This window comes from Podarcis erhardii (assembly GCF_964252035.2).
Source record: "Podarcis erhardii genome assembly, chromosome: 15".
In the NCBI taxonomy this organism is placed as follows: domain Eukaryota; kingdom Metazoa; phylum Chordata; class Lepidosauria; order Squamata; family Lacertidae; genus Podarcis; species Podarcis erhardii.
Window position 1 is genome coordinate 2,528,358 of NC_138505.1, and position 56,965 is coordinate 2,585,322.

The following is a 56,965-nucleotide window of genomic DNA, read 5'->3' on the forward strand; positions in this document are numbered from 1 at the left end:
TTAGGGCAACCTCTCACTATGCCTTCCATAGCAGACCTTGGCTTTTTTCAAACACTCACTGATCAGCTCCACTTGTACCCATGTGCTGTTCTGGTCACTTATCAGGTGGTCTAACTATTGGTGGGAAAACCTGGCCAGATATGTCCCATTTTTGAACCAGAGTAAGCAGAGGTGTTCTCTGGAGTCCAGACATGTAGGGTGGTATCCTACCATTAGCCCTACCCAAGGTAGGCCCATTGAACTCAATGGATGTGGCCAACACAAGTCTATTAATTTCAGTGGGCCTGCTCTGAGTAAAACTTAGTTGAGTGCAATCCATGCTTACCTTTACATCAGAGGTGTTGGCGCCCTACAAGAAGAGGATCATTGCCTGCTATTCTCTCTCTCTCTCTCTCTCTCTCTCTCTCTCTCACACACACACACACACACACACGTGCACACACACACACACAGAGAGAGAGAGAGAGAGAGAGAATCTTAGCTGGTGGAAAGCAAACGCTCTTCATACAAATCAAGGCCCAATGCAAATCATAAAAATCTGCAGTGTCAACTCACCCATCTTTCATAATACCATTTTACTGGAAACTGCTGGGTCGTACATGCATTGTGTGTTTTCATGTAGTGCCGTGTTTTCCCAAAGAGGCATATTCTCTGCCCTAACCTTTTAGTGAGCTGATGGCTTCCAGAAATCACAGCAGGTATGCACTGTGCACTTTTTATGCGCCTGGGCTGAGTGTCACGCATGCAAACCCTCGGCCGGTCTTCAGCTGGTGAACACATGTTCAGAGCTTCCTTTTGAGCCTGTTGATACAAACAAAAAGTGCCTATAAAGCTTCCATGTAAGCTGATATTTCATATCGAAGCTTCTTTCTCCTAAGTTTTTGAGGGGTGCAGCCAAGGGAGCTCTTCTATTGGCCTTCTAATAAGGCAGGTGTGGGGAGCCTGTGGCCCCCCCCAGTTATTGCTCCCACCATCCCTAGCTATTGGCTATATTTGCTGGGGCTGATGGAAGTTGTGGTTCCACAACATCTGTAGAACCAAAGGTTCCCCACTCCTGATATAAAAGGGACCTGTGCTGCTTCTCCCAATCCCTCCCTCCCAATAAACCTTAAGAGCTTGTGCAGATCAAATATATTTAAGCTCCCGCCAGGGTGTTTGGTGGGGCCTGGTTCTTCCATAGCATTCTAGCAGTAGTGGAAATTCACGAGTGTTTTTTTTACCATTTAAGTATGCAATAAGGCTCAGTTTGCCATCAGACAGGGGGCTTTTCAGTGTCATTGCACTTCATTCCCCCTGTGCATGATGGGAGCTGGAGTCCACCGCCATTTGGAGGGCCTCATGTTGGCTGCCCCTGACTCACAAGACGTTATTGGGAAGGAATTTGCCTCCCACATGGTGATAAATCCTCTTGAGGCCCTTCTCTGTCCTTGGAAGTCTCTCCCCTCCTGGCAGCAGCCAACCACGTAGGAAAACGGTGGTGTAGCAAATGCTAGTTCTACTCAGAGTAGATCCATTGTCATCAATAGACGTGGCTAACTTAGGGTCACCCTCGGTTGGTCTGCTCTGAAAAGAACTTAGTTGGACGCAACTGTAGGTTGGAGCAGAGAAAGAAACATTCAGAGGTTTTTAGTGAGTGACATTTGGGAGCATTTAAATGGCTACAAAACATGGAAGGTTGCTTTCCTCCTTTGTGTAAGGAGGGTTGGACTAGAGATCCCATCTGCATGTATTTTTGTGTTGTGGAGCACCATCCAAAGGCTTCAAGCTGGGACACAGCTCTCTGGTTTGTGACGGCAGCATTTGTGACAGCGGCTGTTGTCTATATACTCCACTTCTTCCACCACTAGCATTGTAGGAGCCTTGGGTTGTGTAATTTTCCCAACTTGCCATAATGAGGTTATTGGTGATCATGGGGAAATTCATTTCCCTAGTACCTTTTGAATGGAATTCTATATGTTGTTGGACTGGGGGCAGAAACCTCACTCCCAACCACTAGTGGCAGAGCAGCCAGGCAGAAGGTCTGAGAGCTCAAACCTGGATTACGGGGGAGAGATTAGACTTCTTTGTTCTGCTGCTGATGTCACTTGGGCTTGTCAGGGAATGAATTTGGTTCGTAGATGAGGTTGGCAAAAACTATTCTACTTTGTTGGGAAGCTGTGCGGTCTGTCAAGCTCCATTAAAAATAAAAAGGGGGCAGATTCATCCATAACTACTTGACTATCTGTTAACTATTCTGGCATTTTGCTGAGTGTTCTGGAAAACAGTGTTTGCCAAAATAAAAGAATAAAAAGCTTTGATTGGTTTGTGTGTGTGTGTTTTCTCAGAAGGAAAATTTCCCTTGCTTGCTCTCAGTCTGCCAAAGACCTTGGGTCAACTGTGTTTCAATCAGACCAACAGTCCATCTTAGACACAGTTCCCAATGTTAAGAAATCGCCACCAGCTTAGTGGAAATGTGCTCAGTTTCTTTAAATATTTATTGGGTTTCTCTCCCAACTCAGAGCTTCTGGATTGGCTTACAAGTTGTTGGAGTGGGGGGAATTATGTGGCAATGTTAGTCTTTGCATTTTCAGGACATGCGGTTTCCAGTAGAGGCAAGTTAGATCAAAGCAAAAGTCAGAGAAGAACAGGTCCCAAGAGGATCCAACTGGTCCATGCTTTCTCTGCAGAGGGCCAATGAAATCCTAATATGGGCTGATGAGATCTGGGTAGGCTCTGCTTCCCTGGAGGAATTAGCCTGGTTGGTTTAGGGAAGGCATTATGGGATGGAGATGCCACCACCAAGAAGCTTGAGGTCCCCTGATCTAAAGCAGCCTTACTCAGTTTGGGCAGCCTTTCCAAGTTTTGGGGGCCTACAGCTCCCATTGGCTCCCTGCTGGTAGTCTTACAAAAGCAATGCAGCTATCCAAAAGGACTCACCACGTGGCAATACCCTCTCACTAAATTGAAGAGTCTGGTGACTTCTGTTTCAGTGTATCTGAAGAAGTGTTGTTGTTGTCGTTTAGTCGTGTCCGACTCTTCGTGACCCCATGGACCAGAGCACGCCAGGCACTCCTGTCTTCCACTGCCTCCCGCAGTTTGGTCAGATTCATGTTTGTAGCTTCGAGAACACTGTCCCACCATCTCGTCCTCCGTCGTCCCCTTCTCCTTGTGCCCTCCATCTTTCCCAACATCAAGGTCTTTTCCAGGGAGTCTTCTCTTCTCATGAGGTGGCCAAAGTCTTAGAGCCTCAGCTTCAGGATCTGTCCTTCCAGTGAGCACTCAGGGCTGATTTCCTTCAAAATGGATACATTTGATCTTCTTGCAGTCCATGGGACTCTCAAGAGTCTCCTCTAGCACCAAAAGTGTGCATGCACACAAAAGCTCATACCAATAAGAAACTTAGTTGGTCTCTAAAGTGCTACTGGAAGGATTTTTTTAATTACAGTGGTACCTTGGGTTACATACGCTTCAGGTTACATTCGCTTCAGGTTACAGACTCCACTAACCCAGAAATAGTGCTTCAGGTTAAGACCTTTGCTTCAGGATGAGAACAGAAATCATGCTCCGGCAGCGCGGCGGCAGCAGGAGGCCCCATTAGCTAAAGTGGTGCTTCAGGTTAAGAACAGTTTCAGGTTAAGTACGGACCTCCGGAATGAATTAAGTACTTAACCCGAGATACAACTGTATTTTGTTTTGACTACGGCAGACCAACACGGCTACCTACCTGTAATCATGAAAGTTGTTGAGATTTTTTTAGGAAGACACCAAAAATTCCCTGGTATCAATGTCAAGCTCACTGGTCTGTAGTTACCTGGGTCTTCCTTTCCCCCCTTTTTGAAGATGGAGAAAACATTTGGCCACCACCAATCTGAGGGACCTCACCTGTTCTCCAAGAATTATCAAAGATAATAGACCAAGGCTCTGAGATTACATCTGCCAGTTCTTTTAATACTCTTGGATGCAGCTCATCAGGCCCTGGAGATTTGAATTCATTTAGATTAGCCAGGTGTTCCCTTACCACCCCTTTCCCTTTCTTGGACTGCTACTCCCTTTCCCCCATCATTTAGTCTGTTATCTCCAGGTTGGACATGTCTTTCCTTTTGGGTGAAGGCAGAGACAAAGCAGGTGTCGAGCAGTTCCGCCTTCTCTCTGTCACCCAACAGCATTTCTCTGTGTTTCCCACGCAGAGGACCTACCACGTGCTTGTTCTTCCTCCTGCTTCGAACATAGCTGAATAAACCCTTGTTGTTACTTTTAACCTCTCTTGCAAGCCTAAGCTCATTCTGAGCTTTGGCCTGCCAGACCTTCTCTCTGCAAGTGTCGGCTACTCATCTTCCTTTGTGATTTCTCCTTTCTTCCATTTCTTATACTTTGTGGTTTAGGGCCCTCATATTTACGGGACCGCCTCTCCTGGTCTGCCCCGCAGAGTACCTTAAGGTCCATGAAGAACCATAGTTTAGAGGTCCGGGGCCCTAAGGAAGCCAGACTATCCTCCGCCAGGGCCTTCTCAGTGATGGCTCCGACCTGGTGGAATGCTCTGTCCCATGAGACCAGGGCCCTGCAGGATTTAACCTCCTTCCGCAGGGCCTGTAAGACAGAGCTATTCCACCTGGCTTTCAATTTGAACTTAGCCTGATCTTTTCTTCCCTTTCCTTCCCTTTTTATAAAGATTACCCGCTCTGGGATCCCACAGCTAATTCTCCCCTGGTCTCCTCGCTGGCCCAAATAGGACTAATTTAGCCAGCTAGCCCTGGTGATCATCTAATGTTTATTGGATGGATTTCCCCCCCTAAATTGATTTTTGAATTCTGAATTTATTGTTGTTCCTGTTTTATACTGCATTTTATGCTGGTTTTTTTGTTGCATCAATAAGTGTTTGTTGTTAGCCGCCCTGAGTCCGGTTTTCTGAACCAGGAAGGGTGGGGTATAAATAAAAAATTATTATTATTTATTATTATTACATGCTCTTCTTAAATCTCAGCTCATCTGTAAGCTCCTTATGCAGCCGCACCAGTTTATCTGGATGCGTCCCCCTTTTCTTCCTTGTTGGAATTGTCTGCATGTATGCCTTCAATATTTCACCTCTAAGAAACTCCCATCTTGCCATGTTGTTTAAACAATATTTATACAATACAGTGCAATATAATAATAGTGCAATATAAATTAAGAAGTGTGAAGATTTGTGATAATTGCGGAAAATTATCAGACATGTTGATGGAAGTCTAAAAGAAAAAAAAGATATGTGATGAGTTTTTGATGTTTAATGATGTTATAAATTTGTCTTTATTGGAAAATTAATAAAAATCATATATATAAAAAAAGAAATTCCCGTCCATCTTGGACCTTCCTTCTCATTGGGTTTTTCTGACCACGGGATCTCACCCAGTAGTTCTTTCAGCTTGTTGAAATCAGTCTAATTCTTGAAGTCCAGAGTGCATGTCCGAATACACTCAGTTTTCCCTTGCGTGGACAGGCGGAGTCCCCAGATCCCGCGCGGTCCCCCCCGTCATGTGGAATAACGACTCTAGACAATGTGCTATGGGATTAAATTGGCCACAACTTTATTAAATTTCAAATGTGGGTAGACCTTGGCTCAGGCATTGGGCGTTCTCCCTCCCCAGTCCCCAGCCGGGGACCTAGGGAGCATCAGGGTTATCTAGTGTGGGGGGGGGGATGGGCCGGCTCTGGAGAACATATGTTCAAGCAGAGATAGCCGCCCCCGTTATGCCGCCGCCGCAGGGGAGAGCAATGACGACCTTTCGGCGTACGGTCAAAGCCTCCCTTCAGAAAACCCCTTTAACGGGGAACCCTGGTATCGCCGCCGCAAAGAGGAAGATGGACAAAAGGAATCCGCCCAAGGCCTGATACCGCCAAAGTTGTGACGTTTTGCTACGGGAAAGGCGAAACCTGCCAATGCAGGGAAATTCCTTTCCGGCCCTTTAACAGCGACCTTAACGTAGCAGCGCCCGCATACCTGTGAAGAAAAGTTAACCTGCAAAATAAGACATTAACTGAGGGTGGGTAGGGTGGGAGAAGCTCTGAAGCCAAGTGAGGATTACCAGGTAAGATCCTCCCTCTATTGTGTGGGCAGGTAATCCCTCCCCTACCTGGCCTGGTCTCCTTGGCAACGCTTCCCCCAGGTGGGATTGGACAACTGACTGAGGTAGGCGGAGTCCTCCAGGTATCCCACCTGAGGGAAGGCAAAGCCAAGCCTATGCTGATGGAGCCGCTCCAGATCTAGGGGCTGCACGCGTCCATGCAAAGGGCGCCCCCCGTTTTAGGTGGGGAGCGGTCATTACCTCTGTATCGTGAAACGCAGGAAGGCCTGGTCACTTTCTCCCAAGGTTCCCGTTACTTCCACTTTGGTAATCAGTTGCTTCCTGTTGGTGAGGACCAGTTCCAAGATAGATAAACCCCTTGCTGCTGCTTCCACTTTCTGGGAAATAAAGGATGAAGAAGCAGGGGTCAAGGAGGCTTAGATAAGCCCTGCTTTCTGTGGGTAAATGGTTGGCTGTGTTTGAAAAAAAGCATGAATTTAATTGCATGGTTGTTAAATCCTCACTCATGCTAAGCCTCATTTACAAAATGACTTGAATGAATTCCCACATTCCTCCTCCCTTTAATTCTTGCTTGCTTGCAAAAAGGACATGAGTAAGACTGTGCTGTAGACAGTGGCGCTAGACTCTTATCTCCAAGTTTGGACTAATTACACCATTGACCCTTTGGATAATGAGATCTTAAGCGAGCTGGTCATTCAGTCTGGATCATCCTCTTTTCACAAACTGGAAATTGCAGTGCAAAATGGAACAAAAAGAGCCACTCTTACCATTATTATTTTGTTGTTTCCAAAGTTAGTCATACTCAGAGGAGATCCCAGAAAATTAATGGATGTGACTAACTTAGATCTCTCTTTTCTTCAGTAAGTAGAACTGAACCATTCGTATTATTCTTATGTGTAACAAATGTACAAAAGGTTATTTAAATGCAACTAAATGCAGTGCTTTTTTTCTTTAAAAATGTTTAGGGGTACTCTCATTTTGACTCAAGAAAATCACCATTTTATAGTTCAAATCGGGGGAAATATACAGTAAATGGACAAAAGTACAAAGATTCACAACATGTTTAGGGTATGCGTCCCCCTGCGTCCTCACCAGAAAAAAGCACTGACTAAATGCACAATTATGTGAATGAAATGGTCTAAGTGGACATTGGCTTTTGGTCTTGCCTGCTGTCAACATGTGGCCCCCAGAAGGATATGGACTAAAAATGCTTTCCTCCTGTATGATAAGATGTTTATAGAATCATAGAATTGTAGAGTTGGAAGGGACCCTGAGGGACACCTAGTCCAACCCCCTTCAAGGCAGGAGTCACAGCTGAAGAATCCCTGATAGATGGCCACCAAACCTCTGCTTTAAAACCTCCAGTGCAACAGAGTCCACTTCCATTAGAAGTCTGATCCAATGTCAATCAGCTCTTACCATCAGGAAGTTATTTCTAACGTTTAGTCAGAACCCCAGTTCTTGAAACTTAGAATCATAGAATCATAGAATCATAGAGTTGGAAGAGACCACAAGGGCCATCGAGTCCAACCCCCTGCCAAGCAGGAAACACCATCAGAGCACTCCTGACATATGGTTGTCAAGCCTCTGCTTAAAGACCTCCAAAGAAGGAGACTCCACCACACTCCTTGGCAGCAAATTCCACTGTCGAACAGCTCTTACTGTCAGGAAGTTCTTCCTAATGTTTAGGTGGAATCTTCTTTCTTGTAGTTTGGAACCATTGCTCCGTGTCCGCTTCTCTGGAGCAGCAGAAAACAACCTTTCTCCCTCCTCTATGTGACATCCTTTTATATATTGGAACATGGCTATCATATTAACCTCCTCTTCTCCAGGCTAAACATGCCCAGCTCCCTTAGCCGTTCCTCATAAGGCATCGTTTCCAGGCCTTTGACCATTTTGGTTGCCCTCCTCTGGACACGTTCCAGTTTGTCCATGTCCTTGAATCCATTTGTTCGTGTCCTGTATCCCAGAGCAGCAGAAAACAACTCTCAGCTGACAGCCCTTCAGATATTTGAAGATGGCTATTTTATCTCCTCTCCGTCTCCTCTTTACCCTAATATTCAAAGGCAACACGATGACCAAGTATAACAACACAATGTCACTGTAAACTCTTTGTATAATCTATACAGAACATTGAACAATATGAAATATATGAAATATGCACTCTCTGCAAAACCAAATGAACAGAAATCTCCTAAATCTCTGAAAGTCACAAAATATGCACTCTTGAATGGATTCTCTTGAAAACATAGAATCAAATAAACATAAGTCTTATAGGTCTCTGAAAGTCTTTGTGGGCTATGAAAGTCTCTGATAGAAGCAATGGGTCAGGTTCTTATCAGGTGAAAACAAGCCATTAAAGCTTTGTTTTATGACGTCCAACGCTGCCGAAACAGACGTAGTGAACAACGATTCCGGATATACCCACTTTATATACATAATTTTATGACCTCTGCTCCATAGCAATTGTTGTTATACAATTCCATTCACCATATAGATTAGTTTATGAAGCATTTCTGTATCCTTCTGCTGGGCTGAAGAAGAATTCCATGAAACAGTGGGTCTATCAGAGACCTATAAGACTTATGTTTATTTGGTTCTATGTTTTCAAGAGAATCAAACATGAGTACAGGGTGCTGGGGTGTGGTTTTTGTTTTCCCAATATGTTACATGGAATATTAATGTATTAGATTATTCTCTTCTCATCATTTCTATGGTATAATGTATTTATGTATATATACAGTATAAGAGTAAAGGGACCCCTGACCGTTAGGTCCAGTCACGGATGACTCTGGGGTTGCGGTGCTCATCTCACTTTATTGGCCATGGGAGTCAGTGTACAGCTTCCGGGTCATGTGGCTAACATGACTAAGCCGCTTCTGGCAAACCAGAGCAGCGCACAGAAATGCCGCTTACCTTCCCGCCGGAGCGGTACCTATTTATCTACTTGCACTTTTGACGTGCTTTGGAACTGCTAGGTTGGCAGGAGCTGGGACTGAGCAATGGGAGCTCACCCCGTCGTGGGGATTCGAACCGCCAACCTTCCGATCGGCAAGTCCTAGGCTCTGTGGTTTAACCCACAGCACCACCCATATACACAGTATATATACACACACAAATGTAAGCAAATGCTGTGATTCCTTCATTGCCAGGGGTTGGACTAGATGACCCTCCGAGTCCCTTCCAACTCTGATTCTAGAAGCAGCTTGGAGACCCTTGAGTGACATGCAACTAACAAGTTTAATAAATGAATAAAACAAAATAGTTATTGCTTTTTCTTTTCTCTGCTGATACAGCTACGCTGAGACCAGTAACTAACCAGGGAAGGTGTGATTCTGTCGGCTGTTAAAGTTGTCATGTAGCAAATGATACTAATTTGGGATAAGAGAGGGAGGTGAAAACACTAAGGTAAAGGCCCAGGAAATGAGTTAAACAAGCCATTTGGAGGAGGTGACGGTATAACGGGGCTGAGCTGGGCTGGGCTAGAGATGAATCAAACCATAATCAAAGGAGGGTGTTGTCTTCCACAGGTACAATTAAGAACCGTATAAAAAGGGAGGGTGCCAGAGTATTCTCCATCCTGATTCTCCAAATCCGGCAAGCAGTTGCCATTTCTGACTTAGGTGAGTTGGTCTCTTATGGCGTTTTATAACTCATAGGATGGGGGTAGGGGTATTCCAGGAGGTGCTTGGGGATAAGTCTAGAAGGAGCCTTGTTTTTTGGGGGGGATGTTATTGAAGTTGAAGAAGGGAAAGGGAAGATGATCAGAAGGAGAGATCCCATTTTCCATGAAGAACAGAAGAAGCTGAAAGTTGGAAGGGGAAATAAATCCATATGGGGAAATATTACAGTGATTTATGAAGTTATGAATGGTTTACAGTGAGAGACACTCCTGGGATCATCCATTTAAAGCTTACCAGGGCTTGTTGATCAGAAGGTCGGTGGTTCGAATCCCCATGACGGGGTGAGCTCCCGTTGCTCAGTCCCTGCTCCTGCCCACCTAGCAGCTTGAAAGCACGTCAAAGTCCAAGTAGATAAATAGGTACCACTCCAGTGGGAAGGTAAATGGCATTTCCATGCGCTGCTCTGGTTCGCCAAAAGCGGCTTAGTCCTGCTGGCCACATGACCCGGAAGCTGTACGCCGATTCCCTCGGCCAGTAAAGCGAGATGAGCGCCACAACCCCAGAGTCGGCCACGACTGGACCTAACGGTCAGGGGTCCCTTTATCCGTTACCTAGGAGGAGGTTCATGACTTGGAATGAACATTTGGAATTCAGAAAATGTTACAAGGGCTTAGAAGGATTTAAAACAGATTAATGGAACTGGAGGGTTCCTTGATGACTGTTAGTCATGATAGCCAAACAGAGTATTTTCATTGACCAAGGCAGCCTGCCTCTGAATATTAAATGCTGGGCACAATCATCGACAAGCAATGTCACGTGCTTAATGAAATGTTACAAATAGCCCAGATGAGGTGACATCAAGGCTTTCATTGATTAACGCCTCTAAATTAAATACAGTCGTACCTTGGTTTTTGAACAGAATGCATTCTGGAAGTGCGTTTGATTTCCGAAATGTTCGGAAACCAAGTCGCGGCTTCCGATTGGCTTCCGGTTGCACAGGCACACTGGAAACAATAGCAGAAAGTTCAAATTACTCACCCACTTCCGGGTTTTGATCGTTCGGGAGCCGTTAAGTGTGAGTACCAAGGAGTTTGACAACCAGGGTCCAACTGTCTGTGTTGTATGAAAGTATTTCCTTTTGATTGTTCTAAACGTGACAGCCATCTATTTCGCTGAGTGACTGCATATTCTCACATTATTTCTTCTATCCCATTTATCCACATCTTTCAAAACATTATCAGCTACTGCCACAACCCTCAGTATTTTATTTTATTGGTAAACTGGAAAGTCCTGAATGCTTTCAATGATTGCCTGAAACCTTACATCTGCAGAACCTTCTAGAAGATGGCCTCCCTTCTGGACAGCATCCATGACATCAGCAGGGTCTTTTACAAGCACGCCTTGCGTCATGGGGACGGCTTCACCTTGAGCCGGAGGGAGATGAAAAGGATGATCCAGGAGGAGTTTTCTGAAATCATAAAGGTGAGAGGGAACTGATGACTATGTGTCTCTGCAGCTTGTGTCTGGGAAATATATTTCATGATGTGGTTTCCTAGTGGAGTCTTTCTTCGTGGTGTCACCACCCTCTTCCAGTGTGGTGTAGTGGTTAAGAGCAGTGGATTTGTAATCTGGTGAACCGGGTTCACTTCCCTGCTCCTCCACATGCAGCTGCTGGGTGACCTTGGACTAGTCACACTTCTTGAAGTCTCTCAGATCCACTCACCTCACAGAGTGTTTGTTGTGGGGGAGGAAGGGAAAGGAGAATGTTAGCTGCTTTGAGACTCCTTCGGGTAGTGATAAAGCGGGATATCAAATCCAAACTCTTCTTCTTCTTCTTCTTCTTCTTCTCTTCTTCCTTGGGTTTGGAAGATGTGAGATCTCTTAGTTGGAGGGCAGATACCTGAGTGCACATGTGTATAAATGCATGTGGTGTAGTGGTTAAGAGCGGTGGACTCGTAATCTGGTGAACCGGGTTCGTGTCTCCGCTCCTCCACCTGCAGCTGCTGGGTGACCTTGGGCCAGTCACACTTCTCTGAAGTCTCTCAGCCCCACTCACCCCACAGAGTGTTTGTTGTGGGGCAGGAAGGGAAAGGAGAATGTGAGCCGCTTTGAGACTCCTTCGGGTATATGGAATTGGCGGAAATGACCGGCAGAATCTGAGACCAGGGAGAAAAGTCGGTGGAAGAAGATTGGAAGAAATTTAAAATCTATCTACAGAAATACTGTAAAATTATTGAATGCTAATGACGTTGGAATGAAACGAAGTGGTTCTAGCAATAAGGAAAAATAAGAATATGTATGAAGGGATTGATATTAGATGAAAATTTGAAGTTAGAATATGTGAGGACAAATAATTAAGGGTAAATTAAGAGGGTATGAATTTGCTGAACAAATTTTTAAATGGAATACAAAAAAGGGAGGTGTGAGGAAGTCAGGAAAATAAGTAAATGATTGTAAGATACCAGAAAGAGGGATTTTTTTCTTTTTTCTTTTTTCTTTTTATGTTAAATCTTGGTTTTTGTATTGTATTTGGATTTTCTTTGTGTGTTTTTTGTTAATTGTTTATTCTTTTTCTTCTTTTTGTTAAAAACTTAATAAATATTATCCAAAAAAAAAAAAAAAGAGAGAGACTCCTTCTGGTAGTGATAAAGCGGGATATCAAATCCAAACTCTTCTTCTTCTCTTCTAAATGCATGAGCATGAACACTTGCTGTTTCACATTTCATAGGTGGAGAGGTTCTTTTTGAACATGCTTATAGCTTAGTTACAGTGTTCCTAGAAGGTGTTTACCCCCCCAAAAAAAGTCTAGAGGGGATTCGGAGCAGAGCAAACTAGGTGATTGTTAAAGGAACAGGAATAGTTGAGATATGGGGATCCCTAAAGGTAAAGGTAAAGGGACTCCTGACCACTAGGTCCAGTCGTGACCGACTCTGGGGTTGCAGCGCTCATCTCGCTTTACTGGCCGAGGGAGCCGGCGTACAGCTTCCGGGTCATATGGCCAGCATGACTAAGCCACTTCTGGCGAACCAGAGCAGCGCATGGAAATGCCATTTACCTTCCCACCGGAGTGGTACCTATTTATCTACTTGCACTTTGACGTGCTTTTGAACTGCAGGAGCAGGGACCGAGCAACAGGAGCTCACCCCGTCACGGGGATTCGAATCGCAGACCTTCTGACCGGCAAGCCCTAGGCTCTGTGGTTTAACCCACATAGCAAAGAACTGATGGTGTGGTTGATGTCGTGATGAGACTGCCTACTCTCCACTCCTGACATTGGGTGTCCCAGTCCACGCTGACTCTGTATGTGTGAATAAAAGGTCTACTTGTGCAGAAATAAATGTGCACTCTTCCTTCCCATATGTAAACATGCCCCCCTTCACACAATGGCTTTGAAAAGTTTTTTTAAAAAATGCCATTAGTACCACGAAGAATAATTTAGAAGACAAGGGAGAAAAGGAGACTGGTGTGTTTTAGAGTACTGAGCTTGCAGGAATGGTTACAAAACTAACCTCTAACCTAAAAACCGAATGTGCTAAGTAAGTCCTTTTCTCCCCACTTTTCAGAACCCTTGTGACCCCCAGACCCTGGAGCTGGTCTTCCAACAGCTGGAGCACAACAAAGAAGGCTTGGTTGACTTCAATTGGTACCTGTGTCTCTTCTCCAACATGGCCAAGGCCTGCCTCTATCACTGGGAGCCCAGAGGAGACGTCAGAAGAGATCTTTGCAAAAGAGAACTTCAGAGGAATGAAGCTTACCCCCGCCAGCTCCGCAATGTGGAACGGAAAGGAAGTGATGATTATGAGATTGGAGATTCTGACCGGATGGGCCCTCATCCATTTGATGGTTCCAGGAGAAGAGAAGAGAGGAGAGACAGCCTTCTACGTGATGAGAGAAGCTGCTATAGACGCGATCTTGAGTCGGAAAGTGATTCTGAGAGTTCATCAAGCAGTTCTTCAAGTAGTTCATCAAGCAGTTCATCAAGTGAATGTCTGGAAAAGGAAGATGTGGAGAGTCGCCGACAATCGGACAAACAAGACCTGCAAAGGGATGAAGCTGGCGGCCGAGATTTTGTGAAGAGGGACAACCTTGAGAGATGTCCTCCTTCTCGTAGGTCTCAACTACGGGAAGGTGATGAAAGGGAGGAAGGTTCCACACAAAGAGGAGACGATTGGAGGCAATGTCGGCCCCAAGGGTGCTATGTGGAGGATGAGGAGGAGAACTTGAGGAGACCACGGCAGCGTGGACCCCGAGAAGGTGAGAGGAGGAGGACACAGCCACGAAGAGAAGATGATGAAGAAGAGAGCAAGGAGGATCGTGAAATGGAAACCCTGCAAAGAGATGGTGGAAAGCGAAGGTTTCTGATAGTGGAAGCACTGAGAGATGATGTTAAGAGGAAGGAGCCTCTGGGAAAAGGGCTTGAAGGTAGAAGGTCCCAACAAGTATACTGTGCTGATTCCAGGGAAAGTGAGAGGACAAGGTCTCAGTCCTCTGAGCCACCACTGTGTGACAAGGCTCAGAGAAATCAACGATATTATGTGCATGAACACCTGGAAAATGAGAGCGACAGGAGAAGGTGTCAAGCCTGCAGGCAAGGAGTATGTGAGGATAATCAAAAGAAGGAGCAGAATCCAGATCTTGGAGGGTTCAAAAGAGGAGAGGAGAGAAGGAGGTCTCTACGGCGTGAGGTTGCTTCCCAAGAAGCTATTCAACGGAGGCAGCAATGTTATCCTGAGACACCAGAAAGGGACGCTGAGTGGAGAAGACCTCAGGTTTGTAAACAAGGACCTTGTGAAAATATTCAGAAGAAGGAGCAGCGCAGTGAGATTGGATCCTTCGAAAGGGAAGCTGAGAAGAGGAGGTCTTTACGATGCAAACCAGGAGTCCGTGAGGACAGCTTGGAGAACCGACAGCACTCAGACAGAGTCTGAGGCCTTCGAAAGGGAAGCTGAGAGGAGGAGGTCTCTTCGAGGTAAACCAGGAGCATGTGCAGATAGCCTGAAGCAGCACTGTGAGGTTGGGCGCTTTGAAAGAGGTGCTGAGAGGAAGAGGTCTGTACGGCGTGAAGTGGCAAGCCGAGAGGACAGCAACGGGAGACGGGAGCGTTATGAGTGTGAACCCCTGGAAGGCGATGATGAGAGGAGGGGGCCAGCAAGAGGTTGAGAGGAGGACAGCCATCGCCCAACATTGACCAAAGAGTCCTGAAGTTTAGCCAAGGAACCAGAGCAGTGCATGCTTTTCCCTTTATGCCTCCCGCTTTGGCAGAGTCAATCTATAGACGGAATTTGGAATCCCCCAAAAAGAACAGGGTCTGAGCCACCCAATCAGTGGTCAGCAATCTAAGGCCCATGGGCCACAACCGGCCCATGGGGGTCAATCAAATATCCTTTATTAGGCATAGCAAACCACACATTATCAAGCAGACGCCGTATATAAATTGTGCAAAATACGAGCTCAGCACAACAAGGTTTGTCCCAGTCAGAACTTTAATTCCAGAGGAAATCAATTTGCATAAATAATACAATACAACACTACCACATCACCGATCAATTAAGAACTACTAGATCTCTTTATAATGGCCCAGTCTTTCTATGTGCACTGCACTCAAAAATGCAGCCACTATTAAAGTAATTTGATCATTCCTGTCCAAAAGCAGGTCGACTCCTGCCCACTCGGTCGACTCCTGTGCGCCGTGCTAAACAGGCGCAGAGCAGAGTGGGGACCGCCTTCCGCGACGCTGGCCGGCTTCCCATTGGCTGCAGGAAGCTGCATGCGTTTGCGCATGACCGTGCGCGCACACACACACACTGGCCCACCACAGTGTCTGCGGGACTGTGAACTGGCCCAAGCCACAAAAACTTTGCCGACCCCAGCACCAAATGCTGAATGAGCCTCTGTTAGCCCAACTCGGAGGAAGACCAGCAAGAGCACATATCTGTCAAAGCATCGCCCAAGCCTTTAATGTATCCAGGCGTCTGAGATAGAGTGAAATAAGTGCTTTCCCCACCGCATTCTCCTGCCTTGCTTCTGCGTGAAAAAATAAAGAGATTGCAAATGAGAATGTGATCGCGTGTCCTTTCTCCGTACTACCCCATTGTACGATACAATACGATAATCTTTATTGTCATTGTCCCATACAGAACAGCAAAATTGAAAAAAATCTACATCAGACATTCAAAAACCCACAAGGCTGCTATCCCAACTATCCCAGCCTGGTTAGCCCCCTAAAAACTCTGATACCCCATAACTGAATACAATATACTCACATAAAGACTACCTTACACTGTGTTTAAAACCCAAATCGCATTTGGATAGAAACTGTTTCTCAGGCGGCTAGTCCTAGTCTTTATAACCCTGTACCCAGCAGTTCGAAAACTCGTCAAAGTGCAAGTAGATAAATAGGTACCGCTCCAGCGGGAAGGTAAACGGTGTTTCCGTGCGCTGCTCTGGTTCGCCAGAAGCGGCTTAGTCATGCTGGCCACATGACTGTATGCCGGCTCCCTCGGCCAAGAAAGCGAGATGAGCGTCGGAACCCCAGAGTCGGTCACGACTGGACCTAAAAGGCCCTTTACCTTTTACCTTCTTCCAGAAGGCAGAAGCTGAAAGAGATCATTTCTGGAGTGCGCACTATCCTGCGCTGTCTTTATTAAGAGACAGCGAGCCTCCACATTAACAGTTCAGTTCTCTATAATGGCTTCAGTGCTGCGGGTGTGGAATCTCAGGCTCAGGAATCTAATATCACACACACCCAGGATTCTTTTTTTGTTCCTTGGCTCACACACCCCAGGCCCACTTGCCCCTCCCCAGGCTAGAGGTCCGCCGTATTGCTATTTGGAGACAGGGAATTTCCTTATAAATGAGTCAGATCTCTGGTCTCAGTTGGGTGCAGGGTTGGTGGTTTAACCATGATTGCTACTTGAGATTGCTTTTGATGGAGACACCAGGGGTTGAATTGGGACCTCCTGCGTGCAAATTGTGTGCATACCCTGTTGTAAACAAAATAAATCTGCCCTTTTTCCCTTATGGGGTATCCAAGAGCCCGTATAGAGTCCTTACGTGGGTTCCCTATTGGTAGGAGAAAATAACAGAGGCCAACCAGAGAATATTGAGAAGCAAAGCAGCTAGTAAGCTTGATCTTTATTGATCTGTTGCAACAGGGTGCTCCCCTCACACGCAGGAAAGGAGGAGGACCTCGAACAATGGCGCGCAAGGCCTTATATAGACATTTTAAATTCCCTGCCCTGGAGCTCCAGACCACCCCTCCATACATCATACATACATCACAGAAAATGTGTTCTTGATTTTCCTGTCTGCCAGGTTATCTGATAATGCCTTATCTGATTGCCTTTCCTGGTAGTCTGCCCATTCCTTTGAGATGGTGATTACCCAATTCCTGAGACAATGGGAAGCTTCCCTCACCCCCTCCCTCCTTGCAGAGAAAACATTTGGTCAGTTTGGGAGTCAAAATGGTTTCAGGGCAGTCTTCCTGTGCTGATCTATGTACGTGCTTGGTTGGTACATTTATGAACATTTAATATATATCTAAGACCTTAAATTTTATTATTACACACCCATAAAGTACATGGCACCCCCAGATTAAAAGGAAGGTGAGGAGCATATGAAGTTTGGCTGTTGGCCCATTGCACTTTCCTCTGATGTGGAACAGACTCTCTCTGAGGTCTTTCTGGCCACTGGTTCCACTCCTACCATACATCTAAAGCACTATGATCCCACTTTAAACAGACATTGCTCCCCCCCCCCAGAGAATTCTGGGAGCTGTAGTTAAAATTAAAGGTACTAAGATTTGTTAGGAGACCTGTATTCCCCTCACCTTGGCATCACCTTGCCAACAAAGGTCCGTATCTCTAAAGCTCTGGTTTTCCCAGTAGTGATGTATGGAAGTGAGAGCTGGACCATAAAGAAGGCTGATCACCAAAGAATGGATGCTTTTGAATTCTGGTGCTGGAGGAGACTCTTGAGAGTCCCATGGACTGCAAGAAGATCCAACCTCTCCATTCTGAAGGAAATCAGCCCTGAGTGCTCACTGGAAGGACAGATCCTGAAGCTGAGGCTCCAAGACTTTGGCCACCTCATGAGAAGAGAAGACTCCCTGGAAAAGACCCTGATGTTGGGAAAGATGGAGGGCACAAGGAGAAGGGGACGACAGAGGATGAGATGGTGGGACAGTGTTCTCAAAGGTACCAGCATGAGTTGGACCAAACTGCGGGAGGCAGTGGAAGACAGGAGTGCCTGGCGTGCTCTGGTCCAGGGGGTCATGAAGTGTCGGACACGACTAAACGACTAAACAACAACAACATTCCCCTCACAGAGCAACTACAGCTCAACTTATTACTTAAACTAAGATGTCACAGACTTAAACACAGTAGTATAGCTTTTCTTAAACTTTGGTTGCTCAGGAATCAGTTGCTACACTTTAGTTGCTCTGGGTCCTTTAGGGAAGTTGTTAATGTCTGGTGTTTTATTGTATTTTTAATATTTTGTGGGAAGCCACCCAAAGTGGCTGGGGAAACCCAGCTGGCGGGTGTGCAGGGAAAGGGGAGGCCGCCGGCAAAGCCGTGTAGCTCCCCCACTCACTGGGGCACTCCTGAGAGGATGGCGCCCTGGTGCAACGCACAGCTAAGCCCTATGGGAAAGACGGCTCTGTGTATATCATTTCCCAGTAAGCTTTAACCTTTCTACAAGACCACCATGAAAGTACAGCACTGAGCAACGTAGTGGGGGGGAGAAGTACTTTATTACACCAGGCTAAGCATTTGGACTTTTCAGTTTACCGCATACACAAAATTCTACGGGTGTGGCAGTATTTGGAGAAAGGGGAGAGGAGAAATGATGTGAGTATTTGGAGGATAGGGGCACACTAGTTTGCAAGAGAGTTGGGGAACCCTTTCTTCCTGTTGAATCCCGCCGCGGGGATTCGAACCGCTGACCATGCAATCGGCAAGTCCTAGGCGCTGAGGTTTTACCCACAGCGCCACCCGCGTCCCCATAAAAGGTACTAGATAAACAAACAAATAAATAATCAGGTCATAAAACTCTTGAATGGACATCTTGCTTTATCATGAAAGGGTGACAGCCAAAAGACTTTTCTGCAGGGAAGCACCAAAATGCAAAGGTGGAGCCCATGCTTTTTATCTGGAATCCCAAATTTATGCTCCAGTTAATAGAATTCCAGGAACTGGAAAGGTCCCAGAGAGGGTCTGTTCCACATCAGAGGAGAAAGCAGTCAGATTGATGGAGGAGTGGCTAAGTTTCATATGTCCGTGAACCTCTTTTTAAGCACACAATTTGCATGCAAAAAGTTCCACTCCCACCACTGCCATCTCCGACCAGAGCAATTTTAGGTAGCAATCCAGGTAATTGATGGGGGGTCTAATCCTTCTCTCTTAAAAAAAAAAGCTCAACAACTTTGGCGCAGAAACATCAAAAAAGGTCAACAACTTCAATCCATTAAAAATGTCAACAACTTTGGTCGGCCCTCATGCATGTTCTGGCCCTCTTTGAAAAAAGTTTGGGCACCCCCGCTTTAAGTGATCTGACTAATAAGGCAGCTCCCTTTCTCCTAATAAGGAAATGCTGGAATTGTACAGAGAAAAAAATTAAAAACCTATTCTGATTTGCAATCTCTTTTTATTGTCTCATGCAGAAGCAAGGTAGAAGAGCAGAAAGGCAGCTATAATTATTTTTTTGTAAATCTAGGCACTCAAGAAAACTCAAGCGGTGTTGAGGCAGAGCTTGATCAGTTATCTCAGACGCCTGACTATATTGCAGCCAATTCTGTCTGTAGATTGAGTCGCCAATTGTGCAGGACAGAGGAAAGGCGTGCGCTGCTTTAGGTCTTTGGATAAATTTTGAGGCTCCGTAGCTCTGCGTTAGGCAATTTCTCTCTTCCTCTCCACCTCAGGCTAGAGCCTTCTCCTGTCACGTTCTCCTTCCAGGGCTCTGGGCTCACCACACAGCTGTTTATTCGGGACACTATCTCTCAATCCTGGTTTTCACACCTGAGGCCTCCTCCTCTCATCATCATCATCATCATCATCATCATCATCATCATCATCATCGCTCTCCAGGCTTCCGGTCTCATAAGACTCCTGCCTCCCCGGAATATCCTCTCTGCGAGTGACTTCGCATCGCACAGACCTCCTCGTCTCCTCTCCTCTTTCTAAGCCTCCTACCTCACCACGCCGCTGACTGTCCTCACGCAATCCTGGTGCGCAAGCTTGGGACGTCTTCTTCTGAGCATCCCTTTCCAGACTCTCAGGATCACAACGCTGTTTCTGAGCATCCTTTCTCAGGCTCACCCCGCGTCCTTGAGGCCTTCTCCTATCACCCTCCTTTCCCAGAGGTTCACAGTCACAAGACTGTTGATCTTTCTCAATCTTCTCCCTCAGTTCTGGCCCGCACGACTGAGACCTCCTCCTCTTGACTTCCCTGGGTCTGGCGTCACATTCCTGGTCAGAGTCTCCTTCCAAAGATGCAGCCTCTCTCCATGTGGGTTCGCATCTTGGAGTCTTCCTTGGGTCAGCATCTCTGTCCAGGGGCTCAGGTTCATAATACTGCACTCGCCCTCGTCTCAGGAGCCATGCCCGTACCGGAGAGCATCTTCTTTGACCCCCCAGCAGTTCGGGCTCACAACCCTGCAGTTTTCGCTGGCCGTCCTCGCTCGCACGCCGTTCGCGGCCATGACCCCTCTTCCTCTTCTCGTCCCTCAGTTCAGCTGTGATCAGCTGAACCTTCCTCCTCTCACTCTCTCCTTCCATGTCTTTCATGTCACAGTATTGCTGCCGTCCTTGGCCATCCTCTCCTAGCAGATGACAAGGTGTGGCTTTGTCCTTTCGCGGCTCAAGGTCACGGGTCACCTCGGACTGTCGCTGGGATCCACATTTCCGGCACTCACAAATATCTTCCCATTCCTGAGCCTTGCAGGAGGGACGGGCTCTGTGGTCATCTCTCGACTCCGGGTCACACGCTTGGTGGCTCCGCTCATCCGTCCGGGCCTCAGGCTCACTTCGTCTCTCACCGACATATTTCCTTTCACCACTCTGCAGCTGGTGACAGTCCCTTCCGTCGCCCCGCAGTTCCCGTTCACACGGCTCTCGGCAGATTTTCCCGCATTCTCCGGACTCAAGGCGACAACAGCAAGCCGTGGCCGTTCTGAAGATGAGAATCAGGTATTCGTTGAACTCTACCGAACAATCCCCGTTGATGTCCAGCAGCTGGAACATCAGCTCAAGGGTCTGAGGGTCACGAGGGTTCTGGAAGAGGGGGAGAAAGGGAACTAGACCATTGGATCAATCCACCACATGTCATCCATCAACATCTCCTTTATTTACAAACTGAACCCAAATTCTTCAGTTGTATGCCTCCCTTCATTTCCCCCCAGCAAACTTGGGTCTCCAGCTGTTTTTGGACTACAACTCCCATCATCCCTAGCTAGCAGGACCAGTGGTCAGGGGTGGTGGGAAGTGTAGTCCAAAACCAGCTGGAGACCCAAGTTTGGGAAACCCTGATTCACAGCATTCTGGGGTACCCTGCCTTATGTTATAATCATAGCTTTGTTCTTGCGAAGCATTGCTATTGGTGATAAGTAATATTTATGTAAGGATTCGGTTTGTACATGGGCAGCGGAGCACAACATGTACTTATGTGCATTTGTGGGGCTGATCCCAGGGATTTCGCCACCTGAAAAGGAAAGTGGTGGCTGGCCCCTCACCCAATCTCCAATCCAGAGGGTGGGGTGGGAATCTAACCAGATGGCCAGCTGAATTTGACAAAGGCCACATTCACTCCCATACATTTAAAGCATGATTTACCACTAAAGACAGCCATGGCTTCCCCCAAAGGATCCTGGGAGTTGTAGTTTATTATGGGTGCTGAGAGGTCTCTGGAGACCCCCCCCCATTCCTCTCCCAGAGCTACAATTCCCAAAGTGGTTTAACAATCAATCCTTCATTCCAGGGAATTCTGGGAACTGCAGCTTAATAATAATAATAATATACCCCGCCCATCTGGCTGGGTTTCCCCAGCCACTCTGGGCAGCTTCCAACCGAATATTAAAATACAATAACCTATTAAACATTAAAAGCTTCCCTAAACAGGGCTGCCTTCAGATGTCGTCTAAAAGCCTGGTGGTAGTTGTTTTTCTCTTTGACATCTGATGGAAGGGCGTTCCTCAGGGCGGGTGCCACCACCGAGAAGGCCCTCTGCCTGGTTCCCTGTAACTTGGCTTCTCGCAGTGAGGGAGCCACCAGAAGGCCCTCGGCGCTGGACCTCAGTGTCCGGGCAAAATGTTGGGGGTGGAGACGCTCCTTCATATATACTGGACCCAAGGCCATTTAGAGCTTTCAAGGTCACCACCAACACTTTGAATTGTGCTCGGAAACGTACTGGGAGCCAATGTAGTCTTTCAAGCTTACTGCCCCACCACCCTCAGTCTGCCCTCACCCAGCCCCCACCTACCTGTCCTCTTGTTCACAAGCTGTCCTGGGGTTGGCACTGCCTGTCAGTTACCTCTTCCTCCCCAGTCTGCCCTAGGATGAGTTGTCCCCAGCTGTCACTGGCTCTTGTGTCTGGCTCCCTGCCTTTCGCCTTGCAGCCACCACTGCAACCAGTATGTTTTTGATGGTGGTTCCAGCTCACCTCAATGACCTCGGCAAACTCCTCCTGAACCAGCCTTTTCATCTCCCTCCGGCACAGGGAGACCTTCCCGCCACGATGTTGGGCGTGCTTGTAAAAGATCCCCTTGATGGCGCGGATGTTGTCCAGAAGGCTAGACATTTTTCCGAAGGTTGCGCTGGGACTTGTTAAAGAAAGGAAGACAATTGCCATCCATGCATCTCCTTCTTTACTCCTTGAGGGAAGAGTCAGAACATTGGAAACTGCCATATACAGTGGTACCTCAGGTTAAGTACTGAATTCGTTCCGGAGGTCCATTCTTAACCTGAAACTGTTCTTAACCTGAAGCACCACTTTAGCTAATGGGGTCTCCTGCTGCTGCTGTGCCGCTGGAGCACAATTTCTGTTCTCATCCTGAAGCAAAGTTCTTAACCCGAGGTACTATTTCTGGGTCAGCAGAGTCTGTAACCTGAAGCGTATGTAACCTGAAGTGAGGTACCACTGTACTGAGTCAAACCCATAGGTCCATCTAGCTCAACAATGTTTATTCCCCCCCCCAAAAAAATTAATTTCTCTACAATCCCACCACATATGATTAAAAGTCCCTTCTTTTTCTTTACACTTCCAACATATATTTGAGCTGGTTTTATACATTCTTGCTATCTGTACTGGTGTTATGTATATGTATCTATACATCATTTTCATATAGTTTTCTTTCAGTAAAGAACAATCTGTAAATTTTAAATCATTTTCCCACAGTCTTTCCCAATCTTCAAACAGTATATTATGACCTATCTCTTGTGCCCAAGATACCGCAATATTTCAACTCACCCAGGTCAGTAACTGGAACAATCTGCAGGCTTCAAGGGAGCAGGCTGGTGAATGCTAGAGATCCAACCCCCTTTTAAATGGCGCCTAATTGTAGGAGTGGAAGTCAAATTCCTCCTTGGATGATGGCCTGACTCATCTCCAGCACCGCCCTGTCTGCTTCACCGTCTCCTCCAAAGGTGTAACTTCAGAGGTGTAGCCACCTTTGGCCTCTTCCTCCCATCGCCGTCACCACCACTTTTCCTTAGCAATCATTTTCGGCGAACCCACGGCCAATTTCACACTTCCGAAAACATCACGCGAATGGAAATGCAGCGAATCCTTCGGGATTCATGCTTCCCTAAATTTTGCAAGGCGCTTCTCCTGCTGAGTAATCTGTACAAAAATGCACGGACCGAGGGAAAGCGTGCATAGAGGTGCATATATTGGTAACATGCAATAATGCATTAAAGGTAAAGGTAAAGGGACCCCTGACCATTAGGTCCAGTCGTGACCGACTCTGGGGTTGCGTCGCTCATCTCGCTTTACTGGCCAAGGGAGCCGGCGTACAGCTTCTGGGTCATGTGGCCAGCATGACTAAGCTGTTTCTGGCAAACCAGAGCAGTGCACGGAAACACCGTTTACCTTCCCGCTGGAGCGGTACCTATTTATCTACTTGCACTTTGACGTGCTTTTGAACTGCTAGGTTGGCAGGAGCAGGGACCGAGCAACGGGAGCTCACCCCGTTGCTGGGATTTGAACCGCTGACCTTCTGATCAGCAAGTCCTAGGCTCTGTGGTTTAACCCACAGTGCCACCCGCGTCCCACGTAATGCATTATTTTATGCAAAAATGCTGAGAGAGAGAGATGTTCTAATTTTTCGGGAAGATTCCCGCCCAAATTTAATGAGCGGATCCCTTAAGATGTCATTACCCAAAGGGTCAAGGGTGTAATTAGCCCAGCTGGGCATCGGACAGTAACTCAGGTGTGCACAGTACAAAGTTACTCACATCCGTTCCCGCAAACGACGAAAGACACACATACACACCAACACACACAAATCATGATCTCCTGAAACCGGTGCATGAACTGGCCAAGGACCTACAGTAAATTCTAACCACTTAATTGAAGTGTTCTAGAGCCAACCCGTTACTCACAAAAACAAGGCTCGCCTCATTCTTGACCATCCTTCCTTTCCTGCACTTTATCTCACTGCCACACAATTCCACATTATCAACCATCTCGGGCCCTAAGATTAGCAGGGGGCTCCCCTATTAGTGTTGTTGCTGCAGAGTGCTGGCTGGCTGACGTTGACCCATCCCCGGGCAGGGCCTTCTTAGTGGTGGCTCCCCATCTGTAGAATGTGGTGTGCCTGTAATTAACATTCAGTAGGAACTTTAAAACATTCCTGATGTTTGCCCAGACATAGGGTTTCTGTATCCCCAAATGTGAAAATCCAGACAGAGTTGTTGAGCTACAGCTAGACTCAGTCCCCTGGTGTCCCTTGCAATGCTGTACAGAGTACTGCTGTTTGCCCCCAGCAGAGAAGGAAGGGGGCACAGATCAAGGTGGAGGGGGCACAACAGCGCCCCTTTTGCCCTCAGAGCTAGAGCTGGCCCTAACCCTCAACATGCAATGCCCACATCTTCTTCTCTTTTAATTTTATTTATACTTTTCAGATATATACATTTCACTGGTTTTGCAATCATTATGACATTTCAAAACTCTACTTCCTGTGGTTCCTTAAATTTATTTTTAATATCCTCTCCATATCAACTTAACTTGCTCATCCCCCCCCCTTTTAAATATATACTCTGATGTAAAGGTAAAGGGACCCCTGACCGTTAGGTCCAGCCGAGGCTGACTCTGGGGTTGCAGCGCTCATCTCGCTTTATTGGCCGAGGGAGCTGGCGTACAGCTTCCAGGTCATGTGGCCAGAAGGACTAAGCCGCTTCTGGCGAACCAGAGCAGCACACGGAAATGCCATTTACCTTCCCGCCGGAGCGGTACCTATTTATCTGCTTGCACTGGTGTGCTTTCGAACTGCTAGGTTGGCAGGCGCAGGGACCGAACAATGGGAGCTCTCCCCATCGCGGGGATTCGAACCAACAACCTTCCGATCGGCAAGTCCTAGGCTCTTCGGTTTAACCTACAGCGCCACCTGTGTCCCTATACTCTGATGTAGCTGCAGGTTATTACAGTAATCCTGCCGGTGTTTTTATCTGTTTACAGTTTATCTGCAAATATTCAATAAACCATTTCCATTCTTTTATAAAAAGTTTATCTGGATAAACTTTATTCTTCTGGTAAGTTTCACCATTTCTGCATATTCCATAAGTTTTTGTATCCATTCTTCCTTTGCTGGGACTTCTTCTTTCCAGTTTTTTGGGCAAGTAACATTCTTGCCGCTGTAGCCGCATACATGAATAAATTTATGTACAATTTAAGTTGTTCTATCTCTATGATTCCAGGATTTCTCTTTGCAGCCATGAGGCCTCGGAAGCTGCTCGTTTGGAAAGATAAAGCAAAGTAATCTGCATGAACAAGCCAGAAATGCTCCGATATTTGTCATCTGAAATGCACACTGCCTTGTACATTATCAGAAGAACCTGTGATAACTTCTCAATAAGCGACTGGGCTGGGGATTTTATTTGCTTATCATTTCTCAGGGAGACAGAGAGTTCCCTCTCTCTTGTTTTTTCCCATCATTTCTTGGCTTCAGTGAATGCTTTTCCTGTTTCATGTGTCACCTGCTTTGTTTTTCTTTCTTTCTTGAATGGAAAAGAGATGAAACGGTCACACTTTGTAGGAAAATGTCAGCTCGTTTAAAAAAAAATTAAGTACAGTGGTACCTTGGTTCTCAAACTTAATCCGTTCCAGAAGTCTGTTCCAAAACCAAAGCGTTCCAAAACCAAGGTGTGCTTTCCCATAGAAAGTAATGCAAAACGAATTAATCTGTTCCAGACCCTTAAAAAAAATCAATATACTATATTATAAAATAAAAAGTCAGTATTATAGATGATAAAGATTAAAATTATTATTCTTTTCTTACCTGCACTGATGATAGTTATTGTTTGGATGGTGGGGCTTTTATCCAGTTCCACAGCCACACGATCAATCAATCAATCAATCAATCAGTAGCCGAAGTAGGTTCCACACAGTCACAAAAACAAATTAATCAAAAAAGCCTTTTTAAAAAATGCAAAATAAATAGCAAAAACAAAAGCGCCAAACTTAATCAGTTCTGGATGTCCATTTGACTTCCAAAATGTTCAAAAACCAAAGCACAGCTTCTGATTGGTGCAGGTGCCCCGGAAACAATAGCCAACAGAGCCAGTGTGGTGTAGTGGTTAAGAGCCGTAGATTCGTAATCTGGTGAACTGGGTTTGCTTCCCTGCTCCTTCACCTGCAGCTGCTGGGTGACCTTGGGCCCGTCACACTTCTCTGAGGTCTCTCAGCCCCACTCACCTCACAGAGTGTTTGTTGTGGGGGAGGAAGGGAAAGGAGAATGTGAGCCGCTTTGAGACTCCTGAAGGGGAGTGAAAGGCGGGATATCAAATCCAAACAGCTGCATCAGATGTTCAGCTTCCGAAAAACGTTTGAAAACCGAAACCCTTAATTCTGTGTTTTCGGAGTTTGAGAACCAAGGTACCACTGTAAACCAAACAATTCCACACAATAAAAATAACAGATGTACGAAAAAGCAGGATAATGTATCTGGCAGAGACTTAATATTAGGTTGGTGGAGTATTAAGACCATTAGGAAAGCCAAATTTCTCATCGTGCTTTGGAGAGGGAGTCCTGTGCGTCTGTGTTTGTTGTAGATAAGATAAAATCCCACCAAGCAGCAGGGGATTTTTTGTGTGGCCTGTTCGTTGCAAGAGGGGTAGGAATGGGAGAGGTCTGGTAGTGACTCAGGATGGGATATTTAAAAGGTTTAACAGCCTACATTCCCACTAGGGTTCAAATCCACACTTGGCCATGAAGCTGGGTGGCCCTGGACCAGCCCCTGCCTCTCAGGGTCATGGTGGGCATATTGCGGGCAGAGAAACGAAACATGGATGCCACCCTGGGAGGAAAAGGTGGAGTATAAACAAACAAACAAACAAACAAACTTGCACGTTATTCGTGAGTGCACATTCTTACGTAGTCAAAACAGTGCTAACCACAAGCAATATGGAGGCACTAGGAAGCTCAGGACTCAGCTACATTAGTAAAAAACACAACCCAGTGTTTTGAATTCATTATAAACATGCAACACCAGGTGGCGCTGGAGAGCAAAAAAAAATTCTAAGCAACTTTGCATAGTGTTTTGTTTTCTTACTTTCGTTATAATGATTTAATTTCTGACTTATTTATAGGATTGGTTTTTCTCCCCCCTATGTGTAGATCCACCCACAGTGGGACCACAGAGGTTTGCAGAAGTACTCCTTGGGGGAAAACTTTGTGCTGGTAGGTGGTGGGATCTCAAACACATCAGAAAAAGACTGAGCATGCTCAGTGGCCACAGAACTCCGAGTGGCTGTTGGGGTGGGACGGAAAACCAGGTGCGAGCTGAAATGGAATGGAGTGTCCTTCCTGAGGCTATGGCTGGCTGTCAACCTAACCAGGACCACTTCATGTTGCAACGTTTAGTTGTGGATTTCACAAATCGCAGCCTATCAATCATGGTAATCGTGCCCTTGCGAAACGGCAACAAGGGACTCAACATATCCTCAGCACCTAGCAGGGCGAGAGACAACTCTGCTCTGTTTGTTTTCTCCACGCCAACCTCTCCTTTGCCAAGAAAAAGTCTTGCTGTTCCCAACGCAGAGGGCGGGGACTTGTTGGTGAGGAGACAGGATCTGACCTATATTTCTTTTCACTGGACGCTGACCAAGAATGACGTTGACGAGTCTACCTTCCAACGGCCTTTTCTTGCAAGCCTCCAAAAATGGTATCACTCTCTTCTGTAGTAAAAGCTGGGGTGGACAGGAATGTATATTCCCCAGGGATGTCACCATTTAGAACGTGTAAACTTAGCTGCCTCGAAAATTTGAAAGGGCAGGCGCCGGCGTAGTTTGAATATTGATCTTTAGATAGCCTTGGGGTCTGGCAGGCTTCTGGGCTAGACGTCTCAGGACACCTGATTTTGCACCTGTATTTGGTTGCTAAACTGGAGTCATTTGGCCCTAGCCTTGCGTTCAGATCACCCACCAGCAGGACCTTGGCCCCCCAGATGGGAAAGTTTGTTGGCAGTAATTTAGGAGGAGCATGAAGGCCATGCAGATTTGGTACTGAAGTCTTCTTGAAAGACCTACACCGGCTCCTAGTACGTTTCCAAGCACAATTCAAAGTGTTGGTGCTGACCTTGGAAGCCCTAAACAGCCTCGGTCCAGTATATCTGAAGGAGCGTCTCCACCCCCATCATTCAGCCCGGACACCAGGGTCCAGCTCTGAGGACCTTCTGGCGGTTCCCTCCCTGCAAGAAGCCAAGTTACAGGGAACCAGGCAGAGGGCCTTCTCAGTTGTGGCACCTGCCCTGTGGAACGCCCTCCCTTCAGATGTCAAAGAGAAAAATAACTACCAAACTTTTAGAAGACATCTGAAGGCAGCCCTGTTTAGGGAAGCTTTTAATGTTTAATAGGTTATTGTATTTTAGTGTTTTGTTGAAAGTCGCCCAGAGTGGCTGGGGAAACCCAGCCAGAGGGGTGGGGTATAAATAATAAATTATTATTATTATTATTATTATTATTATTATTATTGCTACAAAACAAGAAAAGGAGGGATCTTTTCCCCACGCCCATCACCTTTACCTTCACCAGGGCCGTCTTACCCATAAGGGCTAGTGGCGCGGGGCGCCAGGGTGCCAAGTTCTGGAGGGCACCAGGGAAAAAGGCGGAGGCAGGATGTGGCACCTCCTGGCATCAGCTCGCTGCCCTCGCCCAAAGCAGCGCCGCACCCAAAGCCTCCATCTGCTGTGGCCACTGCGGCACAAAGTGTCCAGCTGAGCTGGGAGGTGCCGCGTCCAGCCTTCGCCTCTTCCCCGCCAGAGGAGCCACCCTCCAGCCACTGCCCACCTCCTCCAGCACCGCTAGCAGCGCCGTCCCCCCTAAAATAATAATAATAATAATGATTCGATTCATTATTTATACCCTGCCCATCCTGCTGAGTTTCCCCAGCCACTCTGGGCGGCTCCCAATCGAGTGTTAAAAACAATACAGCATTAAATATTTAATGCTGCTAGCTGCTAACTTCCCTAAACAGGGCTGCCTTTAGGTGTCTTTTAAAGATAGGATAGCTGCTTATTTCCTTCACATCTGAAGGGTGTTCCACAGAGCGGGTGCCACTACTGAGAAGGCCCTCTGTCTGGTTCCCTGTAACCTCACTTCTCACAATGAGGGAACCGCCAGAAGGCCCTCGGAGCTGGACCTCAGTGTCCGGGCAGAACGATGGAGGTGGAGATGCTCCTTCAGGTCTACTGGAGCGAGGCCGTTTAGGGCTTTCAAGGTCAGCACTAACGCTTTGAATTGTGCTTGGAAATGTACTGGGAGCCAATGTAGGTCTTTCAAGACTGGTGTTATACAGTCTCGGCAGCCACTTCCAGTCACCAGTCTAGCTGCCGCATTCTGGATTAATTGAAGTTTCCGGGTCACCTTCAAAGTAGCCCCACGTAGAGCGCATTGCAGTAGTCCAAGTGGGAGATAATCAGAGCATGCACTTCCTGTGGGCAGATAGGGTCTCATCCTGCGTACCAGATGGAGCTGGTAAACAGCCGCCCTGGACACAGAATTGACCTGCACCTCCATGGACAGCTGTGAGTCCAGAATGACTCCCAGGCTGCGCACCTGGTCCTTCAGGGACACAGTTGCCCCATTCAGGACCAGGGAGTCCCCCACACCTGCCTGCCCCCTGTCCCCCCAAAAATAGTACTTCTGTCTTGTCAGGATTTAAACTCAATCTGTTAGCTGCCAAAGGTGGACAACTTTGGGAAACGGGGGGGGGGGGGACGGACGGAGGGAGCTTTGCACCATGGCGCCTGATATTCTTAAGACGGCCCTGACCTTCACTTGGAATGTCTTGGAAACACAACACTTCCTAATCCTCAGATTTCTCTCTTTAGACGTGGGTGGGTTCTACTCTGGTTTAAAGAAGGTCTTAGGCTAGTAACACATTTAAAGCAACTTTATTGTACAAGTAACTCCACATTCACAGAAACTGAGTGATATTTGTAAAGAAAAAGCTGAAAGGAGTGTATACCACGCAGAAAGAAATGATATTATGTAATGCAAACCTGTGTAAAAAAGAATGTTATATCAAACAGTATAATGAGAAGGATGGGAAGGATTGTGCTGATGAGTCCTTTTACTATGTAAATAATTTTGTCTTTTTTTGATTTCTTTGTTTCTTATCTTCGTTACTTCTTTATTTTTTATTTCTTTATAAATTTTCTATTTTTCATAATTTTCCTTTTTTTACCTGTTAAGAGATAGTACAGAATGTTTGTATAGACATGTACATTTTTTAATCAATACAGAATATTATTTTTTTTTTAAAAAAAAGGCACTAGGATCACACTTTAAACAGTCGTGGCTTCCCCCAAAGAATCCTGGGAGTTGTAGTTTGTTAAGGGTGCTGACAGATGTTAGGAGGCCTCTCACCCCCCTCCCAGAGCTACAATTCCCAGAGCGGCTTAACAATCAATCCCTCTTCCCAGGGAGCTCTGGGAATTGTAGTTCCGTGAGGGGGATACAGCTCTCAGAACAGCATCCTTAGCAAACTACAGCTCCCAGAATTCTTTGGGGTGTAAGCTGTGAATATTTAAAGCAGTATCACAGCCTTTTAAACATCTGGTATGGATGTGGCCCTAGTCCAGGCACAGGCAACCTCGGCCCTCCAGATGTTTTTGGCCTACAACTCCCATGATCCCTAACTAGCAGGACCAGAGGTCAGGGATGATGGGAATTGTAGACTCTTTTTTTTAATACATTTTTATTAATTTTAACATACAAATTATAAAACATACCACACAAATTATTACAAATACACTTTTTTTGGACTTCCATCAGCACCTCTGATGATCTTCTGTCTTAACCTCTTTTTATACATTACTTAATTTTATATTGTCTTTACCTCTCTTAACATATCATCTCCCCTCCTTCGTTTTTACAATATTTCCAACATTACTCCTCACAGAACTTCTTGCAAACCTACAAACGCCGTCTGATCATCACAAATACTTTTCATATAGTTCGTAAATTTACTCCAGTCTTTGGTAAATTTCTGGTCCCGCCGGTTTTGAATCCTTCCTGTTAATTTGTCTAATTCTGCATAGTCCATCAACTTCATCCTCCATTCTTCAGTCGTTGGCAGTTCTTCTTGCTTCCATTTCTGGGCTAATAGTATTCTAGCTGCTGTTACTTCATATAAAAAAGCTTACATTCTTTTCAATTTTATCACTTCCCACCATTCCCAATAGAAATGCTTCTGGTTTCTTTGTAAATGTATGTAAATGTCAACATTTTTTTCAACTCGTTATATATCATTTCCCCAAAACATTTCACCTTTTTACATTCCCACCACATATGATAGAATGTTCCCTCTTTTTCTTTACATTTCCAACATTTATTGCTAGTTTTGTACATTTTTGCTAGCTTAACAGGAGTGATATAGCATCTATACATCATTTTCAGGGAATTGTAGTCTCAAAACATCTGGAGGGCCAAGGTTGAGGAAGGCTGCCCTAGTCTGTCAAATGGCCAAGTTGTAACTCAAGTTTTAACATTAAAGCTGTTGCTTTCGTCACTTGGTATACGCGATATCCTCTCAAGTAAACATTCTGGATCTTGTGGAGAACGTCCTCCGCTATGCCAGGTTTCAATAAACATTGCCCAATTCTGTCTCGACCTATTAAGTTTCTGGGTTTTCTTTCCCTCTTAAACAGCTTATCAAGGCTGAGATCACAGGTGAAAAATGATCTTGGCAGGTAAAACCCCAGGGGGAGTGGCGGCTCGCGATGGCGCCCAACTGAGAGGTGCCAGAACTGTGCTAGAGCACACTCTGGCTGGGAAAAGAGAGCACTGGCTGTGGGAATTGTAGTTCCCAGACTGCATTTGGAAAGGGAGGTGTAAGCCCAAAAGACAATCTGAAAGCTTTTCCCATTTCCTTCCTCCTTGCAGAGAAATATTTGAGGTCTATTTGAGAGAGACAAAATGGCTTCAGGATTGTTCTCCTGTGCACGTGGTTTATATACTTGTGTTTGTGCTTGCCTCGTACATTTGTGAATATTTATTTTGTATTTGAAACCATAGAATTCTTATAACAATACCATCCAACTCGGTGGCCATCGCTGCCTCTGGTGGGAGCAAATTCTCCATTGTTTAACTATGAGCTTTGTGAAGAAGTCCGTCCGTTTGTCTCTCCTGAATCTTCCCACATTTGGCCTCACTGCATGACCCCACTGGGTTCTAGTGAGGAGCTGTATCTCTCATCAAGGAGTTCTGCAGCGGAAGAGAAGCGCCGTTGCTTGAGGCAAACACGGGTTGAAATATGCTCGGAGCCGAGAGTAGATTTCATGCTCTTTATTCAGCTCATAGTGGTGAGGAGGAATGGAAATCCCCCCAGAATGTCTGCTTTATATACATTATTTACACAATGGGCCCCACGTGATTGGTTAATTCTGGGATTCACCTGTATGTCAATCAGGTTGCGGATTCACTTCCACCTGGAGCTGGATTGGGTGGCTCCTGTGGACCAATCAGACTGCTGCATTCTGGACCCTATTGTTCTAGGACCAATCAGACTGCTGCCTTTTGGATCCTAGTCAACTCAGTACATAACACGGGCGGAATGCAACATGATGCCCATTGATGTTTTTGAATTTTTTGAATTCTGGTGCTGGAGGAGACTCTGGAGAGTCCCATGGACTGCAAGAAGATCAAACCTCTCCATTCTGAAGGAAATCAGCCCTGAGTGCTCACTGGAAGGACAGATCCTGAAGCTGAGGCTCCAAGACTTTGGCCACCTCAGGAGAAGAGAAGACTCCCTGGAAAAGACCTGATGTTGGGAAAGATGGAGGGCCCAAGGAGAAGGGGACGACAGAGGACGAGATGGTGGGACAGTGTTCTCGAAGCGACCAGCATGAGTCTGACCAAACTGCGGGAGGCAGTGGAAGACAGGAGGGCCTGGCGTGCTCTGGTCCAGGGGGTCACAAAGAGGTGGACATGACTAAACAACAACAAAGTTGTCAGTTCCTATCTCTCCAGTTATCCGAATGTCGACTGGATAAATGAGGCCGCGCTGTTATGCGCCAAACCAGAGAAGTGAGTTGCTCGAGCTGTTATGTGCCAAACAAACTCCCCTTTAACGCATCGTTTCAAAGAGGCAGGAAGGACTTGCCGCTAAAGTATTTGCAAACATTTGCCACCGCTCGGAAGAATGATTCCTTTGTGCTAAGCTACCTAGCAAAACCAAGGCAGGCGGCTTGCCAAAGAATCGGGGAGCAGGGAGAATATTTCAGTCCAGCACTGAATCCAGAAAGAACCCAAGAAGATAGATCAGCTGTCATGTCGACAGAACTGGACACTCTGTATCATGGGCTGGAGTTTCCGCCTCCCTCCAAATTGTGCACCGTCCTCAAATGTACTCTTGAGTTTCTTAGCACGCTAGTGGGTTTAGGAAAGGAAAAAAATATGAATGGTTGTGTTTATCCGGCCCAAAAGCCCTCTAGTGGGAAACTGAGCAACTCGCCGTGAGTCACACAAAAGAGTGACGTCGGAAAGCCCAAGGTATAAACAGCGGGACGGAAAGCTTGTCTGATGCCAGCTGGTCACCCAGAGATCTGAAGAAACGAGATGGGGGAATTCAAGGAAAGGAGAAAGGGGGACATGAAGGAACAATGGCAGGTAATTGGCTCTGTTGGGTTGGGTTGTGTTGTGTGCTTGAGGCTGGTACCTTGCAAGTTTGTGTGTGTGCCAAGAAACTCCAGAGGCAGCCAGCTCTACAGATCCTGAAATTTTTCACCTTTTATCTATCTTGCATTCTGTCGTGCATCGTGCACACACGTCTATGCGACGGCAACGCCGCGCAAGGAACTTTCTACGCTCGGCCTGCAGCGATGGGAAATTCCATTGCACCGTGTGGCTTTTGGAGATTTCAGCTGGAAACATCCAAAGAGTGTTTCTTGGTGGGCACATGGAGCAGGAATTTGCCTGTTTTTAAAACGGGAACGAGAGGCGAGATCTGTGCTCCTGCAGGAAAAATCACAGCGTATGTATGTTTTGTCCTGTTTGGCGTTCAACCAGGCTGATCGGAGGCATCCAATTTCTGGGACCACAGAACGCAAGGCATGCCATTGGCCACAGCTGACATGCCACTGTGTTTGAGGACAATTAGGAATGTGCAAGCTGGAATTTCAGGTGCACCTTTTGAGACCAGCTTACCCTCCCACAAAGAAACAAGCCTTTCATTTTGGGTCACTTCTTTCATTGCTGTGAAAAGGTTTGCAGGACTAGCCTGAGGGGCAGGGGACAGGAAATGAGTCCCTGTTGACAAGACAGTCAGGATGCTCTCCTGCTTTGCAATGCACGTCCCCTTGTGGTGACATAAATGACCAGACAACAAACCAGCTAGATTTGGGACTCCCGCTTCACAATTTTTCATATATCATTCCCTCTAACAGCGAGTGGAGCCGGCCACTGCCGACAGGACTGTAATCGTAAGAATGTCAGAAGAGCCTTCTGGATCAGGCCAGTGGCTCAGCTAGTCTGGCACTATAGGCACCAACTCCTAGGGCCTTTTCAGTGGTGGCTCCCCATTTTTGGAATCCTCTCCCCAGGGAGGTCTGGCTTGTGCCTTCATTAGACACCAGGCAAGTGGCGCTGGGGATGCGGGTGGCGCTGTGGTCTAAACCACAGAGCCTAGGACTTGCCGATCAGAAGGTCGGCGGTTTGAATCCCCGTGACGGGATGAGCTCCCGTTGCTCGGTCCCTGCTCCTGCCAACCTAGCAGTTCGAAAGCATGTCAAAATGCAAGTAGATAAATAGGTACCGCTCTGGGGGGAAGGTAAACGGCGTTTCCGTGCGCTGCTCTGGTTCGCCAGAAGCGGCTTAGTCCTGCTGGCCACATGACCCGGAAGCTGTACGCCGGCTCCCTCAGCCAATAAAGCGAGATGAGCGCCGCAACCCCAGAGTCGGCCACAACTGGACCTAACGGTCAGGGGTCCCTTTACCTTTAAGAACATCATATCCTCCAAAATTTCTCTGATGATAATAGGGACATCCTATTCCATAAGAGGAAACCCTGGTTTAAAACAGTGAGGACTAGAATCTTTGTGGAAGGGCCATAGCTCATGGGTTAGAGCAGTTGCTTTGAGCACAGGAGGTCCCAGGATCAGCCTCGACAAGCAACAATACGTTGCTCAGCTTTCCACCTCGTACAGAGAGAGCTCCGGCTTCGAATTCCCTCCTCCTCCTGACATTTGAAAACTTTTCAGAGGGCCCACGAGAGCAGAATGACGTCAGTGGCAAAGAGCTACTTAGCTACGCTCCGACAGGCAGCCGGTTTAATGACTCTGTTAGGAGGTGCTAGAGCCACCTTTCGGCTTTTGCCAGCGGCAACGACTCTTTCGCTCTCTCCCACACGTCCCTTTCAAAGGAAGCAAAGACCACGGGGTCATGGGGAATAGAAAGGGCACTGCTCCAGTTTGCAAAGAGGCTTTCAGGTCGCCAAATGACTTTGAAAGAGGATGGGACAAATTCTTTCTTCACGGGACTGTGTAACTCCCTCCCACAGGAGTGGCCACCCCATTTGGACAGCTTTAAAGGGGACTGGGGGAAACCGTGAAGGAAAATGATATCAATGGCTGCGTGCCACAGTGGCTCAGCAGGAGGGGAGAGCGCTCCTGTGTTCGAATCCTGACTGCTGGTTTCCCACGCAGGCATCTAGATGGGCACTGCGAGAAAGGGGTGCTGGACTGGATGGGCCATGGGCTGGATCCAGAAGGGCTAAACTTACGTTCTTATGAGCGGTGATGAAGGGGGTTGTTCAGTACAGTTGCATTTAGTGGCGCATGTGAGAATCAAAAGGGGTTGTGGTTTTAGGAAAGGAGGAAGTATGAAAACAAACAAATAAACAGGGGTTGATGGGAGTGTATTGGTGGGCTGAAAGGCAGCAGTGCCTAGTGAGTGGATCAGCCACTTTGCACCAGTGCGCAGCAAGTAGGTTTTCTTCCAACACCCTTAGCTCCTTTCATTATTTTTTATTGATTTTCAATTTTAAAAACAAACAAAACATCAACAAACAAAAACATACAAACAAGTGTAATTTCATATCCTCATTTTCATAAACCTTCTTTCCCCGACTTCCCCATACCTCACCCTCTCTGCATCCTTGTTTTACAGTTTTTCAGCAACCCCTTAGTCCAATTCCTTAGCTCCTTTCAGCCTTGTGACAACTCTGTAAAGTATTTTGCTCCAGGAGAAAGCATCCTCCAAATTTGCTGTGGAAGGGAGGAAATAGTAGTGGAGGAAGGCAGGTCCCCTTCGGGGGGGGGGGAATCCATGAGATTGTCGAGCCTGGAACCCAGCATCTGGTTTTGAATTCGGAAACCTGAAAGAAAATAAGAGTTTCTAGTCCTCATGAGACCTGAAAATGCTTTGTTCTTTACCCTCTGGCTGGACGCTGGTGAATGTGTGCCAGGGGGAGGGGGGCTGGAGTCTGACTGGGGAGAGGGGTCTGTGATTTGTGGGGACCTGTATCAGGCAGGAGGCAGGAGTTGGAGGCAGGGGGAGCTTCAGAGCTGGAGGGTGGAGCGCTGGAGGAAGAAGAGGAAGAGGCAGGCCAGGCAAGTGACGGACTTCCCCACCCTCTCCGGCACCACTGGCTCCCAGAACCAGGAGGGGGTGAAAAGGGAGAAGCAGAGGGCATTTCCACGCAGGCCTAGTCTCTGGCTGGCTGTGCATAGCGCATTGAGGGAAAGGTATATAACTGGGGAGGGGGGTCCCCTCTTTCTGCAACTGCTCCATAGACCTGGGAATAGCTGCATAGACCACAAAGAGTTAACTATCAGCCATGTGCAATTCTTTCAACAATGTCTAGGCAACACAATGACCATATATACGTAATAGGCAATCTTTATAGAATTCCTTCAAATCATAAAAAGTTCAAAATGAAATCTTTAGTCTCAAAGTCTCTGAAAATCTTTAAACGAAGTGAGGGACCAAACTTTGTACGGTGGAAGACGAGCTTTGAAGCTTTGTGTATTCAACAACGATGTCCAACACTGAATTTTGTATGGTGGAAAACAAGCTGTGAAACCATCTTATTTCAGCAGTAACTACATTATTACATGAGCACTGTTCCACAGAATTTGATATTTTCATTTATATACACTCATTTGAAATAAGATGGGTTTATGAAGAATACTATATCTACCCACCACACTGGTGAAGAATTCTACAAAACAGTAGTCAATATCCAGAATTACAGTTCAGTGTTGGACATCATTGTTGAATACACAAAGCTTCACAGCTTGTTTTCCACCGTACAAAGTTTGGCACCTTGCTTCATTTAAAGATTTTCAGAGACTTTGAGAATAAAGATTTCATTTTGAACTTTTTATGATTTGAAGGAATTCTATGTTGTTGTTTAGTCATTTAGTCGTGTCTGACTCTTCGTAACCCCCTGGACCAGAGCACGCCAGGCCCTCCTGTCTTCCACTGCCTTCTGCGGTTTGGTCAAACTCATGTTAGTAGCTTCGAGAACACTGTCCCACCATCTCATCCTCCGTCGTCCCCTTCTCCTTGTGCCCTCCATCTTTCCCAACATCAGGGTCTTTTCCAGGGAGTCTTCTCTTCTCATGAGGCGGCCAAAGTATTGGATCCTCAGCTTCAGGATCTGTCCTTCCAGTGAGCACTCAGGGCTTATTTCCTTCAGAATGGAGAGGTTTGATCTTCTTGCAGTCCATGGGACTCTCAAGAGTCTCCTCCAGCACCAGAATTCAAAAGCAACAATTCTATAAAGATTGTCTATTAGGTATATATGGTCATTGTGTTGCTTAGACATTGTTGATGTTCTCTTTGCAACACAGGGGTTGGTTTGGATACTTGACACCCTCCAAAGCTGTAGCAGAGAGATTGGACGTGTCCCTGGGACTTTGGCCGTGGCAAATAGCCTCTTCCTCCCTCAGGTGCTAACCATTTCCCATCTTTCTTCCCAGACCACCCTGAGAATCCTTGGTGCTCTCGCGGGACCTCTGCCCTCCATCCTGCTGTGAATTCCCCCTCGCCCGGCCTCCGCCTGCCCTGAGATGTTCTCCAGAAGGAAGCCCCCCAGCCCCTGCCCCACCTGCCCCAACGTGATCACGCCGGACACGATCCCCACCTTCTTCATACCTCCCAACTTGGCCAGCCTGCAGGGGCGGCTCTCATGCAGGAGCGACAGCCCCGACGGCCGCGGGATCCTGGCCCGCTCGGCCGAGGAGCACGTCATCCAGGTGGAGAGCCCGGAGGAGGGGGAGGTTCAGGCCGTGGGGCGCCTCTACAGCACCTCCTCCATGCCCCACCTCGCCAGCCCCGCGGGCTTGCCCTTCCTGCCTGAGAGCCCGCACACTCGCCGCCGAGAGTCCCTCTTCCATGGCGGACGCCTGCCGCGTCGGTTGCAAGGGGCCCGGTTCTCCGGCCCGCCGACGAGGCCTTCTCTGCAGCCCGGTTTGATGTTCGACAGTGACACGGCCTCCTCCACCGAGACGTCCCCTTTCAGCTCTCCCCTGCTGACGCGGCCTCTGAGCTGCCCTCCGTTCTGTCCAGCCTACCGGCATCGCCGAAGATTTGCCTTCTGCTCCACCGACCTCAGCGCTGCCCCGCGGCCCAGCTCCTTGTCCACAGAGGAGACCAGCTCTGCCGACACCAGCCCCAGCTTTCCTCGCCGGGAGAAGGATCCCCCCTGGGGCTCCCCTGCCCCGCTGCCGCTCTTCCCGCTGGACCTGATCCGTTGCCACGAGCGGCTCACCAAGGAGGTGGTGCTGACGGTGAGCAAAGGCGGGCGGCTGAGGCTCTCCAGCGAGTACCTGCAAGCCCAGGGGCGCCTCCGCGTTCGGCTGGTGTGCGCCGAGGCCTTCTACCCTCCCCACTGTGACCCACGGCACTTCAGCTGCTGCGTCTCCTTGCAGCTGCAGCCCGGGGAAGGCCTGAGGCAGCGCAGCGCCGTCGTCAAGAGGAGCCGCAACCCCATCTTCAATGAGGACTTCTTCTTTGAGGGCGTCTCCCCGGAGGAGCTGTCGAGGTGCAGCCTGAGGCTCAAGGTGCTCAACAAGGGCTCTGGCCTCCGGAGGGACGCAGTGCTAGGGGAGTGCGACGTCCCGCTGGATTGCCTGCTGCCCTGAAGGGGGCACCGGTGGGTGGGAAACTCACTGACAGGAAGTCGCTACTGTCGGCAGGAAGTCGGTTCAGTTGGCAGGAAGGGCCATGGGCAACTCCCCGACAGGAAGTGGATGCTGTCAGCAGGAAGTCACTTCCGTTGGCAAGAAGAGGCATGGGCAACTCCCTGACAGGAAGTGGATGCTGTCAGCAGGAAGTCACTTCTGTTGGCAAGAAGAGGCATGGGCAACTCCCTGACAGGAAGTGGATGCTGTCGGCAGGAAGTCAGTTCAGTTGGCAGGAAGAGGCATGGGCAACTCCCCGACAGGAAGTGGATGCTGTCAGCAGGAAGTCACTTCCGTTGGCAAGAAGAGGCATGGGCAACTCCCCGACAGGAAGTGAATGCTGTCGGCAGGAAGTCGGTTCAGTTGGCAGGAAGAGGCGTGGCTTCTCTTGCTCAGGGTCTTCCATCTTAGCAAAGAGGGTCTTTTTGCCGGCCGGGTAGACCTTTGTAAGAATGAAAGAAGAGCCTGGTTGCTGGATCAAGCCCATCCAGTCCAGCATCTCACCATGAGACACCCAAGGCCTGCGTTGGGAATCCCACAACCCCACACTGCCGCCATTGTGTCATGGAAGACCTCTGGGCTGCAGCCGGATGGGTCTTGTTTCAAATCAATCTGTGGACGGTGTGAAGAAACAGCTCTTCCTGTGTTTTGAGCCGCCGGGCTGCGTTTGACAACAACACACACACAAACACCCTGCAAATATTTCTGGGGGAAAGGTCTCAAAGGCTCTGGTTACCACATCCAGGCTCATGACTGGATGCCAACAGCAGAGGGCGCTGTTGGGCTACACATTTCAGCACTTGGGTGCTACCAACACAGCAGGAGGATCTGCAGTTTTTGAGGTGGCCAATTGTTGGGGGACCAAGAATGAGGCCCTCTGAGGCCCATGACACTGGCCTGACTGGTCCCTCAATATGAGCCGCTGGAATCCTCTCCACGCTTGAAATGTGTGTCTCCAAGGTGACACATCCCTGCATTGCACAGGGTTGGTGTGGACGACCCTCGCGGTCCCTTCCAGCCCTACAGTCTTATGATTCTGTGATTCTCCCACCACTCCTTCTCGTGCCAAATGCAGGAAGCAAGGGCCAACAGGATTAACAGCCTGAGTGGAGCAGAGGGGAGGGGTCAGAAGGAACTGCAAGGTCTACTCAGTGGCGTAGCGTGGGGGGTGCAGGGGGTGCCAGCCGCACCGGGCGCAACATTGGGGGGGGCGCACTCGCAGCTCTCTGCCCCTACCTGGCTCACTCTCTCTCTCTCACAGTGCTGGCTGTGCGAATCCGATCCGAGCTGCCGGGTCGCCGCCCACTGTGGAGGGGGAGGGTGCCAGGCGTGCGTTGCAGTGCGGAGCGGAAAGAGAGCGAGGGAGGGACTATCTGGGGGAGGGACAGTGCAGCGGCCGCCCAGCGCAGCGCTCAGCGCGGGAGAGAACCACACCCGACCAGCCCAGGCAGCAGCAAGAAGAAGCTGGCAGCGGCGGCAGGTTAGGGATTAGGGGCGCAAATTACTTGCCTTGCCCCGGGTGCTGACAACCCACGCTACGCCACTGGGTCTACTTGGTGGGAAACGAAAGGGAAAACACATGCACTGGGGGTGGGGAATACTAATACTAATAATAGTAATAATAATAATAATAATAATAATAATAATAATAATAATTTATTATTTGTACCCTGTCCATCTGGCTGGGTTTCCCCAGCCACTCTGGGTGGCTTCCAACAAAGACCAAAAATACACTAAAACGTCACACATTAAAAACTTCCCTAAGCAGGGCTGCCTTCAGATGTCTTCTGAATGTCAGGTAGTTGTTTTTCTCTTTGACATCTGATGGGAGGGCGTTCCACAGAAGGGGCGCCACCACCGAGAGGGCCCTCTGCCTGGTTCCCTGCACCCAAGCCATTCAGCATTGGGGCAGCCTGCCTCAGGAGATGATGGGGTCTTCTTCACGGGAGATATGTGAGCAGAGGGTGGACAGCCATCGGCTAGCGATGCTGTGGTCACAAGATTGTGCCCTGAGCAAATGAGGGGTTGGTATAACAGTCTGCCAGTCATCTAGCTCATACTATTACAGTGGTACCTCGGGTTAAGTACTGAATTCGTTCCGGAGGTCCGTTCTTAACCTGAAACTGTTCTTAACCTGAAGCACCACTTTAGCTAATGGGGCCTCCTGCTGCCACACGATTTCTGTTCTCATCCTGAAGCAAAGTTCTTAACCTGAAGCACTATTTCTGGGTTAGTGGAGTCTGCAACCTGAAGCGTGTGTAACCTGAGGTACCACTGTATTCTGCTCCCTGCTTTGAAAGAAATGGCCGGCCAGCACCCAGAAGAAGAACCTTCCTTTTGGGCTGCCAAGTTCTCACATCCATTTCCTCCTCCCATCAGCTGTCGCCCTGCAGGCTACGTGACGCTCAGGGTTCCTTTCCAACTCTCTGATTCTATGTTTTCCAAGGGTTTTAAATACAGTTGGAGCTTGGAATCCATTCCGGAAGTCCGTTCTGCTTCCAAAATGTTCTGAAACCAAAGCACAGCTTCCGATTGGCTACAGGAAGCTCCTGCAGCCAATCGGATGCCACAGAAACTCCATCGGACGTTCGGCTTCCGAAAATAGTTCGCAAACTGGTTATGTACTGAGTTGAATAGGATCCAGAATGCAGCAGTCTGATTGGTCCTAGAACAATAGGATTCAGAATGCAGCAGTCTGATTGGTCCGCAGGAGCCACCCAATCCAACTCCGGGTGGAAGTGAATCCGCAACCTGATTGGCCTACTGGATAATCCCAGAATTAGCCAATCACGTGGGGCCCATTGTGTAAATAATGTATACAAAGCAGACATTTCAGGGCAACTTCCATTCCTCACTGCTCTGAGCTGAATAAAGAGCATGAAATCCACACTCGACTCCGAGTATATTTCAAAACCAGAACAGTCACTTCCAGGTTTGCGGCGCTTGGGAACCAAAATGTCTGAGAGCTAAGCTGTTCAAAAACCAAGGTACGGTTGTATTTCAGAGCGTGTGTTGTGTGTTTACTCAAGGGTTCTCAAACTGCAGCCTGCAAGTTTTCATTTGGGTGGCCCATGGTGTGCCTGTAAAAGCAACGACAACTGCAATTAAAAACCACACAGCATTCTAGCACAACACGTTCCAGTGGCTACAACAGGGTGAAAAATCATTAAGTGGTTCTGCAAATGATCTTGGCAGTTTTGAAGAGGACGTTGGGAGGAGAAGGTTTGGGAACCGCTGTGGCAGAATGTGTCTACATTAAAATATACCAACTGACTTATGGTATTTGTTTGTTTCATAAAATTTACACACTACTTGATTGTTGTTGTTGTTTTTAAAAAAGAAAACGCTCCAGGCAGTTTACAACAAGATTAAACAAGGAAACCAAGGGGGAAATGCAATACTTTAACGTATATAAAATACTAGTACAGTGGTACCTTGGGTTAAGTACCTAATTTTTTCCGGAGGTCCGTTCTTAACCGGAAACTGTTCTTAACCTGAGGTACCACTTTAGCTAATGGGGCCTCCTGCTGCTGCCATGGGATTTCTGTTCTCATCCTGAAGCAAAGTTCTTAACCCGAGGTACTATTTCTGGGTTAGCGGAGTCTGTAACCTGAAGCGTATGTAACCCGAGGTACCACTGTATCTAATATACTAAAGCAGATTAAAATTCACCTTGGCATGTCTAAAGATCTGGGGTAGACTAGCCTAAAGAGTGAAGGTGCCTGCTGGAAATCAAGAGGCAGGGAGTTCCAAAGTGTAGGCACTGCCACACTAAACAAGGGAGTTCTCACAAATCCGGAACAAGTATTATGTGGTGCCTGTAGCTTTTGGTGCCAGTTCTGCCAATCAAAGTGGTCAAGTGACAGTTTCGCTGGTGCCAGCAGACTTTCCATTTTCAGTGCAGTTCAATATTTATTTATTTTTTAAAAAAAGAGGAGAGTTTAGCTACCAGGGCAACAGAAATTAATCCCGTCTCATCTTTCCTCTAATAATAGCCGGTGGGTGACAGAAAGGAATGACAGCGGGCATTTAAGAATGCAGCTGCACCCAGAAAAGGTGAAGAACCTGAGATTTCTGGGTCACTCCAAAAGTTCAAATAGATGCAGAAGGGTCTATTTTCCAGGTGAGGGCTGGGGAAGAAATTCAGCTCCTCCCAAAGCCACCACAGTCCAAAATGCAACTGTCCTCACATTGCCAAACCTTAAAGGTAAAGGGACCCCTGACCATTAGGTCCAGTCGTGGCCGACTCTGGGGTTGCGGCGCTCATCTCGCTTTACTGGTGAAGCAAGCCCATAAGGAAATTCATCTTGCGAAGCACCTCAAAAAACGGAAAACCCTTTCATCTAGCGGGTTTTTCGTCTTGCGAGGCATTTGTCTAGCAGGGCACCACTGTGAATGCAGAGATTGAGGGAACGGGTGTCTATTCGTGAAAATGATGGTCAAAAATGCAAAGAATTTAGCAAACGTCTCTTGCAAAGACGTGCATATCGGGGTAGATAGCATGCAAAATATTTGTGTGTTTTAGGAGAAAGGCGTCGTGAGATCCTGATGATTTTTGAGAGGTCTTATAGATCTATAAACATCAGTAATGCCGAAATGTAGCGAACGCCACTCGAATCCTAGAAAAACTGACGTTGACAGATTCATCCCATCTTATTTGAGACACAGATTTCCCCGCCCACAAGTGTATTTGGAAGAGAGTTAAACAGCTCTTTCTGCTCACTGGGATCTCGATAATTATTGCCCCTCTCCATCTGAAGATTTTTACATTTTGTTGTTGTTCTTTAGTCATTTAGTCGTGTCCGCCTCTTCGTGACTCCCTGGACCAGAGCATGCCAGGCACTCCTGTCTTCCACTGCCTCCCGCAGTTTGGTCAAACTTATGTTGGCAGCTTCGAGAACACTGTCCCACCATCTCGCCCTCTGTCGTCCCCTTCTCCTTGTGCCCTCCATCTTTCCCAACATCAGGGTCTTTTCCAGGGAGTCTTCTCTTCTCATGAGGTGGCCAAAGTCTTGGAGCCTCAGCTTCAGGATCTGTCCTTCCAGTGAGCACTCAGGGCTGATTTCCTTCCGAATGGAGAGGTTGGATCTTCTTGCAGTCCATGGGACTCTCAAGAGTCTCCTCCAGCACCAGAATTCAAAAGCATCCATTCTTCAGCGATCAGCCTTCTTTATGGTCCAGCTCTTTATCTTTACTTATTTTTAAAAAGCCACAAATTGATTGAAAAGACACACCTGACATTGTGGAATAGTTTGTTCTTAAGAAATGTCGGCCCTCTTTAAAACCCTAAGCCATGGGTAGGCAAACTAAGGCCCAGGGGCCGGATCTGGCCCAATAGCCCTCTAAATCTGGCCCCTGGACAGTCCTGGAATCGGAGTGTTTTTACATGATTAGAATGTGTGCTTTTATTTAAAATGCATCTCTGGGTTATTTGTGGAGCCTGCCTGGTGTTTTTACATGAGTAGAATGTGTGCTTTTATTTAAAATGCATCTTTGGGTTATTTGTGGGGCATAGGAATTCATTCATTTTTTCCCTTCAAAATATAGTCCGGCCCCCACAAAGTCTGAGGGACAGTGGACTGGCCCCCTGCTGAAAAAGTTTGCTGACCCCTGCCCTAAGCACTGCCCAGCAGGGTCATGGTTACTGAGTGAAAGAACCAGGGGTTTAGTTTCCTGCAACCCTTTTAAAATCCAGCCTTTTTTCCGCAACCAGGAGAATGGGTGCGTACCACTTTGTTTTCAGTGCTTTGCATGCAGGGGGTTCCTGGTCTGAATCCTGGCATCTCCCAGAGGCCTAACTCTGCAAAGCCAGCTTCCTGTGATCCTGAAATCCATTCTCTGGGTTTGCTTGAAAGAGAAGCCTTTTTGCACCTTCCGTCTCTGACAGAATTGCGGGAGCGTGCAGAAAAGGTATATTCCACCACCGCTGAAAACGAAGACAGATGGTCTAATAAACCTATATCAATATTGATTCTGCGTCAGGTGGGCTTCCAACGCAGGCAACTTTCCATTGCGTGGGTAAAAATAAAATGTTTTAATGGATTGAGGGAGGGAGGGATGAATCCCGGAGATGTGCGGAAACTGATTAGAGAGGCAAGTTTGTAGCAGAAGATTCCTCATGTCACCAGAAGCGCCACAGAAATCGGATTCCTGAGAACTGTAGCTGTAACAATAAGAACAAAAACTCACAAAGTTTCTGGTCCATTTGATGGAGAAGATGGGCATGAAAGCAGGTTGGGCGATGCCGACTGAAACTGGAAAAGAAAGTTGGTACATAAGAGGTTCCAGCACTAGAGGGCAGTCCTCTTTAAGTTAGAATTTTAGAGTTGGGAGGCACCCAAAGGATATCCAATCCAACCCCCCTGCAGGGAAGGAAACTAAGCTAAAAAGTTCCAAATGCTATGACCTTTCCTCACAGGGGAGGCTCTCCAGCCCCTTGATCATTGTCTTATCCTTTATCCTTATCCTGCAATATCCTTTTTCTTTTTTTCTTTTTTGTAAAAAAATTATAAATCTTTATAATACATTCAACATATATTTACACAACAATTTGCCATGTTACAGTTTATGCACAAACACCACACGAGAAAAAGAAAAATACAAAAAAATAAAAATAAAGGAAAAGGAAATACAAAATGAAAGTAAGAAGGATAAAAGAAACTTCCGATTGTTCTCAAAAAACTAAGTCTCATTTAAGTTAGTTCTAGGTATGAGCTTTCGTGTGCATGCACACTTCTTCAGATGCACAGATACACAGAAGTGTGCATGCACACTTCTTCAGATGCACACTTCTTCAGATACACTGTGTATCTGAAGAAGTGTGCATGCACACGAAAGCTCATACCTAGAACTAACTTAGTTGGTCTTTAAGGTGCTACTGGAAGGAATTTATTGTTTTGACTATGGCAGACCAACACGGCTACCTATCTGTAACTAAGTCTCATTTGTTATTTTTTTACACAGTATCATATTATTATACTTCGTTTCCTTAATTTCCTTCAGAGAAATATTCTTCAATTTGTTGTCTATACATTACAAGAATCATTTAAGGTCTGCCAGGAGGTTTTTGCTATCGTAATAAGTTTTCAAATATTCTTTAAATACTATCCATTCTTTATTCACCTTCTGCATTGAGTACCCTCTAACTCTCCCAGTCATTCTGCAATATCCTTTTTCAAGTGTGGCGACCAGAACTCTATCAAAGTCTTCCAAGTGCAGTTGTACAGCATTACAATATTTGGCAGGTGTTTTTTTGTGTGTGTGTTTTTAATCCCTTTCCTAACAATCCTTAGCGTGGGATTCTCCTTTTTCACAGCTACTGCTAGGAACTCAGGGTTTTGTTCCCAGTCAGTCTCCATTGTGATTCCAAGACACAGGCTTCTTTTAAAATTCATAATTTGCACTGCAGGCAGTGAGGATGATAATAGGGCATATAACACGCCCCCCCCAAAAAAAGATTTAGGCCCCTTCTGCATTGTACATTTAAAGCAGGATCACTCCTCAAAAGAATCACGAGGAGGGTAATTTGTTGGGAGTTCTTGGGAGCCCTTCCTTATTCCCCCTACAGAGCTAGAAACTTCATAGCAGTTTAATTATCAATCCGTCTTCCCAGGTAACTCTGGAAATTGTAGCCTTGTGAATGGAATTTGGGGGGGTGTCCTAACAACTTGGCACCTTTAACAAACTCTTTTTCTTCTTTGGCGATTCCTCGTAGCCGAGTAAGATTGTCTTCCATAAACACGGTTTTAACAGTTAGTCCGTTCCACAGTGGGGACATTGGTTTCCTGGCAGGAGCTGATCATGGTGAGGGTTTGCCAAGCGTGCCTTCCTCTTAGCATGTTTCTCCCTTGCGTCCTGAGTTCGAGTGTCTTCAAAGCCCACAACACCTTTGGTAAAGGCTGTTCTCCAACTGGGGAGCTCACAGGCCAGTGCTTTCCAGTTGTCAGTGTTTATACAACTTTTTTTAGATTTGCCTTGAGACAGTCTTTAAACCTCTTTTGTTGACCACCAGCATTACGCTTTCCATTTTTAAGTTCAAAGTAGAGTAGTTGCTTTGGAAGATGACAATCAGGCATCCGCACGACATGACCAGTCCAAGAAAGTTGATGTTGAAGGATCATTGCTTCAACACTGGTGATCTTTGCTTCTTCCAGTACACTGGCATTAGTTCGCCTGTCTTCCCAAGTGATGTGTAAAAATATTTGGAGACACCGTTGATGGACTCTTTCGAGGAGTTGGAGATGGCGTTTGTAAGTGGTCCATGTTTCACAAGCATATAGTAAGGTTGGTACTACAATAGCTTTGCAAACAAGCATTTTGGTTTCCCTGCGAATGTCCCGGTCCTCAAACACTCTGCACTTCCATCAGGAGAAAGCCACATTCGCAGAGCTACAACTCCCACGATTCTCTGGGGGAAAGCCACGACTGTTTTAAAATGGAATGGTAAAGTTTTAAATGTGTAGTTCAGATGAAGATTTCCCACAGGACCACAGCAAGAGAGGAAAGGGTTAACCCCCCCCAGCTTCACGCCTGTTGCAAATCTGATTATTTTCAGCCTCCATCCCTCAGTCATTTTTTTTAAAAAAAAACCATGTTAAATGCCATGTTAAATGCATCTTTAACATCTGCTGTGCAGCCCTGACTCACCCAGGGAGGAATGCAGGAATTAGGAAGGGGAAAATGTTGTCATGTCATTTTCTACCACCAGATGGAAACCTTGGACCAAGTATTTCAGCGACTGGAAACAAGTAAAAATTCTCCAGCAAAGACTCGTGTTTATTCTTGGCCAATTCTGCTGCCTCCCTGTAGCCGGGCAGGGTTGGCAGCTTTTAACTTGGCAAATTACTGGCAAGGCAGCCACTCCCCGTTTTTTAATGGGGGTAAAAAGTGCTGGGCACCCCAGGGTTTCTTCTGACCACAACAATGCCATCATAAGGACCAGTCGCACCGCTTTTAATTGTCAGATGCGGAGTCAGGAAAACAGGTCGCTGGCACCTAAGGCAGCCGGCCAAGCTATTATCTCAAAGGGGCACTGGCTGGAGATCTTTATTTTTGAAATGGGGATAACACTTAGACCATTTCACCTGGGGGGAATTGACACATTGCCACTTATTCCTGCTCCAGTGAACTTTGACTGCTCGTGACATTCGCTGAGATCCATAGTTATCCCTGTCGCTTCCTGTGAAAGACACTTGCTTGGTGCGCTTTCCTTCGAAACGTCTTCCGTCCAATTTGAAAACAGAAGCCGTGGTTGAGGTGAGACATGCGCATCACATGTGAGCATGTGGAGTTCAGAGAACTGGAGGTGTGTGTAGGGAAATAAATCAGGCAAAGAGCATTGCGTGAAGACATCCTTGCCTCTCACCCCACCTCCTGAACGTAAGAACATTATTAATATTATTGTTAGGGACAGGTGGCACTGTGGGTTAAACCACAGAGCCTAGGGCTTGCCGGTCAGAAGGTCTGCGATTCGTACCCCCGTGAGGAAGGGAGCTCCCGTTGCTCGGTCCCTGCTCCTGCCAACCTAGCAGTTCGAAAGCACGTCAAAGTGCAAGTAGATAAATAGGTACCACTCTGGCGGGAAGGTAAACGGCGTTTCCGTGCGCTGCTCTGGTTCGCCAGAAGCGGCTTAGTCCAGCTGGCCACATGACCTGTATAGCTGTATGCCGGCTCGCTCAGCCAATAAAGCGAGATGAGCGCCGCAACCCCAGAGTCATCCGCAACTGGACCTAACGGTCAGGGGTCCCTTTACCTTTACCTTACTATTTATACCCCACCCATCTGGCTGTGTTTCCCCAGCCACTCTGGGAGGCTCACAACAGAATATTAAAAACACAATAAAACATCAAACATTAGAAACTTCCCTGAACAGGGCTGCCTTCAGATGTCTTCTAAAAGTCGGATAGTTGTTTATTTCCTTGACATCTGATGGGAGGGCGTTCCTCAGGGCGGGTGCCACCACCGAGAAGGCCGTCAGCCTGGTTCCCTGTGGAACCTCACTTCTCACAAGGAGGGAACCACCAGAAGGCCCTCGGATCTGGACCTCAGGTTTGGAAGGGGTTGAGAGGGTCATTCTAGCCCTGAATGCAAGAAAGCAGGTTCCCACAGTTCCGTCCCACCCCACTTCTGCTGCCTCTCTTTCTTCTTCCTCCTCCGTCAGGACCTGCCAATCCCACCCCGATCCTGGCAGCACCGCGGGGCTCATGAGAAATCTCTCCTTTTTGGATCCTCCCCACTGAGGCCTCGGGCCTCGCTGCAAAAAGCTGATCCGATATTGAGCTCTCCTTTCTTGGCACCCATTTCTTGGGCTGCGCCCTTTACTCTCCTGGAAGCCTCCTCAGATGTGGCGATAGAGCGGCCTGCCTGGGGTGGTGGAGCTGAGGGGGAGAGGCGTGGAGCCACTGAAATGAAAGCATTTGGCCTGCTGTTCCAAAAAAATACCTCCCCAATTTTGTGTTCCCCCCGCCCCACATGGCCTGCACCTCCTCTAATCCGTGCCTGTCTCCCGTGGGAATGCCAGGGAGTGTCCTTGGCTGACCTTGGCAGGAGATGTTCCCCCAATCAACTGTGTGCCGGGCCTGCTATGTCATGCTGACAACCAGTCGTGATTTCACCTGCGTGCTCCTGTGATAGCAAATTTGAGGTCTTAGATATATGTTAAATGTTCATAAGTGTACCAGCCAAGCACAGGAAGACCGACCTGGAACCATTTTGATTCCCAAACTGTCCCAAACTGACCAAATGTTTTCTCTGCAAGGTCCAAGGAAAATGGAAAAGCCTCCCCATTGTCTTTTCCTTCACAAATCCTGTCTTAAGGGTATGTCTGTATATGAATAGGGTGACCTGGCTCAGGAACTAAGTATTTATCATTACAAAAGACTGGCCAGGCTCCCCAGGGTATCCAATCAAGTGAGCGTTAACAGGTAACCTGTCAGGAGGTAAACAACGCACTCAGATTTCTGCTGTAGACCGCCTTTTCTGTGATGTAGGTATGATGTATCTGAGGTATGGTCTTAGGTTACACACCTTCTGTGATGTATGTATGATGTTTCTGGGGGTGGTCTTCATCTACAGGGTGGCAATTTCGAAAGTCTTTATAAGGCCTTGCACGCCATTGTTCTGGGTCCTCCTCCTCTCCTGCGGGTGAGGGGAGCGCCCTGTTGCAACAGATCAATAAAGATCAAGCTTACTAGCTGCATTGCTTCTCAATATTCTCTGGTTGGCCTCTGTTATCTTCTCCTACCAATAGGGAACCTATGTAAGGACTCTATATGGGCTCTTGGATACCCCATAAGGGAAAAAAGGGCAATTTTTGTTTACAACACTCCTTGTGTTAGGAAGGAGCTAGGAAATGCCAAGATAAAGATCATGCTGTCTTGGGGACCCTCTAGACTGGTACCAGTTTCATACCCTCCAGCAACTGGGGTACCCAAATCAAAACGCTCCATTTTTTTCGCCGCAAGCTCTCACGAGGCCCAACTCACTTGCGTCAGAGCATGAGCTCCCCAAAATGGGCATTTTTCTTTTTTTCTTTTATTAGTAATTTCAACATAACATTTTATCAAAAAACATATCATCCTTAAATCCCGCCCCCATTTTTCCCCTCCCTCCTCCCAAAATATAGCCCACCCTCCCCTTCCCCCCCCCCCAGACTGCCCTCAGCTCCTCTCTCTGGTTTATCAACATATGTTATTTTCTACATGTTACAAAACTGTACAGATCCTTAATTTATCTATCTAGATGTTATCAATAAAAAGTTTGTGAATGTTTATTAAAAGCCTGCCAAGGAGTCCGTTTTGTTGTTTCTTTAAGTACCTTGTAAAGGGTTCCCATTCACCTTTAAAATCACAGTTATCCTCATCATGTAGTTTGTGTGTCAGTTTTGCCAATTCTGCGTAGTCTTATCAGTTTCTCTTGCCACAGTTCTTTGGTCGGGATTTCCTCGTTCTTCCATCCTTGTCCTATTAAGACCCTTGCCGCCGTTGTCGCATACAGAAAGCAAAATGAGCATCTTTTGATCCTGTGCTCTGGTGCGAGTCTGCTGGCTTGCGCAAGAGTGCTGGACCAAAAACACAGGACGTTCCAGGATACAATCAGAAGCCGGGAATGGTTTCTGCAATTCCAGGACGTCCCACTTAAATTGGGGCAGTTCTGCAGCCCTTTTGCTTTATTAGTCGTTCTGCAGTCTGTGTTACAGCATTAGGTATTTCATAAAATCCAGGAACCCACCGCCTGACTGTAAAAAAATCAAAAGCCTCAAAGTGGTTTACAAAAACAAAAAAGACGATAAAATCACCAGTAGGAAACAGCAACAATTTAAGACTTAAAAGTTTAAATAGCAAGGGGTTAAAAACAGATTAAAACTTGTGTCAGCTCTCTAAACCTCTGGATAGGCGTGTTTTAAGCAGTCGCCAAAAAGAGCACAGCGAAGGGAACCGGCCTGGTATCAACAGACAAGGAGTTCTGAAATATACTCGGAGTCGAGTGTGGATTTCATGCTCTTTATTCAGCTCATAGTAGTGAGGAATGGATGTTCCCCCGAAATGTCTGCTTTATATACATTATTTACGCAATGGGCCCCACGAGATTGGCTAGTTCCGGGATTCTCCTGTAGGCCAATCAGGTTGCGGATTCACTTCCACCTGGAATTGGATTGGGTGAACCGATCAGACTGCTGCATTCTGGATCCTGTTGTTCTAGGACCAATCAGACTGCTGCAATTTGGATCCTATTAAACTCAGTACATAACAAGTTCCAAAGTTCAAGTGCTGCCACACTAAATGCACAACAGTTAAATGTCTAGCAGTTCAATACTGGAAGGAAAGATCCCCTGCAATTGTGCAATGGGCAGATGACAGGACTCAGAAAGAGCAAGGAAAATGGACAGTTTTCAGACATGTGGATTCCAAAACAGACCGAGTTCATGGTATATTACCATTTTTTTGCTCCATATGATGGACTTTTTCCCTCCTAAAAAGTAAGGGGAAATGTGTGTGCGTCTTATGGGGCGAAGGCAGGCGGGAGGCTCTGCTCAGCGCTCCCTTTAAAGAGCTGCGTGGAGTGTGTGTGCGGCTCTTGGGGGCTTTTCCGCGAGGTGGGAGAAGGGACTGACGGGCTGCCCTCTGTCCCTTCCCACACCTCCTGGAAAAGCCAGCCAAAGCCGCTGCCAGGCTCTGCTCAGCGCTAAGGGCTCCCTTTCGTCCCTCATCCCGCTTTGCTGAGAAGCCAGCAGAACAAGAGGCGCTGCGCAGCTATCGCTCTTGCTCTGCTGGCTTCTCAGCGAAGCAGGAGGAGGGACGGAAGGGTTTAAAGCAAGAAAAGCGAGATCCGCTTACATGCTCTGTGCAGAATATTTTTTTTCCTGCTTTCCCCCTCTAAAAACTAGGTGCATCTTATGGCCGGGTGTGTCTTATGGAGCGAAAAAATATGGTATATTAGTATTAGTATACTGTTTATTTATACCCCACCTTAGCAGTTTGGGGCCAGTTTTTTTGTGGGATCACCTTGCCCGGTATGTGCCCATTCAACCGCTTTAATCTGCAGAAGGGTGGCGCTGTGGGTAAAACCTCAGAGACTAGGACTTGCCGATTGCATGGTTGGCGGTTCGAATCCCCGCGGCGGGGTGCGCTCCCGTTGTTCGGTCCCAGCTCCTGCCAACCTAGCAGTTCGAAAGCACCCCCGGGTGCAAGTAGATAAATAGGGACCGCTTACCAGCAGGAAGGTAAACGGCGTTCTGTGTGCTGCGCTGGCTCGCCAGATGCAGCTTGTCACACTGGCCACGTGACCCGGAAGTGTCTGCGGACAGCGCTGGCTCCCGGCCTCTAGAGTGAGATGAGCGCACAACCCTAGAGTCTGGCAAGACTGGCCCGAACGGGCAGGGGTACCTTTACCTTTACCTTTAATCTGCAGAACTGGCACTCTTACAGGTGCCACACAATACATACCCCACCCTTGTAAGAAATTAGCCTTTTAACATCTCAGTGCCTAAACTATGGAACTCCCTGCCTGTTGACATCAAGTGGGCAGTCTTCTCTGTTGCCCTTTTCTCGGTGCCTCCTTCGCTTAGGCAACCCTACCCAGACACGTGGACGTCACAGGTGCTTATCTCTCAGCTAATGTTGATTTTAATCACCTTTTAACGACCTGTTTCTAACAACTGAGAATCTTAATCTTTTATTTTGCATATCTTTTATTTTTTATATGTTTTTGCAAACCACTTGGAGGTTTTCTTGCAATCATGTGCTATATAAATGTTTATAGGTATTATTTATTTCCACGGCCGAAGCCATGATGAAAGACAATGTACATAAAACAAAATAAAATGCATTAGAGAGTTAAAAAAATTATTAAAAGCATGCATTCTGTCAGATAAGAGTTTGCTCCCCTGAAGAGTTTAACTGTATCACCCCCACAAAATTTTCTCCATAAAATTGCTGCTCTAAATGCAAAACAGGCCAGTTTTTCAGAAGTGCAGGGGGACCTGTTTCCTAATAAAAAGTTAATCAAACACCCAATTGATCCCTCAATTGGGAGATTTAAACCTTTGGAAAAGGATGCTCTTATGCACTCGTAGATTGAGCAAACCAGTAAGCAGTGGCATAAATGTCGTTAACTAAATAAATTAAAGTAAGCATTAACAATATACAGGTCTGCTTGCAGGAATGATTGGGTAATCAGCATTCCTGATGAACAGAAATTATTTTGCAACATCCAAACCATGACAGACGGAGGTAATGGAAGTTCATACTTTGCCGTGGCTTTGGACTGTAGGTGTTAGATTAGACCAGAGAGAGATCCAGGGTCCCTTTTTCTCGTTATTTTTAAAAAGCCTTTTTTAAAAAAACAAGTTTGCTTTGAATACAGGGCTGCTGGTCACATTGCATCACTGCCTCCTGTGTCAGGGAGTTCCAAAGTTTAGCTATGTACCATATTGAAGATGCCCTTCCTTTCACCTGTCTCGAATCTTCCACCATTCAGCTTCTTCGGATGTCCATCGGATGTTCTACGCTACGGTGGCGAGAGAGGTATAAAAAAAAATTCTCTGCCCACTTTCTCTTAATTTTATAAACTTCTCTCATGCCACCTCTTCCTCCCCTTTTCGCTGACCTAAAAAGCCCCAAACACGGCTCCCTTTCCTTATCTTCCAGTATCTGAATGGCTTCCACACAGAAGATAAAAGAAGCTTGCTTTCTCCGGCTCTGGAGGGTAGGACTCGAACCTGTGGCTTCAAGTTACAAGAAAGGAGATTCCGACTGAACATCAGGAATAACTTTTTTTAAATAAATTTTTATTAACAATTTCAACATAACAAATTATCAAAACAAATCTTCCTCATTATTTCTCCCCCTTTTCCCCCACCTCCCAGCTCCCCAACAAACCCTCCCTCCCCCGCCAAGACTTCCCTCTGCTCATCTCTCTGATTTCTCAACTCATGTTGTTCTCTGCATATTGTAAAATTGTATAAAAGGTAAAGGGACCCCTGACCATTAGGTCCAGTCGCAGACAACTCTGGGTTTCACCAGTTCGGCATAGTTCATCGAACACCAGGAAGAACTTTTGGGCAGCAAGATCTGTTTGACAGCGGAACGGTCTCCCTCAGGAGATTGTGGTCTCTCCTTCCTTGCAGGTTTTTAAGCAGAGGTCAGAGGCCGTCTGCCATGGCTGCTTTCGCTGAGATTCCTGCATTGCAAGGGAGTCTCTTAAAGGTAAAGGTAAAGGGACCCCAGACCATTAGCTCCAGTTGTGGCCGACTCTGGGGTTGCGGCGCTCATCTCGCTTTATTGGCCGAGGGAGCCGGCGTACAGCTTCCGGGTCAAGTGGCCAGCAGCACTAAGCCGCTTCTGGCGAGCCAGAGCAGCGCATGGAAACGCCGTTTACCTTCCTGCCGGAGTGGTACCTATTTATCTACTTGCACTTCGTGCTTTCAAACTGCTAGGTTGGCAGGAGCAGGGACAGAGCACCGGGAGCTCACCCCGTCGTGGGGATTCAAACCACCAACCTTCTGATTGGCAAGTCCTAGGCTCTGTGATTTAACCCACAGCGCCACCCGTGTCCCTTTTAAGGGGGTCCCTGACGACTCTACAATTCTATGATTGGGAAGCCTAGTAGATGAAGGGAACACAGTGGATGTAGCCTACCTTGATTTCAGCAAGGCATTTGACAAGGTGCCCCATGATATTCTTGTAAAGAAGCTGGTAAAATGCAGTCTTGACTATGCTACCACTCAGTGGATTTGTAACTGGCTGACTGACCGAACCCAAAGGGTGCTCATCAATGGTTCCTCTTCATGCTGGAGAAGAGTGACTAGTGGGGTGCCACAGGGTTCTGTCTTGGGCCCGGTCTTATTCAACATCTTTATCAACGACTTGGATGATGGACTCAAGGGCATCCTGATCACATTTGCAGATGACACCAAACTGGGGGGTGGGGTGGCTAACATCCCAGAGGACAGGATCACACTTCAAAACGAACTTGACAGATTAGAGAACATGGCCAAAACAAACAAGATGAATTTTAACAGGGAGAAATGTAAAGTATTGCACTTGGGCAAAAAAAATGAGAGGCACAAATACAAGATGGGTGACACCTGGCTTGAGAGCAGTACATGTGAAAAGGATCTAGGAGTCTTGGTTGACCACAAACTTGACATGAGCCAACAGTGTGACACGGCAGCTAAAAAAGCCAATGCAATTCTGGGCTGCATCAATAGGAGTATAGCATCTAGATCAAGGGAAGTAATAGTGCCACTGTATTCTGCTCTGGTCAGACCTCACCTGGAGTACTGTGTCCAGTTCTGGGCATCACAGTTCAAGAAGGACACTGACAAACTGGAACGTGTCCAGAGGAGGGCAACCAAAATGGTCAAAGGCCTGGAAACGATGCCTTATGAGGAATGGCTAAGGGAGCTGGGCATGTTTAGCCTGGAGAAGAGGAGGTTAAGGGGTGATATGATAGCCATGTTCAAATATATAAAAGGATGTCACATAGAGGAGGGAGAAAGGTTGTTTTCTGCTGCTCCAGAGAAGCAGACACAGAGCAATGGTTCCAAACTACAAGAAAGAAGATTCCACCTAAACATTAGGAAGAACTTCCTGACAGTAAGAGCTGTTGGACAGTGGAATTTGCTGCCAAGGAGTGTGGTGGAGTCTCCTTCTTTGGAGGTCTTTAAGCAGAGGCTTGACAACCATATGTCAGGAGTGCTCTGATGGTGTTTCCTGCTTGGCAGGGGGTTGGACTCGATGGCCCTTGTGGTCTCTTCCAACTCTAGGATTCTATGATTCTATTCTATGATTCTATGAAGTTGCTCTCGATGAGCCAAGAAACTTCCGCATACATCATGTGTGTGACTTGGGATGTGCTGGCAACGGGAGGGAGGGAAATCAGCCTCTCCCGATCTGCTTTCTCCATCTCCGCCCCACACACCCCTTGCCGTCTTGATCTCATGCTGGCACCTTTTCCCAGGCCTTGTC

The 56,965-nt window shown here is 47.1% G+C and overlaps 2 protein-coding genes across 3 annotated transcripts in view; both read left to right on the forward strand.

Annotated features, from left to right (window-relative positions):
* LOC309330006 (acyl-coenzyme A thioesterase THEM4-like) overlaps window positions 1-474 on the forward strand; it is a 14,492-nt gene extending 14,018 nt beyond the window's left edge. Inside the window, exon 7 of the mRNA XM_081841390.1 lies at window positions 1-474. This exon is cut by the window's left edge and continues 1,271 nt beyond it. The gene's annotated coding sequence lies outside the window, so the exon portion shown is untranslated.
* A 33,182-nt stretch (window positions 475-33,656) lies between these two features.
* On the forward strand, window positions 33,657-42,770 carry C2CD4D (C2 calcium dependent domain containing 4D). Of its 2 annotated transcripts, none has more exons than XM_081841256.1 (3): window positions 33,657-33,981; window positions 38,295-39,469; window positions 39,671-40,646. In XM_081841256.1, the coding sequence occupies exon 2, from the start codon at window positions 38,385-38,387 to the stop codon at window positions 39,456-39,458; it is 1,074 nt and encodes a 357-aa protein (XP_081697382.1). In that variant the 5' UTR covers window positions 33,657-33,981; window positions 38,295-38,384; the 3' UTR covers window positions 39,459-39,469; window positions 39,671-40,646. The 2 variants fall into 2 exon arrangements, 1 of the variants encoding a protein (XP_081697382.1); XR_014151236.1 differs by adding an exon at window positions 42,527-42,770 and having other exon boundaries at window positions 33,658-33,981; window positions 38,295-39,716.
* Window positions 42,771-56,965: the final 14,195 nt, after the last annotated feature.

What these genes read in the sequence shown, in the direction of transcription:
- C2CD4D (XM_081841256.1), top strand. Translation starts at nt 38,385, where the DNA reads ATGTTCTCCAGAAGGAAGCCCCCCAGCCCCTGCCCCACCTGCCCCAAC.